Source organism: Halichoerus grypus, chromosome 3, assembly GCF_964656455.1.
Source record: "Halichoerus grypus chromosome 3, mHalGry1.hap1.1, whole genome shotgun sequence".
In the NCBI taxonomy this organism is placed as follows: domain Eukaryota; kingdom Metazoa; phylum Chordata; class Mammalia; order Carnivora; family Phocidae; genus Halichoerus; species Halichoerus grypus.
In genome coordinates this window covers 162,930,658-163,002,746 of record NC_135714.1, presented here as the reverse complement: position 1 = coordinate 163,002,746, position 72,089 = coordinate 162,930,658, and the positions used below count along the sequence as shown (strand labels likewise).

Below are 72,089 nucleotides of genomic sequence, written 5' to 3'. Positions count from 1 at the left end.
ATTGGGTGGGATTTATGTAAGCATTTAGTTTCTGGCTCATGTCCACCCCCAATAACTCATTCCTTGTGACCTAAAGAGCAGAGTTTCATCCAGTACACAGTTATGAGTGGCAACTTTAATTAGGATGTAGACATTCTAGCATTCACAAAATATTTTCCTTTCTAATTGCTGAAAGTAAATAATTATCATAAGTTAGACTACAAAAGAGAAAAAGATAAATTAATAGTAAAAGGACTGTTGGAGCTCAGAGATGTTACTCTATGATTAAGGGAAAGTCACCTAAACTCAGTGAGCCTCCCTTTGCTCATCTGTAAAATGGTATTTAAGAATATATATTTTGCCTACCTTACAGGCTTGTTTTGAGGATGAAATAGCAGTATTTTGTAAGCTTGCTTAGTCATAAGAACTACTTGAGCTGCTTATTTAAAAAAATAATAATAACAATTTACCCAGATTCCTATGTTTTCCAGAGAACTGAGTAATTCTTACCACTAGATAGGTTTGGAAAACAACGAGATAATGGAAAATGTAATTAGCCAGCTGGAGAAGATTACAGAAATAGAAGATGCTTGCTTTTCTGATAGTGTCTTATAACTGTACAAAAAATTCTTTAAAAATTTATTTTACATTTGTCCTTTGTGTATCTGCTCAGAGTTAAGATTGTTTTGCTATTGTTACTGTTGTCACTTTTGTTGCTTAAGACCTAGGTTCTAGTCTCAACCCTGCTACTAACTACTTGGGTAATTTGGGTGATTTGTTTCACTTCTCTGGGCCTCACTTTCTTCTCTACAAAGCTACTAGGTGGTATCCATGTCTGATGTCCAATTTTCCCTTGATAATCTTCTTTCCAACTGCTAGATTCTAAGTGCTTAGTATTGTGAAGTATTTGATTATTTCAGAGTTTAAAATACCATCATTATTAAGAAGCTGTCATAATCCTTCAGACATGTACACACTTTTCCAAAGAAGAGCTCCAGATGGCTAACAGACACATGAGAAAATGCTCAATATCACTCATTATCAGGGAAATACAAATCAAAACCATGATGAGATACCACCTCACACCTGTCAGAATGGCTAAAATCAACAACCCAGGAAACAACAGGTATTGGTGAGGATGTGGAGAAAGGGGGACCCTCTTACACTATTGGTGAGAATGCAAACTGGTGCAGACACTCTGGACAACAGTTATGGAGGTTCCTCAAAAAGTTAAAAATAGAACTATCCTATGATCCAGCAATTGCACTACTAGGTATTTACCCAAAGGATACAAAAATACAGATTCAAAAGGGCACCTGCACCCTGATGTTTATAGCACCATCATCAACAATAGCCAAACTATGGAGAGAACCCAAATGTCCATCCATCCACTGATGAATGGATCAAGTTGATATATATATCAATATATGTATATATGTGTATATATTTGTGTGTATACACACACACACACATCTGTGTGTATATATGTGTGTGTGTATAATCGAATATTACTCAGCCATCAAAAAGAATGAAATCTTGCCATTTGCAACAATGTGGATTGAAGTAGAGTGTATTATGCTAAGTGAAATAAGTCAGTCAGAGAAAAACAAATACCAAATGATCTCACTCATATGTGAAACTTAAGAAAACAAATGAACATATGGGAAGGGGGGAAGAGAGAGAGGGAAATAAACCATAAGAGACTCTTAACAATGGAGAACAAAATGAGGGCTGATGGAGGGAGGAGGTGGGGGATGGGATAGATGGGTGATGGGAATTAAAGAGGGCATGTTTTGTGATGAGCACTGGGTGTTGGATGTAAGTGATGAATTTGATGAATTACTGAATTCTACTCCAGAAACCAATATTGCACTGTATGTTAACTAAGTAAAGTAAAGTAATAAAATAAAAAAAATAAAAATAAAAGAAGAAGAAAAGGAAAGAAAGAAAAGAAAGAAAAGAAAGAAAGAAAGAAAAGAAAGAAAGAAAGAAAAAAGAAAGAAAGAAAGAAAGAAGAAAAGAAAGAAAAGAAAGAAGAAAAGAAAGAAAAGAAAGAAAAGAAAGAAAAGAAAGAAAAAGAAAGAAAGAAGGGATTTGGGCTCCTGGGTTCCTTAGTTGGTTAAGCCTCTGACTCTTGATTTTGACTCAGTTCATGTTCTTAGGGTCATGGATTGAGCCCCACATCTGGCTCTGTGTTCAGTGTGGAGTCTGCTTGAGATTCTCTTTCTCCCTCTCCTTCAGCCCCTCCTCCCACTCATTTGGCTCTCTAAATAAATAAATAAATAAATAAAATCTTTAAAAAAACAAAAAGAGAAAGTAGGGATTTATTTTTTTCCAGATGGCTGGCTAGCTTATTGTCCCCAAACTATTTATTGAATACACCATCATTCCTCCAATGACTTGAAATACTTCTTTTTTATTATATATTAAATTCACACATACATTAAGTCATATTGCAAAACATCTATTTTATTATATTGATTGATCTGTAATTTTATACATCACACCAAGAGTATCTTGATAGTCTTCTATTCAAATTTTTTTCTAGGTATTCTAACTAGTTTATTTTCTATATTAAAATTTAAGAGAAGCTAGTCTAGAAGCTAAAAAACATTTACCTTGGTATTTTTACTGAGATCATACTAATTATAAATGATTTTGAGGAGACCTTACAATATTGAGGGTTTTTTAAAATCCAAAACAAGTTATATCTTTCCACTTATTCAAATCTTCTTGGGTAGTGGGAGCAGAGACAAATGGAAATGTAAAGAAAGGACAGTAAGATTGAAAAGCTATAAAAGAAACACTCTGGGAACCTGAGCAGATCTATTGTTTGGAGTCAAAAGGAGAGTAATAAGACTGGGTGGCATAGGAGTCAGGTTGTTGAAGAGCCTTGAGTGCCAAGTTAAAGAGTGTGGACTTCATTCAGGCTGTTAAAAGACTTGCTTCAGGAAGATTCTTAAGAGCTGTCAGTGGTTCTCAACCAGGGGTGATTTTGCACCCAGGGCACATTTGACAACTTCTGGAAACTTTTATGTGTCAGAGTGACACAGAAGGTGCTACGGGCATCTAGAAATATTAGCCAGGGAAGCTGCTAAGCACCCTATAATGCAACGAACTGCCTACCACAACGGGAATGATCCAATGCAAAATGTCAATAGTGCCAAGGTTGAAAATCCCTTCACTAGAAGGATTAAAAGGCAAACAGACTCCAATCAGGGAAACAATTTAAGAGGCCAGTGCAGACACAGTGGGCTCTGACCATGTCTTAATGTAGTTCCTATTGGCATCTCCCCTTCCAGCATCTACTATTCAAAAGCAGAATGGTACCAGTGAAGCCTAGACAGTCCTAGTGGACCTCACCCCTGCAAAGGAATTGTTATTTAGTGGTTTGCATACTTCATACTTAGCTACATTAATTAAGACATAGAAAAACCTCAATCCAGAAAATGCTTTGAAAAATTCTTACTGTAAAACTTTCAAAATAAAAGCTTGTTTAGAGTTCAAATGCTCAGAATTATGGAAACTACACGAGGCTAATTTTAGAAATTTGAGTAGTTATGGGTGGCTTTTCTGGTCTTGAGAAAAATGAACAGCATTTCCTGTTAAGGAACCACATCCCTGAAAATGTTATACCTCCCACTGTTCAAAGTGGGCTCAGTTTCTGGGCCTCTAGAGCAACACTTAGCATAATACATGCAAATAATAGGCACCGATAAATAAAAGTGAGTGAATACATAGGGAAAAGTAAACATATAACTATGTTATTTGAAATAATTGAATATTATAATTGAATAACAACTAAGTTTATTTTGAATTTAACGTGTGCAAACATTCTGAGTGGATTGTCTCACTGACTTCTCACAACAAAGAAATGATGGTAAGTGTCATCATTACACATAAGAAAATAAGGCCCAGAGGGTAAGTGGATTGCCCATGGTCACCTAGCTAGTCTGTAGAGAACAAGGATATAGGGAATCTGTCACTAGAATCCATCATGTTAAGCACTCGGTTGTAGTGCTACCTGCCCTTTGGGGTGCTGGGGAGAGCTGCTTACAAAGAGGTGCCATGCCTGAGAACTCATTGCAAAGCTTCCCAAGGAGTTGCCAAGGAGTAGGACCAGTCATTGGACCCTGTTACTTCTCTTACTACTGATACACAACTCCCACCCTCTATCTGATTGACCCTAACAATGTCCTTGAGGGATAAACATATAGGATCCCATTTTGTAGTCATGGATTTTGAGGCTAGGAGTTAAACCTGCCTGAGGCCCTACATTCAGTGAGTCACAATACTAGGTCTACGGCAGCCTGATGTTTCTTATAATATGTCACAGTCTGTATCAGTTATCAATTTATTGCCTCTCAGCTCAAAATTCACCCTTCGTCACTTTGTGTAAATGGAGCTGGATCCTGCAAATACATCTCCTTTGCCAGTCAGCACAATGTTAATTTTTGTTAGTAGAAAATGCTGGAGAGACCCTGCCAGAGGAGGGGGTTTTTCTCTTCTTGGTTCCAAAGTGCTCCTTTCTTGAAGCTCTGGCAGTGCATGGTCTGTCAAATATCCAACTCCTGCAGTGAATGACCTCTTTAGCACCCAGCTCCTGCAGAGTCCAATGACTGGTCCCACTCCCTGGCAACTCCTTGGGAAGCTTTGCAATGAGTTCTGAGGCATAGCACCTCCTTGTAAGCAGCTCTCCCTGGCACCCCAGGGGGCAGATTTCCAGCAAGTTCAACCAGCATATTACCTGAGCAATGTCATGGCCATCCAGTGAGTCAAGGCTGTGCCCTCCAGAAGGTCTCAATCTCAGCCTTAGGGAGAGTGACTGCTCTTTATATCTGCAATCCTATATTCTTTTCCTCCTCCTTACTAACAAATTCCCCATAAATTCAATGTCCCACTCTTTATTTTAAACTTTATCTATTCAAATACGGTGTGGTCTGTCTCCTGGTTGGTTGCTTCCCTTCAGAACATCTTATTAAGAATAAGACCAGAAAATTACCTGACACTCCATAACATTAGCAATAGAATCATGAAGCCAGGAGTCAAGAGAAATTTGCTTTTATCTTCTTTTCTTGGTCTGTTATTTAAGTTTCAGGGAGCACAGAAGAAAAGGATAGACCATATTGCACTTTTTATAACTGATATCTATAAAATATACAAATATTAATTTTTCAATATTCAAAAACGATTCAAAATCCTATTTATTTCTAAACTTATATTCCAAATATATCTCTAAGTACAATAGCCAGCAACCAATTCTCCAACCATGGGTTATCAATGCTTACCATCATTTGTAATCTCAGTATGTCTCTTCTCCCAGGAACAAGTGCATTTGATCACCAGCTCTCATGAGAACAATGTCAACTCACATGTACACAGCAACTTCACATATGTTAGGTCATTAGGCTATCAAAGAAACTCCTGGGACTTCCACAGCAAGTTTCACTCTCCCCTCTTTAGACAAGCAAAACCTGTCACTGGGAAAGTTAAATGACTCTCAAAAGGGCAAGTGATAAACATCAAAGCTGCAAGCTAGGACTAAAATCCAGAACTTCCAAGTTTGTTGTTCTTTTTCTATTCTCTCCCAGTTCCCCATCTCCCCGTTTCTTAGACAGAAGCTTTATCCTTTGTTAAGGAATTTCAAAGATAAGCATATGGGAGTGTGTGGAGGACTATTTGGGGGGCTGCAGGGTTCTTCTAGCACCCCTCATATCACTCTTGAGCAGAAGGCATCTCATGTACTGGACCAGCTACACTCCCGGCCCAAAACAGAGGCAGGGATTGAGGGTATGCAAGGACTGGTAGGAGTGGGGCCATGAAAATGGTATTGCATAATCTGAATGGAACTTTAAGGTCCTTTCCAAGCAGAGCGCCAAGGCTGCACAGAGAAGGAAGTGAGTGTGTGTGTAGGAAGGGTTGGGGGGAGGATCAACAGCCATTTTGTCTGTCCTGCTTGGATGCTAGCAAGGCTTTGTGGAAGAAGTTGCCTGCCATCTGAAGGGGCATGCAGGCTGCCCTCACGTGGTGACTTAGGATTTGTACACTAGCAGAGAACTAGTATCACTTTTTAGATAAGGTTTGGGTATATCATGTTTGTACCAGACTATCTTGGTTTACACTTACTCTAGAGCAATTAATTTCTGCTAATTATTTTTAGTACCCTTTTCACTGTCAAAATCAAATTACACAGTCACCCTGTTAGGTCTACTGCAGACAGTGGACACTGGGATGCAGGACTAAGGGTTGTGTAATGATGCCACTACTTTGAATGTGAATGTTCATTCTCTCTGGAGAAGCACTTTGGGTATAATTGATGTTCTTTGACGTTCCCTCATTTTGTGGAAAAATTCTCTCCTCTTTTCACTACCGATTCAGCTGTTTCTCTGCTTATCAGCACCTCCATCCAAGGTTTAGTAAATTCAAATTCATTCTCTAATTCTGTATCTTGCAAAGTAGCTAAAGACACATTAATAAATCAATCAATCATATTTTTAATTTTCTATCAAATTATGGTGGAGTTGAGTAAGAGTCAAACTAAGAGAGAAATCTAAATGGGAAAGATGTGAAAATTTCCAAGTGAAATGTGTGTGTGTAACCAGAACACCTCTAGGTGTCACCAACTTGTAACAACAATGACGGCAGCACTGAAGATGACATTAGCAGTGACTAGCATTTATTAAGGACTTACCATGGGCCATTGCACTAGGTACTATTCCACTTACCCCCAAAATAGCCATATAAACTATATATAAATTTGAAATGTTACATCTAATATAATATCCAAAAGGTAATAGATACTTCTACCTTAGGACACCTTCACTCTCTCACACCCTACCAAAGACCTCCTAACCACACTCCCACCCCCCCTTCCAGTTATTTCTGGAACCATGGAAAGTTTCACAAGTACTTGTATTTTTCTTTTCTTTTTTACTTTTTCAAACTTCTCATTTTGAAGTAATTTCAGACTTACATAGAAGTTGCAAAAATAGTACAAAGAATTCTTGTATATTTTCACCCATATTCCCCAAATGCTAACATTTTATACAACCATAGTCCAATTATCACAGTGAATAAATTAACACTGCATAAATAACATTATCTAGTCTATTAATAACTCACTAATGTAACTTTTTCTGTTCCAGTATCCAATCCAGAATCACATATTGTGTTATTATCATCACTTCTCCTTAGTAACTTTGAATCTGACACAGTTCTCCAGTCTTTCTTTGACTTTCCCGACCCTGATATTTTTGTAGAGCACTGACCATATACAGTGTTCTTCAGTTTTGGGTCGTTTGATGAATCCTCATGATTTAAGTTCAAGTTATGCATTGGGGGCAAGATTATCACAGAAGTGATAGGTATCCTTTTCAGTGCATATTAAGACACACATGAAGTCATTTGCCCCTTTACAGGTGATGTTGATTTTGACTGCTTATGCCTGTGCTGTCTGCTAAGTTTCTCCATAGTAAAGTTACTATTTATTTTCCTTTTGTGATTAATAAGTATCTTGTGGGGAGATATTTTGAGAACATATAAACACCGTGTTTCCATAACACTTTGTCAAATAAATTTAGTCTATATTGATGATTCTTGCCTGTAATAGTAATCAGTAGTTATGTTTGCCAAATGGTGATGTTTTATTTCTATCAGTCCTTTTGCATTTATTATTTGGAATCCTATAATAGGAAAGAGCTTTCTCTTCTCCCCCATTTATTTAATGATTCTTTATTTATATCAGTATGGACATAAGGATCCTTATTTTATTCCACGTCTTCTTTTTTAAAATATTAACATATAATGTATTATTTGTTTCAGGGGTACCGGTCTGTGATTCATCAGTCTTACACACACCCCCTCCATGCGTTCTATAATCATTTCAGATTTGGCCACTGGGGATTCTTTCATGTTGGTGCCAATAGGACTCATGCTCTCTTGAGGCTCTTTCCTTATAGAGGTCTGTGTCTGAGAAGCCACTTTTTGCAAAGGGTACTGTGCCACTGTCACTACCTGAAAATACTGTTTCCCTAACTCTGTGTCCTGCCGGGTGCTCCTGCCCGCTGCTACTGTTCCTGCTTTGCTTCTCTTCAGAGGGTGCTGGCTGCTCTGGGTTCCAGGGCGGGAAGGAGACACACGTGCAGCTGTACACTGGCCCTCAAGCAGCCCTGCCCATATCCCTCAGTCGCACATCAAGTGTGTGTGTTTTCAGGAAGTGACTTCAGCTTCTAAATTCTTTATCTCATGCAGAGACTTTTAGGAGTCCTAACAGGAAAAAAATGTGGTGAGTCTAGAGGCTTTGGAACAGCTGACTTGCACAGAAAAGAATCGGAAAGGGTCATGGAAAGTTGAACAACAAACTGTGAGGTGGAAGGATAGTCTCCAAAACCAAATGTATTAGGAATCCCCCTTATTGGAGCAATAATCACTTTATCAACCTCTTTCTATTAGAGTAATAGTGAGCATCCCTCATACCAAATGCAAATAGTTTTTGTTTTCCCCCTCAAATGGCTTTTATATCCATTATCTGTCTTGATCTTGATGCAAAACAAGGGTGCTGTTATTGTTTAAATCCATTTGGGGATGAGAAAACTGAGGAACTTATAAGATCATACAGACTAAAGTGAAAATCTATACCTGATATAAGTGTCTGATTCTCCAGTTCGGGTCTCTCTTAGGTCACACTGCTGACCACGTCATTTTCCTTTTCTTGGCTGGATTCCTCTATTATACAAAGCTGTGGTTGGATTCAGATTATTTTTATTCTGAGAGGCATATAAAAAATCGGTGGGGAGATGATATGAGATCTAAAAACAAAGCAGATTGTTGGTGGGAATGCAAATTGGTGCAGCCATTCTGGAGAATAGTATGAAGTTTCCTCAAAAAGTTAAAAATAGAGCTACCCTACAATCCAGCAGTTGCACTACTAGGTATTTACTGAAAGAGTACAAAAATACTAATTCAAAGGGATGCATGCACCCCAATGTTTATAGCAGCATTATCAACAACAGCCAAATTATAGAAACAGCCCAAGTTTTCATTAACTGATGACTGAATAAAGAAGGTGTGGTGTATGTTGGTGGCAATGCAAACTGGTGCAGCCACTCTGGAAAACAGTATGGATATTTCTCAAAAAGTTAAAAATAGAGCTACCCTATGACCCAGCAATTGCACTACTAGGTATTTATCAAAAGAATATAAACATAGTGACCTGAAGGGTCATGTGCACCCCAATGCTTCTAGCAGCAATGTCCACAATAGTCAAACTATTGAAAGAGCCCAGAGGTGCATCAACAGATGAATGAATAAAGAAGATGTGGTATATATATATAAAATGGAAGATTACTCAGCCATCAGAAAGGATGAAATCTTACCATTTACATCGACATGGATGGAACTAGAGGTTATTATGCTGAGCCAAATAAGTCAATCAGAGAAAGACAATTATCATATGGTTTCACTCATATGAGGAATATAAGAAACAGCACAGAGGATCATAGGGAAAGGGAGGGAAAAACAGAATGGGAAGAAGTCAGAGAGGGAGACCAACCATGAGAGACTCTTAAGTATGGGAAAGAAACTGAGGGTTGCTGGAGGGGAGGTGGGTGAGGGGATGTTGTAACTGGATGACAAGTATTAAGGAGGGCACATGATGTGATGAGCACTGGGTGTTATATGAAACTGATAAATTACTGAACTCCACATTGGAAACTAATAATCTATATGTTGGCTAATTAAATTTAAATAAAAAAGTGTTGCCATTAAAAACAAAATAAATAATAAATAAATAAATGCAATAAGTCAAAACTCTGCTTTGTTTTTATTTATTTTTTGTTTGTTTTTAAAGGGTAGCTCTATTTTTAGCTTCTTGAGGAACCTCCATACTGTTTTTCAAAGTGACTGTACCAGCTTGCATTCCCATCAACGATGTAATTAATGGCAACACTTTTTAAATTTTGACTAACCTAGAAACAGGCTTGTCAAAGGGGATCTGGACAGAAAACACCGCACAACACTGGGCTAAATGGTCTGCAAGCTCTTCTCCAGCACTTCTGATCACTGATTCTAATTCCACTTTTCTTAGCGCCACCTAGAATTTCATTTGCATATTTTGACACCAAACTCTCAGAAATATTTGTTAGGTTTGCTTTTCTAAAATGTTATTTATGCATGTATGTGCATATGTATATAATAATGCTAACATAACTCAAAAAGGAAGGTTACATGATTTAAGATAGTCTAGCCCAGAGGAAGGAGAATAATTTGAAGATTTTACAGGGATCTTCCAGTTGCAGATTCTAAAAAGAAATAGATACTACCCAAATCATATGTTATTGTGACAACCCAAAATGTCTACGATTTGTTTTGGTAGAAGTTCATTCTAAAGAATGTGTTGCTAGAACTCCGTTTCCAGGCTAGAAATTGAGCAGACCTTCTCTTCATAGGACTGGGTAAGAGAAACAAATTCTGTGAACTCAGTAAGAGAAATGAAATATATGGCTATATATTTCTGCCTATCCGCCCCTTCCTTCTCCAAACTCTTGGATCTAGGGGGGGGTTGAGGGGTTGGCATGTGAATCAGCTTTCATTTATGTAAATGATCTAGAAATGGTTCGAGGTACGTTTTTGAATGTTTGTGAGAGAGGTAGGAGTGGAAGGATAATTTTTGTTAGAAAGTAGAACGGTAAATTTAGCTCAGAGCCTCTCTCCTTTCCTTCTTCTCCTGCCAGGATTGGAAGGAACAGAAAATCAGGTGTTTTGTTACTTTAATCATAAATGATGATTATCAGCTGGCTAAAAATCAGGTCAAACATGTATTATAAATGACTATTGTAGCCACCATTTTTACAGATCATTTACTCAGAGAAGGAAATAGGTTCACATTTTATAGAATCTTCCTTTTAGTGTTCAGAAAGTACCATATGAATATGAATAATGAAAATGAATAAATAACATCTAAAAAAAAAAAAGTACTGTAGACTGAAGTAGGGAGACCTGGATTTGCATTCTGACTCTGCCATCTACTAGTTAAGTGACCTGAGCACTACACTGAACCTCATGGAATGCCTGTGTCTCTATTTACATAGTGGAGCAAATAATTCCTCCCTGTTCAATCTGGATCAAGTGAGAGGGTTTCTATATGTTGTAAAATGCCACAAAAATTTAAGATGGTATTATTATTATTTGCCGTCAGGGGCTTTCATCTGCATATCCTATACTAAATTTCCATCTCTCCTAAGACCAAAGGAGACCTTGTCTGTGGTTTTGTTTGTCCCAGACCCCCAAGGAGATAGGAGGTTGCCAGAAGTTCCCCTCCTCAGAACTGAATGTGCTGGTGGCTCAATACCCTTCAGCAGAGACTGCCAGAAACAGAACCCTCTGTCTTGATCTGAACACAACCTGACATATGATAAGACATGATACAATGTTATTGCTTCAACAGACCCAGTTTCAGGGCAGACAGTTTTTCAACCAACTTCCTGTCCTGGGGCTCTGCAGTACAAGGGTGATTTGACCATGGACCACACTCCAGTGTGGCTTTAGTGTCAGAAATGACTACATCTTTACCACATCTAGGGCACTGAAAAATCAAGGCAGATACTGCTTGCCATTGGTTTGGATTTTTTTCTTGATTTGGGCTTACAGAACTGTGTGGAGAATTTGATCAGGTCCTCTTTCACCTAAAAGGATGTGTCTCTAGCTTTCCCTGCCAAACATAACAAAATGTCTTTACCACAGCTCTCAGGGGGAAAATGGTCATATATTTTAGGAGCACTTGGCTCAGCACTGTGAATTATGAAATGATTTTGAGAGAACTATCCAGTGATATCCTGTTTGGATAGAAAGAGAATGTGTTTTTTTGTTGTTGTTTTGTTTTGTTTTTTTAGTGGAAAAGTGAATCTTACAAAATAAGGCCAATTCCCTCTGCTTTCTCCAGTTCCCTTCCCCTGTATGTAGGAGAGACAACATAGAAGTTGTCTTCTGTCAATGTCTTCATGCTTCCTACTAGACAGAGAAAACAGATTTCCACCAGTGAGCACTTTAATCCCATAGTGATCCCTCAAATGCAGTGTATCTCCTCAAAATTATATGTCTCTAGCATCTAGAGATATCTGCTATGGTCTCTCTGGGCTGCCAGATGATTCTTGGCTCTCCTCATGCTGTTCTCTCATTTCCTTGGTCCAAACAAGATAAAGATTTTGAAAGAGCCCCTTGGACTTCTGCACCCTACACCAGATTGTGCCATCTCCTCAATTCTGAGAGAACACAAAGTCAGGAATTAACCGCTATAATATGGCAACTGCAATGCAAGACCTGAAGCCCTGTTTCAGGCTCTGCTTCTCCCAGGAGGGAGCACCTCTGCAGCCTCCTCCCCAGTCAGCCTGTCTCCTACTGCCCCCTTTCTGTCTTGCACAGCCCTGCCAACATCATCTTCCTGGACCATCATTGTCATGGAGCTCCTTCCTACCATCAGTAAGATAAAGGCCAACTTTCCCCAACCTGGATTTTGAGGTTTCTTAGGACCCAGAATCAGCACACCGCTCCTTCTTTGGCTCCCATTTTGCTCAACACGAGACTTATTTCCTATCCCATTGCCTCCCTCTTCCCACTGTCACTGCTGTTTTGCTCAAAGTATCTGTTTGCTTTCCTAAGATATATTTCCAAGCTTTTTTTGCCCAGCTGAAAATCAGCTTCTTTTTTCTTTTTTAGTGTCAAGTTTTTATTTAAATTCCAGTTAGTTACATAGTAATATTGGTTTCAGGAGTAGAACTTAGCGATTCATCACTTACATAGAACATCTAATGCTCATCATAACAAGTGTCCACACATCACCCAACTAGCCCATCCCCCATCCACCTCCCTCCATCAACCCTCAGTTTGTTCTCTATCATTAAGAGTTAAGAGTCTCTTATGGTTTGCTTCCCTCTCTTTTTTCCCCTTCCCTTGTTTTCATCTGTTTTGTTTCTTAAATTCCACATGAGTGAAATCATATTGTATTTGTCTTTCTCTGACTGACTTATTTTGCATAACGTAAAATCAGCTTCTTGAGAGTGCAGTTCAAATCTTATAGCTTCAATAGTACCTTCCTTCACATGAAGTGATCTCTCCTTCCTTTGAACTGTCTCAGAAATTTTCTGTATTTTTCACTTCAGTCAACCAATCAACCTCCCACAATTGTACTCTTCAATAATGCTATGGACTGAATGTCTGCTTTCCTCTAAAATTCATTTGTGGAAGCCCTGCCCATCAATGTGATGTTATTTAGAGAGGGGCCTTGGGGAAATAATTAGGGTTAGAAGAGGTCATGAGGGCAGGTGCCCTGGTCTGATGAGATTAGTGCGCTTATAAGATTGTAAGATATGAGTTCTCTCTATCCTCTCTCTCTCTCTTCCCCTCCCTTCCTTCCTCCCTTTCCTCCCTGCAGGCAGGCACTTAGGAAAGGGCTTGTGAGAACAAGGCAAGATGGTGGCCATCAGTAAGCCAGAGAGAGGGCCATTACCAGAACCTAACCATGCTGGCCCCTAATCTCTAGGAGGAATTCCAGCCTCCAAAACTGGAAGAAAACAAATTTCTGTTGTTTAAGCTAGCTAGTTTATGGTATTTTGTTATGGCCGCCTGAGCTGACTCAGACAGATATTTTAAGTCTTGTGCTGGGTAACATTTTCTCTTGTTTTACATCCTACTTTCCCAACAGGATAACTAACTCTCCTGGCCTTAAACACCTTAGCATCCCCCCACAGGGCTTGATATTCAAGAATTAATTGGTCTCATTTGAATTCCACTTAGTCTTTTAGGCCAATTGAAGGAAGATATGTCTATATTTATGGAAGTATGTTTTTTGAAAATAATTCAAGAGGTTGGCTCTATATCCTCAAGATCGTATCCTAAGTAGAATAATGTTTCCTAAAAAGATTGTTTAAGAAAACTCTTTTTGAGTCTTTAATGTATAAATAGAAATTATTTGCCAATTCCCTTAGTAATCGGATAATCACATGTAGTCCTTATTCTTGACAAAATTTAAATTACTTTTTCACCCTTCCGACACAGTTTGAAACTCCAACTTTCCAGCTTGTTTACGTGAGTTCTTCACAAAAGCCCTTTCTTCATAATCACAAAGGTTAAGGTCCGTTTACCTCCATCCTGAACCACTGTGACTTTTCAGGAAGCTGAGTCAGAATTGGGAAGTTTAACAATATAAGCATTTTACAAACTGAGTTTTCTTTCTTAATCAGTCCACATTTTGCAAAAGCTTTATTTTTTCTTAACATGCCCACTATTATGTGGGAAAGAAAAAGAAAAGCCCTCCAAAATGGCTGAGGGTTTGTTTCCCACTCCTCCCCTACTTCTAAGGTGGGGTTCTGACTCTGAAATGTGTCCTGAAATGTGTCCAAGAAGAGCAGGAAGGAAGGGACTGACTTCTGGGAACTCATTGCACTTCCACCTAGAAACTGAGGAAGGCCAGGTGCCCAGAGATGTCAGCAGCTGATGAAAATAAGTGTGTATTAGACAAGAGGCCTAATTCAGTGGGGCTGCTGTTCCCTCATGGGGAAAAAAGCCCACAATGCATTTTCTGTCCTCAAGTGAATGTTAGTTTGTCAGATGTTATCCATAGAAAGCATATGATTAACAGCTCAGTCTATTAATCCTGAGGACCTAGGCCTGATTTAGAGTGCCCTCCCACTTCTTCTCTACTGCAGTGGCTGTTCTCTGGGGATTCTGTTTCCTGCCTCTCTGACCACTGTTCTCTACTGCCCCAGCACTTACTGGCCCAAAGTGACTGTGCTCAGCATCCTTATTCAGAAACATTCTATGGCCTTTAAGAGTCTACAACATTAATTCCAAACATCTTCAGAACACTTCCGAAAGCCCTCCACAATGTCTCTTCGTTAACCTGTTCAAGCCTCTCTCTTATTACATCTCATACATGTTATCCATAACCCCAGGGGGTCTAGTCCTTCCTACCTTTGCTCAAGCTGTTCTCCTTCCACGTGTCTTTTCCCTCTTTACCAGCCTGGCCAGTGTTGTGCCAAGCTACATTGGAGTCAAGACAAAAGGAAAAATACACACCCTCATGGACAGTTATCAAGGTATGCGCTCATATTTGGAATCAAATGCAAAAGTTAATTAAAGCTCTATAATCAAAAAACATGACTATCTATAAAGCTCTGTGTTGCCCACTCTGTTTGCAGGGCATTGTCAATCCCCATTATTTATGTGGTAAGGAACTAGGAACCCAGGAACTGATTGAAACTGACTGTTCCCATTATATAAGAATACAGTATTATTGGGTGCCTGGGTGGCTCAAGCAGTTAAGTGTCTGCCTTCGGCTCAGGTCATGATCCCAGGGTCTTGGGATCGAGTCCCACATCAGGCTCTCTGCTCAGTGGGGAGTCTGCTTTTCCATCTCCCTCTGCCCCCTGCTCATGATTTATTTCTCTCTCACACTCTTTCTCTCTCTCAAATAAGTAAATAAAATCTTTAAAAAAAAGAATGCAGTGTTATAAAACAAACAAACATCACTTATTGAAATTTTGATGCTCTGTTTATCATGGGCTTTTTTGTGTTCAATTTTTTAAAAATATCTCATTAAAATACTAGTTATTTTGATAACTGAGTTTTTTCTCCTTTTTTTCATTTCTTTTTTTTTTTGGACTATAGTTGACCCACAATGTTACATTAGTTTCAGGTGTGCAACTAAGTGATTTGACAAGTTTATACATTATGCTATGCTCACCACAAGTGTAGCTGCCATCTGTCACTATATAATGCTGTTACATTATCATTGACTGTATTCCTTACACTGTGCCTTTTATTCCCATAATTTACTCATTCCGTAACTGGAAGCCTATATCTCCCTCTCACCTTCACTGATTTTGCCCACCCACCCACCCACCTCCCCTCTGGCAACCATGAGTTTGTTCTCTGTATTTATAGGTCTGATTCTGCTTTTTGTTTGTTTATTCATTTGTTTTTGTTTTTATTTTTAAATTCCACTAGTGAGTGGAATCATATGATATTTGTCTTTCTTAGTCTGACTTATTTCACTTGGTATAATACCCTCTAGGTCGTCCATGTTGTCTCAAATGGCACAATCTCATCCTTTTTTATGGATGCATAATGTTTCGTTATATACGTCTATACATACATTTTCCTTATTCTTTCATCTGATAACTGAGTTTTTTAGTAGCACTCTTTTACATTTTGTACCCTAGTCAAAGTGCCTTACTTGCCTTACCCAAATCGCTGCCCTGAATCTGGCAAAACAGGGCTCTCACAGCCCTGTTTAGGTACTATTTCCTCTAAGAAGACTTAGCAGATCACATTTATTAGAATCGATCTCTCCATCATCGTACTTCCACAGCATACTGCTTGGGCCTGTATCTTGGTCCTAACTATGCTCTTTTCCAGGTTATTGTCATGTGGGTCTTGCTCACTTACCAGCTGAGGGCTCCTGGAGAAGTAGGTTCACACCTTTTTCATCTCTATATTCCTTGCTGTGCTTAACACAGCACTCTGCATGTGTAACTAACTATTCAATAAGTTTTGGTTTGATTAAATAACAAATTCTAATCCCCCGACCTGAAATCCCACTCAGATGTTATTTGTTGTAAAATATGACTTAGTATAAATTCTCTTATTGCAACTGAGGGGAATTTGGTTCCCAAAGTTCTGAAGATACTAGTTAAAAAGTAGTCCCATTATATCCGGGCTGGAGTATAAATGTATGGCACAGAAATGCCTCACAATGGCCTTCTGCTCTTCTCTGTTAGTGTCTCTTTCCAATGAGCCTCTTCCCATTTCTCCCCATTAGATCAATGAGGGATTCCCCACAATGCAGGCTACCCACATTCTTTATTCTCTTTGCTAAAGAACTAGACCCGAGGCTCAATGCTTCCAGTGTTTCTCATATTTGTGTTTGTTCCTGATGCTCCTCACTGATATCTCTCTTTCCAGGTAATATCTCTCACATGGGATAGGCCACTGTTTCCCCAGATTACTGGGGAAGAAAGGAGCTCCTGATCTTTCCTTGTGAGGCCCAAGGTGCAACTGTCCCTGATTTGAAAGCCTTTGGGCCTGCTGGTAATTCCCTAGGGAATTTGAAGACATTTCTCCATACATTTAATGGCATGCTTTTGCATGCTTAAATTAAGATACTATGTATAAGACTTAAAGCAACTCATAATAGTGGAAACAAATTTTTAAACCAAGAGAATAAATTAACATCTGAATAACTGTCTAAGTAAAGTGGTTTCAGTGACTTCTCTACTACCCTAAAGGTGAAATATCCCTAGACTCCGAGGAAGAAGGAAGGAAAAGTGGCCCCTTTTATTTGTGGCAGGGTACAAGGTTTTATAGGCTACTTCTGAAAAGTTTCAATTAGGGTCACAGAGGAATAAAACTGAGGATCAATTCCCCCAAATCAAGGGCTTTGACCGACCTGATGCTTCTAGGCCCAAGAAGCACTGAGGCACCTTTTAAACTCTGTTGCAGTTTGCTGCTGCCCGCTGTGGACACCTACCACAGACTCTCTTGGCTGTGTGACATAGCTTCCTGTGGCCACTGCTGATAAGGCCAAAGCATTCAGCCCAACTCACTGAGCTAAGCCCGGAGATTCCTCAAGGGAAACAACCACAATGCCATAAATGAATTACATTAGCCTTTAACTTAGGTTAACACTGTACCTGCTCTAGTCAACCTTTGCATCAGCCAATCCAGATTCCCAGAGAACATCACCAGGATGCTCTTGTTCTCAATCCCAAGTTTGACAAGCTGCATTTACATGTCCCAAGTAAGAAAGTGTGGTGGATGGTTTTGCCAGAATAATCCCCTACATGGCCTCTTCAAGCCAGAGATAAGCCCTGAGAAGTCTCTTTAGGAAATATTTTCTCAGTATTCTAAATTCCACTTTTCCTACATCGTATCAGTGGATGTGAAATGCAAGTGACACAGGCATTTGGAGCTCTGTGAGATTGAGCACACCAAATTCCAAGGCTGATGGGCTTTAGGAACACACTGAAACATACATGCTAGCCCACATATTCTCCCTGCTCTGTCTCCAGTACTATGATCTATCAGTGTATCTCTTTCCAAGCCCATTTTCATTGCTATTCCATGTTGGTCTTTGTCTCTTGAGTAAATAAGTCAAATTCAAATTCATTCATTCATACCCTCATGTATTCACTCCCTCACCAACACGTTTTGAGTAACTTCGGTATCCAAAGCACTGGCCCAGTGCTGTGAGGGGCTCAGAGATGACTTCCAGAGCCCCTGAGAGCCCGCCGCCACTCTCTTCTCCCTGTCATCCCCTCCAACGGCCAGCACCCTGCCAGGGTTTGAACTGCCAGGTTAGAATCTCCTATTACCCTTACCTCTATCCATAATTCCCTGGATTAAGTTTAACTCTTCAATAGGAAAAGTTTTGGAGACTTATCCTTACAGGAAAGGGAAAAACAAGATTCCTAAAACCAGCAGACAGGTTTTTCAATTTGGAAAATAGAAGTTTGGGTTAGCTAAATACTACTAGGCAACAGGAACTGTGTACAAGTAGAGAAATTGTCTGCAGGGCCTGTGCCAAGAGAATCGGCTGCTCAGCTCCCGTGGGAGTTCAATATAGGCCAATGTACTGACTCACCAGGGACGGTTTTCTAAGAAAGATGGCAGGACCAATATTTTTCTAATGGTAAATATGCTGTTTTTCTTGTGGCTGGTTCACTCAACTCCCTCCCTAAGCCTACTGGATGAGACAGTTCATTAGCTGGGTTTTTGAGTGCTCAACCTGCCTAGCTCTCTACTAAATATCAAGCACACTGCTACAACTACAAGTTCCATTTTCTGGCTAGGAAGAGCCCTGACATTGATGTATGTAGAGAAGATCTGCAAGTACATATAAACACAGAAATGGGCAAAACACCACCGGGACTGCAGACAACACCTGAGAAGGAAGAAATCTTATTGTCAGGAACTGCTTATTAAGAATAAGTATGAAAATAAGAAACTTAGAATTTGCTTGCCACATCTGAGGGCAACGTTTCAGGTGCAATGCTGCTAAGCCTCACCACAGCACCTGAAAAACAGATGTTAATCTCATTTTCCCACAGGAAAAAACTGAGGCACAGAGGTGACCTGACTTGACTAGTGTGACTGTAGACAGGGACGATGACCCAAGACTGTCTGGCTCCACCTCTGTCTCAAATCTTTCCCAGAAATCAAAATCTTCATACAATCCCTTCCCCTGGGACATGCAAGAGCCAGGGCTGCCCATTCAGGCAAGGAGGAGACTGTGGCCCACTTGGTAGGATTTCAGGGCTGCCATGATCGAAAACTTTCCTTCAACAGCTTGCCAGCAGTGACTGCTGGTAATCATATCATAATTGTTTCTTTGGTTGTTTATGTTGTACTAACTGCATTCACTCTTCTTGTTTGTTGGCTTCTTCCCCTTAGCCCCCATGAAACATTCAACTCTCTCCATTCTAAAAACAAAAAACAAAACAAAACAAAAAAACAACTTTCTGCACCTCTGCCTATCCCCCTATTTATGGCCTCTTCTTTGGTGTTCCAACTCTGGAAAAGTAGTATCACAGTGCTGCTGTGTCTCTTTATCCTCCTATGTCCACTAACCCACGACCTCCCAAGGGACTCTTAGTTGTGACCTACAAGGGTATCTTTACAGCCTCCTTCCTTCCTGGCTTTCCTTGGCATTCAGTGGTACTGATCACAACCTTGTTACACCGTCTTCTTTCTCAGCTTTAGGCAAACTCATTTTTTTCTAGATTTGTTGATGTTGTTCTATCTCTCCTGGTTTTTTTTCCTGTGTGTCTCACGGCTTTAATTTAAAGTTTATCCCCTTGCTGCTTCTTCATCTTTATTCCAGCTCTTGGCCATAGAAATCATGCCACAAACTGGAGTCAGGAAGCCATATTTTTTGACACCTCCTTCTATTCCTCAGTCTCCACGTCCTATAAATTCTACTTTCTTTTACTTATCCTGTGTCCTCTGTTATCTCAGCTACTGCCCCTTTTGAGTTTTTCTCTTTTCTCACTTATAATAAACTCCCAATGGATGTTCCTGCTCATAATATATCCCCACACAGTGGAACCTCTACATGGCTGTCAGATCCTTTGACAGTACAAACATGGCCATATCAGGACATGAATGAAAGCCTTAAATAACCCTGATTCACTATAATTTACTTTCTGAATTCCGTGGATTGGCCTTTAAGCCTCTTTACAGAGTCCTTTACTGGATGGCCTGCAACCACTCCCACCATTCATATAGCTCTCCAGGCCCTCAGAAGGACCTGTCACTCCTGAAACCTATGCCTCCCCATCTGTGCTGCTCACCTCCCCTTTGTGAGAAGCACACTCTTACCCATCCCTCAAGGTCCAACCCAAATATCACCTCCTCTGGCCAACTCCCTCTTCTCTCCTCCAACTTCTTCCCCCAAAAATGGTTGAACTGAGGTGCCCTTTATGCATCTGCAACACTTTCATCCTTCTGTGAATAGAGCCCCAGCCCCAAGGCCTTCTTTAATGAGTTGCTGGACAGGTAAGAGCCAGGTTTTGTCTAACTTTGTTTTTCTAGTACAGTAACTGTACATCATAGGAGCCAAATAAATGATAATGATGATCATGAAAATACATTACTGAATGAATGAACTAATACATTTAAATTTTTCTTTTAAGGGCTTTCAGGAAGGAGGGAAAAAGAGAGATGGAGATAGACAAAAGGGAAAGCAGAAGCAATGAACAGGGTAGCATCACTTAGCTTATCAGATCACCAGTTGTATTTAAATGATAGGGCTAGTTAAGTTTTATTTCACAGAAAGCTAGTTGGCAATTTAGTACTGGGGAGCTGCCTCAGGAACCCCAGGCCATGTCCTAAAAGTGGGAGTGGTTATACCCAGCCTCTGGAGGCCTGTGCATTCTGATTGAAAGAAGATAGAAAAATAATCAAAACAAATACTTCACAAGTTTTCCCTTGAGCCTTTTTGTGGAGTAACAGTTTTCTATGCCTGAAAAAAACCTCCCTGAAATTGAAAAAGCTGGAAGCTTCCAAGGAGAGGAGCTAGGTTTCTAGTGTGGTCAGGGCTCCTCCTGGTGGATCTCTATAAACTGAGTCTTTCCTAATCCCATCCTCTTACCCATTTATTCAGCATTCTCAGTCTTCATCAACTATTGTATGTATATTAGTTTTGTATTGCTACTATAACAAATTATCTCAAATGTAGTGACTTAAAACAATATAAATATATTATCCTATAGTTCTATAGTGTCCAAGGGCCCAAAGATGGGTCACTTTACAGGAAAATTATTTTGAGCTGAAGGCAACTGAGACTCTACAGGTTTTTGGGAAGGAGGAATGCCTGTCTTCTCAAGGGTCCTTCTAGCTGCACTAAGAATCAAGTTGACATGAAACAGATTAACAGGAAAAAATCAAATTTAATAAGCTATGTTTGGAGAAATCCACATAGACATGGAAATACCAAAGACAATCAGGCAAAATAAGATATATATGTCATTCTGAACTAAGGAGAAGGGGGTGGGACCTGGAATTTCAGAGGAAAAGAATTCACTTGACAGGATGAAAAGAAGTGCAGATATTTGGTAATTAGGTGTTTGCCCTAACATACAGATGGCCATTCAGATAAAATTTATCTCTGTGAATAATACTTATTCTGGGAAAGACCCCCAATTTATTTATTTTTTTATTTAAATTCAATTAACCAACACATAGTACATCATTGGTTTCAGATGTAGTGTTCAACAATTCATCAGTTGCATATAATATCCAGTGCTCATCAGATCAGGTGTCCTCCTTAATGCCCATCACCCAGTTACCGTATGCACTTACCCACCTCCCCTTCAGCCACCCTTAGTTTGTTTCCCATAGTTAAGAGTCTCTCATGGTTTGGAAAGACCGTGAGATTTAGATTCTTTTCTTCTGTGTGGTTAAGGAAGGGACAGAAGTGTCTTTTGAGCTCACAGGGTCTCAAGTGACTTCAGCTCAAAATAATCCACATGCCAAAGTGGCACATTCATGGTTGGAGAGGGGTATCTGTCCTGATCCCCTTCAGTCCCCCCATATGAAGCTTCCATGGGAGTATCACATATTAAAAGTTGAGCTGGTAGGTTGTTTCATCTCAATTATACAGTTGCTTTGTTCTGATAATAGGTCAGTTTAGTTAAACTCATTTCAGAAAACAGTGATGCACGTGTATTCTCAAAGCTAGGCCTATGGTTCGAGTAATTGGGTATTAAATAAAAGGCATTTCTATGGAAATAAAGGAAAAACAATAGTCAATAATTGGATCAAACGTTAAGCCAGTGTCTGAGTTCTAAGGGTAGCCAGTTGAGAAGATTTCTAGATGTCAGACTTTAAGCATCTTCACATAGAGTGAGGGGAGGTAGAGGCAATCTGACAGATGTTCCTGGTTTGTAGTTCAAATGTCTCTGGTGATTTTGTCATAAAGCAATAGCACAAAGATTGTCTATGAATGAGTTATTATGGTGATTTCTTTATATCAAGTTATTAATATTTAGTTTGCAGGTTTTCAGAAAAAAAGGGCAGTTTTAGTTTCCAAATGATTCCAAGTCAGAAAGTTGGAAGAAATATCAAAATGTTAATTAGGCACTGGAAGACACTAGAAGAAATCAGGATCTAGTCAAGTTTACAATGAATTGTATTAAAATCTAATACCTACAAAGATGTGTTATTGAAACATATTTTCTCTCTATAATCACCCTCATTTTTACCAAAGATAGTCAAATTGACACTAATGTATTTGCAAAATAAGTCTAGTCTCAAAAAAACTTGGTTTGGTTATTTACATAAGTGCAGTAAGAATAGTGATTGACCATATACACTCTTTAAAACTTGTTTGCTGAGGGAAACAAAAGCAAAAATAAACTATTGGTACTTCATCAAGATAAAAAGCTTCTGGAAAACAAACTGAGGGCTGTGGAAAAGGAGGTGGGTGGGGGGATGGGGTAAATGGGTGATGGGCATTAAGGAGGGCATGTGATGTGATGAGCACTGGGTGTTATACACAACTAATGAATCATTGAACATTATATCAAAAACTAATGGTGTACTACGTGTTGGTTCATTGAATTTAAATTAAAAAAAAAAGATAAAAACTTCTACACAGTGAAGGGAACAACCAACAAAATAAAAGGCAACCTTGGAAATGGGAGATTTTACAAATGACATATCTGATAAAGGGTTAATATCCAAAATCCATAAAGAGTTTATCAAATGCGACACCCAAAAAACAAATAATCCAGTTAAAAAATGGGCAGAAGACATGAATAAACATTTTTCCAAAGAAGACATCCAGATGGCTAACAGACACATGAAAATATGCTCAACATGTACTCATCAACAGGGAAATACAAATCAAAACCACAGTGAGATACTACCTCACACTGATTAGAATGGTTAAAATTAACAACTCAGGAAACAACAGATGTTGGCAAGGATGTGGAGAAAGGGGAACCCTCTTACACTGTTGGTGGGAATGCAAACTTGTGCAGCCACTCTGGAAAACAGTATAGAGGTTCCTCAAAAAGTTAAAAAGAGAAATACCCTATGACCCTGCAATCACACTACTATGTATTTACCCCAAGGATACAAAAATATGAATTCACAGGGATACATGAACTCCAATGTTTATAGCAGCATTATCAACAATGGCCAAATTATAGAAATAGTCCAAGTGTGTCCATTGACTGATGAATGGATAAAAAAGAAGTGGTACACACACACACATACACACACACACACACACGAATATTATTTGGCAATAAAAAATGAAATCTTGCCATTTGCAACAACATGGATTGATCTAGAGAGTATAATGATTTCACTTATATTTAGAATTTAAGAAAAAACACAAATGAACATAGTGGGGGAAAAAAGATAGTAAAACCAAGAAACAGACTCTCAACTACAGAGAACAAACTGAGGGTTGCCGGAGGGGAGGTGGGCAAGGGGAGGGGTTAAATAGGTGATGGGCATTAAGGAGTGCACTTATGATGAGCACTGGGTGTTGTATGTAAGGGATGAATCATTAAATTCTACACCTGAAACTAATGTTACACTGTATGTTAAGTAACTGGAATTGAATTTGGAAAGAAAAATAAATAAATAAATAAAACTTGTTTGCTGGAACTTTTCATAAAGAATCTCTAGAATGAATATTAATAGCATCTGGAGGCCAGAAGCCAAGCCAAATACTTGCCATCAGAGTTCGCCTGTAATACCTATAGATCTAGGTGAATTACTCTCTTCTCAAGGTCCCCCAAATACCCTGAGGTTCCTATACCTGCCAAGAAGTGACCTTCTTTACTCACCTGGTAAGTATGTCGGGAACTCTGTAAGCAAGGTATCAGGCTAATATTTCCAAGGGGGCTTTATTGGATCCATAAAGTCAACCTTGGATCCTTAAAACTGACTGATCATATCTGAGTCTATGCAGGTCTTTCTCAAATATGACATTCTGGACAAAGCCTTGGTAATATAACCAATGTTTCCAATTGTGTCTTGTCAGAAAGAGAACAGATTCTAAATGAGCTTATGCAAATAAATATACTGCCATTAAAATATAAGAATATCTGCTGAGAGTTTCTGAATTCTGGAGAATTCATGTAGGGAGAAAAAAATAAATGTTGCAATTTGTTCACAAAGGTATATTTTGTCATATTGCTGTCAATTCACTTAAGGGAAAATCTTTTCTATTCCCCACAACAACCAAGGGGGAACTTTGTAGAGGAAGGACCAGTGGGAAAGAGCAGCCAAAACACAATAGCAGAGTGTACACACAGCATACACCAGAAATACCTCCTGAGGTTTTTGTTGTTGTGGTGGTTATTGTTTTTGTTGTGTGTTTTTTTCTTCTTCTTTGTTTTCCAGAAACAATGACAAAACAGAGAAATTCACCCCAAGAGAAAGAACAGTAGGTAGTCCTCAGTGCCAGAATCAATATGGATATAAGTAAGATGTCTGAAATAGAATTTAAAACAATGATTCACAGAAACTAGCTGGGCTTGCAAAAGCATAAAAGACACTAGAGAATCCCTTACTGTAAATCTGGCAGGAAAAGAGAAATAATACAGATTAGAGCAGAAATCAATGATATAGAAATTAAAACAAACAAACAGTAGAACAGATCAACAAAACTAGGAGCTGGTTCTTTGAAAGAATTAATAAGATTGATAAACCCCTGGCCAGACTTATCAAAAATAAAAGAGAAAGGACCCAAATTAATAAAATCATGAACAAAAGAGGAGAGATAACAACCAACACCACAGAAATACAAATAATTCTAAGAGACTATTATGAGAAATTATACACCAACAATTAGGCAATCTGGAAGAAATGGATGCATTCCTAGAAACATATAAACTACCAAAACTGAAACAGGAAGAAATAGAAAACCTGAAGAGACCCATAACCAGCAAAGAAACTGAATCATTAATAAAAAGCTCCCAAAAGACAAAGAGTCCAGGGCCAGATGGCCTCCCAGCAATATTCTACCAAACATTTAAGAAGAATTAATACCTATTCTTCTGAAACTGTTTCAAAAAATAGAAATGGAAGGCAAACTTCTAAACTCATTCTATGAGGCCAGCATTACCTTGATCCCAAAACCAGACAATGACCCCACCAAAAAGGAGAATTACAGACCAATATCCCTGATGAACATAGATGCAAAAATTCTCACCAAGATACTGGCCAATAGGATTCAACAGTACATTAAAAGGATTATTCACCATGACCAAGTGGGATTTTTTCCCTGGGCTGCAAGAGTGATTCAACATCCACAAATCAATCAATATGATACACCACATTAATGAAAGAAAGGACAAGAACTATATGATCCTCTTAAGAGATGAGGAAAAATAATTTGACAAAACACAGTATCCTTTCTTGAAAAAAACTCTCTGCAGTGTTGGGATAGAAGGAACATACCTCAATATCATAAAAACCATATATGAAAAACCCACAGTGGGTATCATCCTAAACAGGGAAAAGCTGAGAACTTTTCCCCTAAGGTCAGGAACTCAATAGGGATGTCCACTCACCACTGTTGTTCAACATGGTATTGGAAGTCCTAGACTCAGCAGTCAGACAACAAAAAGAAATAAAAGGCATTCAAATTGGCAAAGAAGAAGTAAAATTCTCATTCTCCACAAATGACATGAAACTCTATGTAGAAAACCCAAAAGACTCCAGCAAAACATTGCTAGAACTGATACAGGAATTCAACAAAGTGGCAGGATATAAAATCAATGCACAGAAGTCAGTTGCATTTCTTTACACTAACAATGAGGCAGAAGAAAGAGAAATCAAGGAACTGATCCCATTTACAGTTGCACCAAAAACCGTAAGATACCTAGGAATAAACCTAACCAAGGAGGTAAAACTAGAGAACACTTATGAAAGAAATTGAGAAAGACACAAAGAACTGGAAAAACATTCCATACTCATGGATTAGAAGAACAAATATTGTTAAAATGTCTATGCTACCCAAAGCAATATACACATTCAAAGCAATCCCTATCAAAATACCATCAGCATTTTCATAGAGCTGGAACAAACAATCCTAAAATTTGAATGTAACCAGAAAAACCTTGAATAGCCAAAGGAATGTTGAAAAAGAAAACCAAAGCTGGAGGCATCACAATTCCGGACTTCAAGCTGTATTGCAAAGATGCAAGCATCAAGGCATGTGGTACTGGCGCAAAAACAGACACATAGATCAATGAAACAGAATATAGAGCCCAGAAATCGACCCTCAACTCTATGGTCATCTAATCTTTGACAAAGCAGGAAAGAATAGCCAATGGAACAGACAGCCTCTTCAACAAATGGTGTTGGGAAAATTGGACAGCCACATGCAAAACAATGAAACTGGACCACTTTCTTACACCATACACAAAAATAAACTCAAAATGGATGAATGACCTCAAGGTGAGACAGGAACTCATCAAAGTCCTAGAGGAGAACACAGGCAGCAACCTCTTTGACTTCAGGCGCAGCAACTTCTTCCTAGACACATCACCAAAGGTAAGGGAAGCAAGGGCAAAAATGAACTATTGGGACTTCATCAAGATAAAAAGCTTTTGCACAGCAAAAGAAACAATCAACAAAACTAAAAGGCAACTTATGGAATGGGAGAAGATATTTGCAAATGACATATCAAATAAAGGGCAAGTATCCGAGATTTATAAAGAGTTTAATAATTTAAACTCAATGTCAAAAAACAAAAAATCCAGTCAAGGAATGGGCAGAAGACACGAACAGACATGTCTCCAAAGAAGATATACAAATGGCCAACAGACACATGAAAAACTGCTCACCATCACTTGGCATCAGAGAAATCCAAATCAAAACCACAGTTAAATCCCACCTCACACTGTTCAGGATGGCTAAAATTAACCACTCAGGAAACAACAGATGTTGGTGAGGATGTGGAGAAACCCTCTTACACTCTTGGTGAGAATGCACACTGGTGCAGCCGCTCTGGAAAACAGTACAGAGGTTCCTTAAAAAGTTAAAAAGAGAGCTACCCTATGACCCAGCAATTGCATTGCTAGGTATTTATCCAAAGGATACAAACATAGTGATTTGAAGGGGCACATGCACCCCAATGTTTATAGCATCATGTCCACAATAGCCAAAATATGGAAAGAGCCCAGATGTCTATCGACAGATGAATGGATAAAGAAGTGATACATATATTGGAATATTACTCAGCCATCAAAAAGAATGAAATCTTGGGGCACCTGGGTGGCTCAGTCAGTTAAGCATCTGTCTTCCACTCAGGTCATGATCTCAGGGTCCTGGGATCTAGCCCCACATAGGCTCCCTGCTCGGCAGGAAGCCTGCTTCTCCCTCTCCCACTCCCCCTGCTTGTGTTCCTGATCTTGCTATCTCTCTCTCTGTCAAATAAATAAATAAAATCTTTAAAAAAAAATGAAATCTTACCATTTGCATTGATGTGGATGGAACAAGAGGGTATTATGCTAAGTGAAATAAGCCAATCAGAGAAAGACAAATATAGGATTTCTCTCATATGTGGAATTTCAGAAACTAAACAAATGGGGACGCCTGGGTGGCTCAGTTGGTTAAGCGGCTGCCTTCGGTCTGGGTCATGATCCCACGGTCCTGGGATCAAGTTCCGCATTGGGCTCCTTGCTCAGCGGGGAGCCTGCCTCTCCCTCTCTCTCTCTCTGCTTATGCTCTCTCTGTCAAATAAATAAAATCTTAAAAAAAAGAAAAAAGAAAGAAAAGAAACAAAACAAATGAACATAGGGGAAGGGAAGAAAAATAAAATAAGACAAAATCAGAGAGGGAGACAAACCAGAAAGGAAACAAACTGAGGGTTGCTGGAGATAAGGTGGTGGGGGGATGGGGTAATTGGCCATTGGGCATTAAGGAGGGCACTTGATGTAATGAGCACTGGCTGTATACGCAATTGATGACTCACTAAACTCTATCTCTGAAACTAATAATACACTATATGTTAATTAATTGATTTTAAATAAAAAAGATGTGGTATACACACACACAGACACACATACACAGTAGAATATTATTCAGCCATAAAAAGGAATGAAATCACACCATTTGCAACAACAGGGATGGAGCTAAAGAGTATAATGGTAAGCAAAATAACTCAGAGAAAGACAAATACCATATGATTTCACTCCTATTTGGAATTTAAGAAACAAAACAAATGAGCAAAGGAAAAAAAAAGAGAGAAAAACCAAGGAACAGACTCTTAACTATAGAGAACAAACTGACGGTTACCAGAGGGGAGGTGGGTGGAGCATGGGTGAAGTAGGTGATAGGGATTAAAGTGTATACTTATCATCAAGAGCACTGAGTAATGTATAGAATTTTATCACTATATTGTACACACAAAACTAATGTAACATTGTATGTTAACTATACTGGAATTAAATTTTAAAAACTTAATTAAAAATAATTTTAGAAAGATATTAAATCAAGAAAGATCTGGGTAAGTAAGTTTCTCAGATTAAAAAAAAAAAAAAAACAGACAAAAAAACTAACTAAATAAATTACCTAAAATTTGAACTGGAGTATAGGATTCCGGGGTGAGGAAGCAGGAAGCAAAAGACATTTGTTGTTGTTGTTGTTATTATTATTATTATTATTATACAGTTGAGGAATTACTTATTTTTTCATTTTAACTATCTGATTTATCAAGACAGGATACATTAATCAAGACAGAGAGATGCTGGCATAAAGTTTACATTACATTGTTCAAGTTATTTTAATCAAGACAGGGAGATACTGGCTTATGGAGTAAAAATAGATTAATGGAATAGAATTGAGATCTCAGAAATAAATCCTGACATATGAAGTCAATTGACTTTCAAAAAAGGGTTCTGAGAAAATTCAATGGCAGAAAAAATTGTATTTTCAACAGATCCTGCTAGGACAACTGGATATCCACATATAATCTTTTTTTTTTTAATTTTATTTATTTATTTGACAGAGAGAGACACAGTGAGAGAGGGAACACAAGCAGGGGGAGTGGGAGAGGGAGAAGCAGGCTTCCCGCGGAGCAGGGAGCCTGATGCGGGGCTCGATCCCAGGACCCTGGGATCATGACCCGAGCCGAAGGCAGACGCTTAACGACTGAGCCACCCAGGCGCCCCTGGATATCCACATATAAAAGAATGAAGTGAGACTCCCTCCATCAGACCATATACAAAATGAATGCAAAGTGGATTGTATCTAAATGTAAGAGCTAAACCTAAAAACTGTTAGAAGAAAATGCAGATATAAGTCTTTTGTTTTGTTTTTTGGATTTTTTTGGCTGTTTTTTAAATTCGATTAGCCAACATATAGTACATCATTAGTTTCAGATGTAGTGTTCAATAATTTATCAGTTGTGTATAACACCCAGTGCTCATCACATCATGTGCCCTACAGATATAAGTCATCATGACCATAAAATAGGCAATGATTTGCTAGCTTTGGTGCCAAAACACAAGCAACAAGGATAAAATTGATACATGGAATTCACCAAAATTACAACCATTTGTGCTCCAAAGGACACTATCAAGAGAATGAAAAGACAACCCACAGAATGGGAGAAAATATTTGACAATCATATATCTGTAAGGGATTTGAATATGCCTCATTCTAGTTGTGTGATCTTAGGCAGCTCATTTTCCCTTATTGGACCTCAGTTTCCTCTTCTGTGAGATAAGAGTTGGAATAACTGATAATAGAAAGTAGCACTTAAATAGGACTTTATGGTTTATAAAGTGCATTCTTATTCATTTATTATCTTATTTAATCTTCATTATAACTCTGTTATAAAGGCATTACTATTATTCTCACCTTACAAATAAGGAAGTTTCTATTGCAACATCACTTTTATGTATGGGGTTCTACCACTGCTTTGCTTTGTAAGACTGCTTTCCTCTCCCCAGGTCCCTGACATTCCATGTCATGACTTCATGGTAGATCTAGGTTGAGCACCATACCACCTGCACATTTTCATGCACTATACCTTACTTTCCTTTTTTTCGTGTGAAGATTTGCAAAGCCACCTGTTGTGTCATCTGCTCTGTCTGCTGACCCACAGCACACTCTTCCCGGGAACAGTTGCCAGTTACTGAACTGGGCCAAGAGTCTGAGTAACCAAAACCATCAAGATTCTATTCAACTTCACTCTTCTCCCTTGTGATTTCAGGAGACTGCATGATGACTCACTTTGGAGGATAAATGCAAATAGTCCTTGATCACTCCTCCTACCTCTGCTAACACTGTGCTCTTCACTCTCCAGAGGAAGAACAAAGTCAAAAAGGGGAAGGAGAAAGAGGAAGAAGAAGCAGCACATTTTATTTCCAGTAATTTCCTGAAAGCAGAAATTAAAACTTCAAGTAACATTTGTATTTCTGAGGTGATGTGGAGCATTGGACTGACCTCTCAGCTTTGACTCAGGCTCCTCCCAAGGCCCTGCCCCTAGCCCTCACTAAGGATGCCCCCAAATGAGCCAGTGGTGGGAAGGAAACAGACCTGAAAATGGTGATACAAAAGCCCAGAGATATGAAGTGATCTATGCCAGGCCACACAGCTAGAACATGGGAGAGCTAGGTGAAAATATTAGGACTAGGTCTGTAGTACCTGACTTGATCCCCTTTCTATCACCTTATGATTTATGATCATTCCTCTCTTAAAACCCTTAAGACTGTGGAGAGTGCTGTATTCCAAAGCTACTTCATTCCAGTCCTCCCTTGTTCCAGAAATAGTTTTTCTCCCACAGACAAGACTGTAGGGGTGAGCTATGTAAGAGTGGCTCTGGTGTGCTGCCCATGAAGCTCAGCCTCTGGGGGAGAACAAACAGCTGTTAGAGACAACAGAGGTACTTTGCCACATCCCATCCAGGGACATCTAGGAATGCTAGGCGGAAGGACTGCATTGCCCTTTCTTCATGTCAGCCTCAGAGGACAGACTTACACAAGCATTTTTGAGCTGCCTCCAGGAATAGAGTTAAGTCGATTTGGGCTATATCTGGGAATAATGAATTCCATAAGTAATACAATACAGTGGGAGATAGTATTTCCTAATATTAACTCTCATCTTAGCTCTTAGCACTTTTGGAGTGGCCCTTTGTGGAAGTGTTCTAAGACTCTGGTCACCAAGACTGGGACTTTCTTAAAGATTTTAGCTACTTTAATCATATCCCCTCATATTTGGGTCTCTCCCTATAAGAATTTTCCTGTCTCTCTCTACATCACTCTCCCTGCCACTGATTCATCACCTCCTGTGCCCCCTCTACATTTTCTCCAACTCCACAGTCACTGCCTTAATTTGTGGTGCTGTGGCTTCCACCCAGGTTTTGTACTTTGGAAACAAAATGTCTTCTGGTCTGTTTCCAATACTCCCTCTGAGAATGCCCAATATTTCTCTGGCCTATTGAACACAATGTCTCATTAGTCCCACTATCTTCTCTGCTGCATCATAATTGATAATTCAGAGACTATCATCCTATAAACATGTTTATGGTCTCTTCAACTCCTCTCTTTCCAAAGGGGAAAATGCATTTCTTTATCCTTTCCACAGGGGAGGTCATCTGACATTTTATGTTACTTAAAAAAAAAAAACTTATTGTGACTCATTTTTGCTGGACTGATATTTTCATGTTTAGAAGAACTTAGTGTCACCTGTGAATGTGGGAAGTTTATAATGTATTATTTTCTTCATATCATTTATTAAGCCACTGATAAAGACCAATCCCGGGGTGCCTGGGTGGCTCAGTCAGTTAAGCGGCTGCCTTCAGCTCAGGTCATGATCCTAGGGTCCTGGGATCGAGCCCTGTGTCGGGCTCTCTGCTCAGTGGAGAGTCTGCTTCTCCCTCTCCCTCTGCCTGCATCTCTGCCTGCTTGTGCTCTTTCTCTATCTCTCTGTCAAATAAATAAAAAATAAAATCTTTAAAAAAAAAAAAGACCAATCCCATTGTCTACTTTTATGGGATTCTCCTTTTTATACTCTTCCATACATAGACTGTGTTTATGATCTATTTGTGATCTAAAATTAAAAAAAAATGTTCCTTGACTTACTTTGTAGTATGTGGTGTTGACTTTTCTACAATAAATTATAATTATAATTTATACCCATTGTTTTCCCCAAAATATATGTTTTATATTGCTTAAACAATGTTAACTGGCAGGTCAGGGATGAGTTCCCCTTTTAAAAATTCTTCCTATTTCATAAATGTGTTAACAGTTTTTGTAACAAGCCCAGTCTTTATTATAAATCCTCCTCCCCATGTAGGATTAAGGAGTGTACCATTGTCAGTGCCCCTGACTCCTCCGCATCCTAACTTACCTCACTCCCTCTTTGTACAGGGGTCCAGTGGCCATTCACTCAGTCTACATTTAGTTACAGCTTACATATTTTGACAAAGGACTTTCTAATTTTACCTCGGGATTCTTCAAATTCTGAGACAAATAATGTCTTGACTAAATGACAACATAAGCACATATGGTTTTGAAAATCAGGTAAGTCTAGTTAATGCTAACCCTCTAAAAACATATCCATAAATCAGATATCCATTGTCCAAGTGATAAGGATTCATTGAGGTTCAGCTTGAAAGTGTTCTGGTGATTTGAGGCTTGCACTGAGCCCACCAAACTCCTGCAAAGGAGTGCGATGATCAGAGCCAGATATCATTCCAGAGTAAAGTTTGAACATCTCAATCTGATATCCAGGTCTCCCCACAGCCTGCACTTGTGGGTCTTTCCATTCCTACCTCTGCCTCCATCTCCAACATTATTCCCCACCCAGACTATGAGCATCCCTACCTCTTTGTACTTGAACACAGAGTGTATACTAACTTGCAGTATCGATCAATTCTATACTGTGTATATCCTGTTTGCTCAAATAGATGGAAAGCTACTTAAAAGTGGGTGCCATGTCTCCCATCTCTTTGAAACCCCACATTTAATAAATGTTTAAAAAGGTAAAAAATGTCAAAATATTTATAGTATCTATGTATTTGCCCACACATTCTCTTTTGCTATAAGAGCATTTAGTCTACCATGTCTGAATTAGGTAATAACTTATTCATTAACAAGTGAGAAAAATTCCTCATTATAATCCTTGTATTAGGAAATCCACTGTGGGAAGGGATTTCAGGGTGGTTGCTTTTCACTTCCTCCAATAAAATCTTGGAGTTAATAATTTTTTTTTCTGTCCTTTCCTAGGAAAGGTGTAAACCCAGCCTTCTATTCGCTGAGGGCAAAATCACTTCAGCAGCTATAGGTTTAGCCACAGAAAAACTGCTCAGCTTCTAAAAACCAGGCAAACAATTTCTCAAATTGGCAATCTGGCAGCAGTATAACATTGAGGACACTTTCTCAACTCAGCTGAGAAAACTCAGGAAGGACCACATGGAGGAACAGAGGACAAAAGTTTTATGGTCTGTTGGGAATGTGCCAAAGAAAATCAGATAGCAAATGAAATGAGGTTTGTCAGTCACCCCACTGGTTTCAGGGGCACACTGTGCTCACTGCTATTCCCGTGGAATAAGTCACTCCTTGCAGCACCCACCAGCTCAAGTTTAATCAGCCTCACAACAGCCTAGGAGAAAGCATCACTACGTCCTCTCATACAAGATGGGCACCTGAGGCAACAAAGCTTAGAGGAAGAACTACGGTTACACAGGTAAGGAGAGAACCAAGAAATGGCACTCGTGGGAGGGGAGGAAAGGAGATACCCAGGGGAAAGGGAAGTGAAGCCTATTGAGCAGCCCATGGTGATCTGGTGATCAGTCCAAAGCTGATGAATCCACATGTGACAAGGTTCAGAGACCACCTTCTCCTACTACTCTTCACTGCCAGGCTCCTCATCGCTGTCCTCCCCCAGAGGGAATTCCCTTGTGGGCTTCTGAGTTGCACACATCCGAGTCTCCATGGCGCAGTCCTGGCTCAAAATTGCCTGAAGCAAGACACAGGAAGAGAAATTACTGCATATCTTTTACCAATCTCCTTGTTCCCTTCCCTCACTAGCTCATCCAAGTCTAGTGTTGCTCAGGAAAGATTCAAGAAACAAGCATAAGATTCTTTTTCTGCTTCATTTGCAGGCACAGACCTCCCAAGGCACCTAGGTGTACCAACCCTGGTCAAGACAAATATCTGGTATGTTTTTAATTGAATCATAACAGTAGTAGTGTAAGCTACAGCAGGGAGCCAGCTGAAACTGGTACTATCCCCTATCAGACCTCCCTGTCTTTTTTCGTCCCTGTGATCAGCCCCTACATCCACCATTAAGCCACCCAGACCCTTAGGGTCCTCATGCTGCAATAAAGTATCTTATTAACTAAAATCACAAGTTATGGTTCTCTTCCCTGGGGTTTTGTACTTTAAAGGATGACCTGCTAAGGATAATGGCAGACATGAATGAGCCCAGTGGAATTTTGCCCACCTTGAGGAGATAATGTGTTAACTCACATTTTGCTGGTAACTGAAGTATAGGATGCCTTTGATGGCCCCTGCCCCCAACTCTTTATAAGCTTCTCATTTTTGTTCTTTACTTAGGGCCCTTCTTAACCACCCAGTATAAGAGGAGAAGTGCTTAGTAAAGAAGGGAAAATAAGGAAGAGCACAAAGGAAAAATAAAGGTGAAAATGGGATCAGAAAATATGGCAAAGCAAAAAAGACTTCCAAAGAGGGAGGAAATAGCATACGATGAAAAGCAATGAGAGATGAAAAACAAACAAATAAACAGAAGATTATTATTCTTTTAGCAACAGTCAGAGCCCCTTACAAGATTTTCCTCCTTGGCTGGGGGGCTTCTCAGGTAGTAGCAGAGAGGAGCATAGATGATGTTGATGACCCCAATGATGACCATAAGCCAGGGGAAGCCAATGGCATGCACAATGGCACCCCCAGTGGATGGGCCTGTGAGGAATAAACCAAATTCACAAGTGTTTATTGACACTTGATCACAAAGAAAACATTATGCAAGGGGCAATGTGTGGCCCAGAAGATGTCCCAAAATCAAATATCTCCAGAACCCTAGGAGAATCAGCCTCTTGGGTTTACTTTCAGCTAGTAAACAGTAGATAAGCACCAAGTCCTGGGTGGTCCCCTCTCCCCTGCCAACATACCTATAGCAAAGCCCATACAAAAAGCCACATCAGCTATGGCATAGACACTCCCATACACTGATGTGTGACGCAGGTCCACCAAGTGTCCCATGATGGGCATCATAGAGGAATCAACCATGCCTGTGGCCAAAGGAAACAGGACACTGTCAGCTCTACCCACAGACCCTTCTCTTTTTTGTGGCACCCTTCCTTCTCCTTCCTTTAGTCTATTCCCTTTGCCTGCTATCCTCCCACTCAGCACTAACACCTATTCCTGGTAAGAGTTAGGAGCCCACACCTTTGCCAGCCACCCTCCTGCTCCTTCTGCCTTTCCATATACCTCCTCTGATCTGACCCAAAGCCAAAATTCAGGGGCTTTTTGTCTCCTTTAGAAGTACTCTTACCTATGGAAAAGCCAAGCCCTGCATTGGGGCCAATGAGACCAAAAATATTGTGAGCCAGAGGAACCTGCAGCAGGGAAGAAGGAAGAGTTTATCAGGAGTCCAATTAGTTACCACAAAACAAAGGGTTTTGACATGATAAGCATTTATTAACTATGTGCTATGTACCACATATATTATCTATCTGGATTATCACTTATCCTTATGAAGAAGAATCTTTACCTTTATTTTAAAATATGAAAGCTAGATTGGTGCCATTTGGGTTAAATGCCCTATCCAAAGTTAAAAAGCTAGTAAGTGGCAAGATTAAGTCTAAATCTCAGATTTGACTCCATTATACATAATAATGGACCTCTTCTATTGCATGAATTCTTCCTCCACTTCCTTTAACCCCCCTCCCAGACACACTTCTGTCCTCACTCTTCACTGAATGGAGTTTCCTCTCTTTTCTATTAGCAACATTCAAAGGTTTTAATTAAATCCTAATTTGGTAGCTACTGGGGCAAGAAGACAAAGAAAAGACACCAACAACCAATTACCTATAATCTAGAGGGGCAGGTGGCACGGTTTGGGGTGCTGCTTCAGCAAGCTTGTGAAACTCATTCTTTTGCCTTCCCAATCCTCCAATGAAAGACTTCCTTTCCTCTTTCACTGCTTCCTTAGGTCCCTCCCTGAGCACCTGTTACCTAAACCTGCTACCCCAACACATTTACCCCTCAGAGGTTTAACATACCATCTAGATGTTTGTGGCTAATAAAATTTTAGGGATTATTCCTCAAAAGATAATTATAGTTTATCAGTAGTTTGGGTTAAGGTTTACTGTGGGCCCACTGTGTGCTGTAGTTTATATGGACAGTCCTATGAGAGGCTATCAGAACCCTCTCTACACTGATGAGGATACTAAACAAAAAGAGGTGACATATCTAACTCAAAATCCCACAATCAGCAAGTGGCAAAGCTGGGAATGAATGTGGAACTCATGCTCCTGATCAAGACTTCCAGCCTTTCTTGAACACGGTACTCAGTGCTTTACAGCTCTAGTCTCATCTCCTTTAAGCCTAGGACGCAAGTGTGCTTATGATCCCCATTATGGGGAGGAGAAAATAAAGGCTTAGAGAGCTTGAAGGGAGCTCTTGAAAATAGGAAAGCTCTTCTTTTTTTCTTTTTCTACCAAACATTCTGGCACCAGAGACTTACACAAGCATTTTATGACTTAATTTACTTATCCCACCCTAACAGGACCTCATAAGGTGAATTAAGTCATTAAATGAACCACTTTGATGGCCCCATAAATAGATGACAACATGAATTGTTTCATGTGGCCATACATAGTGCCTCAGACCTCTGGCTACAGCTGCTCCATTGCCCTTCTTCTCTCCTTCCCCACCTCCTTTAATGGGATGCTTGGTGGCATCTCTCCCAGAGCTAAATTCTTACCCATGCAGAAAGAGTCTTTCCAACAGTCATTGCCAAGTTAAGCTCCTGTTCATTTTAAAGGAAAATGATCTTTAAATGTCTGGGTCTCTCTCTCTCTCTCTCTCTCTCTCTCTCTCTCCCTCTCTCCTAGACCTTATTATACTTACACAAAGCAAGCTGGTGCCTACTACAATCATCCCAATCAGGGAGCACAGCCACCTGGAAGGAAAGAGCCATCAGCAAACTGTGCTAAAGGGAGAAATCCCTTCTACTTGCCACCCTATCTCCACAACACTAGCCAGTCCTACACCCCGAATTCCAGGAACCCCTTAGGATGTGAGAAGATGAAGACATCTCTACATGATCTGTTTATAACCAGGTGAGCCTTTTCCCTGCCCTCCTCCTTGCCTGGCTCCATATCTCTTTCCATAGTAGAAGCAGAGGAGGTGCAATGGGACATATTCTTTCTTCTCCTAGCAGAGGAATCAGCTTACTCAGAAGGTACTTGCCCCTTGGAAGTAAACTTCAAACTTAATTCATGCTGTTTCCCAATTCAGACTATCTCTCACCTATTCATAGTTTATCTGGTCTTCAAGGTCCATCTCAAAACCCACAAAAAATACCAAACTTCTTTCCTTTTCTGATTTCCTATAGTAGGGGTTTTTAAGCTTATCCTAAAAATCTGTATGCTGAGCTTCAAAGATATAATTGAAAATTGAAGCTGTTCTCACTGTAGTAGAACAAGATCCAGACTCATACTTTTTAGCTCTCAAACCCTTTCCACTTGGTGGCTTCTGACGTACCTCTTTAAAACTCTCTAGGGCTCCAGGGAACATAGCTTCACAACCACTGCCCCCAAAGTACTGAGCTTTTTCATAGTTGTTCTGTGGGGTTATTTTAGCTCTTCAACTAGACAACAAACATCTGGAAAGTAAAGGTTATGCCTCATATATTCACAACCAACTCAGGGTCTTCCTTTATCCATAGCCCCCTCACCACCTACCCACTCCTATCCTCCCTGTAGGCAACTTTTATCCATGTGTACTTGTCCTAAACTTTCAACCTCAGAGAAGCTGTTCCTTATACTAGGTGCAGGGACAACCTCAAAAAGGCTCTCCCATCTTACATTCCTATTACTCTCCACAGATTCCAAGACTACATACCGACCCATCTTGTTGGCCAACACACCAAAGAGGTTGATGCCAATAAGGTAGGACACACTGGCAGGCAAGAAAGCTAGACCTGTAGAAAGACACAGTTCTAAGATTAGGACATGCCCAGTTTACTATAAAATACTTTATTTACTATAAGACAGTGAAGTCTCTCTGTTACCTTCAAGGATTCCAAACCACATTGTTTTGTGTGTTGGAGATCCTTGTGCAAACCCAGAACAGTTAACATGAGGCTCTACACTTCCATTTTCCTCAGGATCTGGGCTTTGTTTAACTTTAATACAATGTACTCCCAGCTCCCCACTTAGATTTCCTAAAGGATCGCCCTAATGAGCCATTCTCCTGTGTAAAATCCTTCTGATTATCAGCATAAGAACATCATCAGCCTTACAGAAAGAAATACGTATTTCCTGGGAAATGAAATTCCTGCCTTGCTATTCACCTTTCTTTCCATTGCTCTGGTAGTGATCTTGGATAAGTTACTAAACCTTTCTGAGCTTTAACATCCACATCTGGCAAAAACAAAGCTATGATTCTATCATACCAATTTACACTGAGGAGCAAATTGGATAGCATATTTTAAAGTATTTTGTAAACTGAAGCACTGGTCACATTGCTTTCTCTGACAGTAGAGTCAAGTCTCTAGAGCATTCAAAGCTTTGAATCCACACAGTTCTGGGTTGAAACTGTGGCTTGGCTACTTTTTAGCTCTGTGACTTTGGGCACCTTACCCTCCCTGAGTCTGATTCATTCATTCAGTACTTTTAATGAGCTTTTACTATGTGTCAGGTGTTCTAAGATTAGAGGGGTAAATAAGCTAGACAAAATCTTAGCTTTTAGGGAGTTTACATTCCAAGGGAGAGAGCCAGACAATAAACAAGTAAACAAATGAAGGAAAAAGATAATTTAGAAAAATATTAAGTTGTGTGAAAAACATTTAATGTTGTGGCATGGAAGTGTGATCAGGAATAGAGCTAACTTCAATTTGGTGTCTGGTAAGGCTTTTTTGAAGAGATGTCATTTAAACTGAGATCTGAATAACCAAAACAGAGCATTCCAAGCAGAAACAAACAAATAAACAAAGAAAAATATCTAATGCAAATACAAAGACATTAAAGAAGAAACTATTTGTCTGTTATAGGAATAGAAAAGAGGTCTGTGTGGCTGAAGCACAATGAGCAAAGTGAAGAGTAATAGAAAATGTAGGCCTAGAATTTGGAATTTATTCCAAGTGCAATGGGAAACTTTGGAGGGGAATGACATATTTTAATTTACATTTTTTCAAGCCCTCTGGTTGTGTTTAGAAGAATGGGTTCACAGGACAAGACTGACTATTTGAAGAACCCAGGAAGAAAGAGATAATGCCTCAGCTTAGATGTCATGATGGAAAGAAGTGACTAAAACAAGAGGTATTATTATGGTGGTAGAGTCAGTGGATTTTTCTGTTGGATTGAGTATGGGCATAGTGGGAGTGAGAGAAAGAGAAATCAAGGATCACTCATGTTGTCTTACTCAGTTGGGTAACTGGAGATGGAGGAAGAACTTAGGGAAACATGAAAGGTTTGAAATGCATATTAGAAATCCAACTGGAGATGTCAGGCAGTGGGTGTACAGGTCTAGACTTCCAAGAACAGATCCTAAGCACAGATATAAATGTTTGACTGATTGGTTTATCCATGGTTCTTAAAGCCATAGGAAGGGGGGGTGCAAGATGGTGGAGGAGTAGGAGACCTAAATTTCATCTGGTCCCAGGAATTCAGCTAGATAGGTATCAAACCATTCTGAACACCTACAAACTCAACAGAAGATTGAAGAAAAGAATAGCAGCAACTCTCTGAACAGAAAAGCAACCACTTTCTGGAAGGTAGGACGTGTGGAGAAGGGAATCCGAGGCGGTATTTGGGAAGAATGACCGAGGGGGAAGGTAACCGGCTACCGGCAAGTGATAGAGCAGCGGAGCGCAAAATCAGAACTTTTAGAAGTCTGCTCCGCTGAGGGACTCGCTCCAGTGGCTAGCAGGGGGTGGAACCCTCCCTGGGACAGTGTGGTCTCAGGACCCTCAGGGTCACAGAAAGACCGGGGATGCCTGAGTGTGGCAGAGCTCCCAGGTATCAGAGCAGGGAAACCGGCTGCACAGATGGAGCCGAGGAGTGGGCTGTCAGCTCGGGGTTGCCATAAACCGTGATCCGTGGCACAGTCAGGACACTGCTCTTCCAGCAGGGACCCAACAAGCAGCAGATCCAGGGAGACTCCCCTTCCTCCCCCAGGAGGAGTGGCACAGGAGTGCACTGCAGGAATCTGCTGGGTTTGGAGACTCCAAACAAGGTCCTGTGCCAGAGATAGAAATGCTCAGTCACAGGCCAGGTGAGCACGGAGTGCGGCCGGAGACCGGGAAGACAAGAGTGATTGACGGCTTTTCTCTGGGGTGCACTGAGGAGTGGGGCCTTGAGCTCTTGGCTCCTCCAGGGCCAGAGATTGGGAGGCCACCATTTTCATTCTCGTCCTCCAAAGCCGTATGGAAAGCTTGCAGGAAATAAAAGCTATGAAAGCAAACCCAAGCAGATTACTTAGCCCAGCCCCTGGCAAGGGTGGGGCAATTCTGCCTCAGGCAAAGACATTTGAGAATCAAGGCAACAAGCCCCTCCCCCAGAAGATCAGCAAAAACAGCCAGCCAAGACGAAGTTTACCGATCAATGAGAACGACAAAACCCCAGTGCTAGGGGAATACAGCACATAGAATTCATGGCTTTTTTCCTCCTGATTCTTTAGTCTTTCAAAGTTAATTTTTTAAATTTTCTTTATTTTTTTCTTTTTCTATTTTTTTTATTTTTCTTTTTCCCTTTTGCAACCAACATCTTATCAATGCTTTTTTTAAAAATCTTTTTATTTTTCATTTCTATTTTTTTTTAAGATTTTATTTATTTATTTGACAGTGAGAGACACAGCGAGAGAGGGAACACAAGCAGGGGGAGTGGGAGAGGGAGAAGCAGGCTTCCCACCGAGCAGGGAGCCTGATGCAGGGCTTGATTCCAAGACCCTGGGATCATGACCTGAGCCGAGGGCAGATGCTCAACAACTGAGCCACCCAGGTGCCCGTTATTTTTCATTTTTAGAGTCATATTCTATCCCTTCATTGTAGTTAACCTTTTTTTTGTATATATATGTTATCTCTTTAAAATTTTGGGATACAGTTTCTTATAACAGACCAAAATATACCCTAAATCTCTAGTGTATGGCTTTGTTCTAGTCTCCTGCCTGATCACATTCTCTCCGTTTAGTTTTTTTTAATTGTTCTTTCTTTTTTCAACCAACTTCTTATCTTATCAATTCCTTTTATAAAATCTTTTATAATTTTCACCTTTACAGTCATATTCCATCCCTTCATCGTATTTACCCTTATTTTTATACATATATAAGTTTTTCTTTCTTTAAAATTTTGGGAGGCACTTTCTTCTAACAGACCAATATATGGCCAAAATCTAGTGTGCGGCACTAATCTATTCACCAGCCTGATCATATTTGATCATATTCTTTTTTTTTTTCTTTCTTTCCCTTTCTTTCCCCCCCAGTTTCGGGTCTCTTCTGATTTGTTTAGTGTATATTTTTCTGGGTTCGTTTGTACCCCATTAGCATTTTGTTCTCTTATTCATCTATTCCCCTCTGGACAAAATGACAAGATTTTCCATCTCACCTCAAAAAAAAGAACAAGAGGCAGTACCGACTGTCAAGGACCTAATCAATATGGACATTAGTAAGATGTTGGAATTAGAGTTCTGAATGACAATTATAAAAATACTAGCTGGGCTTGAAAAAAGCATGGAAGATACTGGAGAATCCCTTTCTGGAGAAATAAAAGAACTAAAATCTAAACAAGACAAAATAAAAAAGGCTATTAATGAGGTGCAATCAAAATTGGAGGCTCTAACTGCTAGGATAAATGAGGCAGAAGAAAGAATTAGTGATATAGAAGACCAAATGATGGAAAATCAAGAAGCTGAGAAAAAGAGAGATAAACAACTACTGGATCACGAGGGCAGAATTTGAGAGATAAGTGATACCATAAGACAAAACAATATTAGAATAATTGGGATCCCAGAAGAAGAACAAAGAGAGAGAGGGGCAGAAGGTATATTGGAGCAAATTATAGCAGAGACTTCCCTAATTTGGGGAAGGAAACAGGAATCAAAATCCAGGAGGCACAGAGAACCCCCCTCAAAATCAATAAAAGTAGGTCAACACCACAACATCTAATAGTAAAACTTACAAGTCTCAGAGACAAAGAGAAAATCCTGAAAGCAGCTCGGGAGAAGAGATCTGTAACCTACAATGGTAGAAACATTAGATTGGCAACAGACCTATCCACAGAGACCTGGCAGGCCAGAAAGGACTGGCATAATATATTCAGAGCACGAAATGAGAAAAATATGCAGCCAAGAATACTATATCCAGCTAGGCTGTCATTGAAAATAGAAGGAGAGATAAAAACTTCCAGGACAAACAAAAGAATTTGCAGACACCAAACCAGCCCTACAAGAAATATTGAAAGGGGTCCTCTGAGCAAAGAGAGAGCCTAAAAGTAACATAGGCCAGAAAGGAATAGAGACAATATACAGTAACAGTCACCATACAGGCAATACAATGGCACTAAATTCCTATCTTTCAATAGTTACCCTGAATGTAAATGGGCTAAATGCCCCAATCAAAAGACACAGGCTATCAGATTGGATAAAAAAACAAGACCCATCGATATGCTGCCTGCAAGAGACTCATTTTAGAAGCAAAGACATCCCCAGATTGAAAGTGAGGGGGTGGAAAACCATTTACCATGCTAATGGACACCAAAAGAAAGCTGGGGTGGCAATCCTTATAGCAGACAAATTAGATTTTAAACCAAAGACTGTAGTAAGAGATGAGGAAGGACACTATATCATACTTAAAGGGTCTATGCAACAAAAAGATCTAACAATTGTAAATATCTATGCCCCTAACATGGGAGCAGCCAATTATATAAGCCAATTAATAACAAAAGCAAAGAAACACATTGAAAACAATACAATAATTGTGGGGGACTTTAACATCCCCCTCACTGAAATGGACAGATCGTCTAAGCAAAAGATCAACAAGGAAATAAAGACTTTAAATGACACACTGGACCAAATGGACTTCACAGACATATTCAGAACATTCCATCCCAAAGCCACAGAATACACATTCTTCTCTAGTGCCCATGGAACATTCTCCAGAACAGATCACATCCTAGGTCACAAATCAGGTCTCAGCCAGTACCAAAAGATTGGGATCATTCCCTGCATATTTTCAGACCACAATGCTTTGAAACTAGAACTCAATCACAAGAGGAAAGTCAGAAAGAACTCAAATACATGGAGGCTAAAGAGCATCCTACTAAAGAATGAATGGGTCAACCAGGAAATTAAAGAAGAATTTAAAAAAATCATGGAAACAAATGAAAATGAAAACACAACTGTTCAAAATCTTTGGGATGCAGCAAAGGCAGTCCTAAGAGGAAAGTATATAGCAATACAAGCCTTTCTCAAGAAACAAGAAAGGTCTCAAATACACAACCTAACGGTACATCTAAAGGAGACAGAGAAAGAACAGCAAATAAAGCCTAAACCCAGCAGGAGAAAAGAAATAATAAAGATCAGAGAAATCAATGAAATAGAAACCAAAAGAACAGTAGAACAGATCAACGAAATTAGGAGCTGCTTCTTTGAAAGAATTAAGAATTAATAAGATTAATAACCCCCTGGCCAGACTTACCAAAAAGAAAAGAGAAACGACCCAAATCAACAAAATCATGAATGAAAGAGGAGAGATCACAACCAACACCAAAGAAATACAAACAATTATAAGAACATATTATGAGCAACTATATGCCAGCAAATTAGATAATCTGGAAGAAATGGATGCATTCCTAGAGATGTATCAACTACCAAAACTGAACCAGGAAGAAATAGAAAACCTGAACAGACCCATAACCAGTAAGGAAATTGAAGCAGTAATCAAAAGTCTCCCAACAAAGAAGAGCCCAGGGCCAGATGGCTTCCCAGGGGAATTCTACCAAACATTTAAAGAAGAATTAATACCTATTCTTCTGAAACTGTTCCAAAAATAGAAATGGAAGGAAAACTTCCAAACTCATTTTATGAGGCCAGCACTACCTTGATCCCCAAACCATGAGAAAGAATTACAGACCAATATCCCTGATGAACATGGATGCAAAAATTCTCACCAAAATACTAGCCAGTAGGATCCAACAGTACATTAAAAGGATTATTCACCATGACCAAGTGGGAATTATCCCTGGGCTGCAAGGCTGGTTCAACATCCTCAACAATCAATGTGATACAATACATTAATAAAAGAAAGAACAAGAACCATATGATCCTCTCAATAGATGCAGAAAAAGCATTTGACAAACTACAGCATCCTTTCTTGATCAAAACTCTTCAGAGTATAGGCATAGAGAGTACATACCTCAGTATCATAAAGGCCATCTATGAAAAACCCACAGCGAATATCATTCTCAATGGGGCAAAACTAAGAGCTTTTCCCCTAAGGTCAGGAACATGGCAGGGATGTCCACTATCACCACTGCTATGCAACATAGTACTAGAAGTCCTAGCCACAGCATCAGACAACAAAAAGAAATAAAAGGCATCTGAATCAGCAAAGAAGTCAAACTCTTACTCTTTGCAGATCATAGGATACTTCATGTGGAAAACCCAAAAGACTCCACCCCAAAACTGCTAGAACTCATACAGGAATTCAGTAAAGTGGCAGGATATAAAATCGATGCACAGAAATGAGTTGCATTTCTATATACCAACAACAAGACAAAAGAAAGAGAAATTAAGGAGTCGATCCCATTTACAATTGCACCCAAAACCATAAGATACCTAGGAATAAATCTAACCAAAGAGGCAAAGGATCTGTACTCAGAAAACTATAGAATACTCATGAAAGAAATTGAGGAAGACACAAAGAAATGGAAAAACATTCTATGCTCATGGATTGGAAGAACAAATATTGTGAAAATGTCAATGCCTACCTAGAGCAATCTACATTTAATGTATTCCCTATCAAAATACCTTTCTTCAAAGAAATGGAACAAATAATCCTAAAATTTGTATGGAACCAGAAAAGACCTCGAATAGCCAGAGGAATGTTGAAAAAGAAAAGCAAAGCTGGCGGCATCCACAATTCTGGACTTCCAGCTCTATTAGAAAGCTATCATCATCAAGACAGTATGGTACTAGCACAAAAACAGACACATAGATCAATGGAACAGAACAGAGAGCCCAGAAATGGACCCTCAACTCTATGGTCAACTCATCTTCAACAAAGCAGGAAAGAATGTCCAATGGAAAAAAGACAGTCTCTTCAACCAATGGTGTTGGGAAAATTGGACAGCCACATGCAGAAGAATGAAACTGGACCATTTCCTTACACCACACACAAAAATAGACTCCAAATGGTTGAAAGACCTCAATGTGAGACAGGAGTCCATCAAAATCCTAAAGGAGAACACAGGCAGCAACCTCTTCGACCTCAGCCACAGCAACTTCTTCCTAGACACATCGCCAAAGGCAAGGGAAGCAAGGGCAAAAATGAACTATTGGGACTTCATCAAGATAAAAAGCTTTTGCACAGCAAAAGAAACAGTCAACAAAACCAAAAGGCAACCGACAGAATGGGAGAAGATATTTGCAAATGACATATCAGATAAAGGGCTAATATCCAAAATCTATAAAGAACTTATTAAACTCAACACCCAAAGAACAAATTATCCAATCAAGAAATGGGCAGAAGACATGAACAGACATTTTTCCAAAGAAGACATCCAAATGGCCAACAGACACATGAAAAAGTGCTCAACATCGCTCGGCACCAGGGAAATCCAAATCAATACCTCAATGAGATATCACCTCACACCAGTCAGAATGGCTAAAATAACAAGTCAGGAAATGACAGATGTTGGTGGGGATGCAGAGAAAGAGGAACCCTCCTACACTATTGGTGGGAATGCAAGCTGGTGCAGCCACTCTGGAAAACAGTATGGAGGCTCCTCAAAAAGTTGAAAATAGAGCTACCATATGATCCAGCAATTGCACTACTGTGTATTTACCCCAAAGATACAAATGTAGGGATCTGAAAGGGTACATGCACCCCGATATTTATAGCAGCAATGTCCACAATAACAAAACTGTGGAAAGAGCCAAAATGTCCATGAACAGATGAATGGATAAAGAAGAAGTGGTATATATATACAATGGAATATTATGCAGCCATCAAAAGGAATGAGTTCTTGCCATTTGCAACGACTTGGATGGAACTGAAGGGTGTTATGGGCTGAGTGAAATAAGTCAATCAGAGAAAGACGTGTATCATATGAACTCACCTGTATGAGGAATTCTTAATCTCAGGAAACAAACTGAGGGTTGCTGGAGTGGTGGGGGTAGGAGGGATGGGGTGGCTGGGTGATAGACATTGGGGAGGGTATATGCTATGGTGAGCGTTGTGAATTGTGCAAGACTGTTGAATCACAGATCTGTACCTTTGAAACAAATAATACAATATAAGTTAAAAAAAAATTAGAAGATAGCAGGAGGGGAAGAATGAAGGGGGGGAAATTGGAGGGGAAGACGAATCATGAGAGACGATGGTCTCTGAAAAACAAACTGAGGGTTCTAGAGGCGAGGGGGTGGAAGGATGGGTTAGCCTGGTGATGGGTATTAAAGAGGGCACATTCTGCATGGAGCACTAGGAGTTATACACAAAGAAGGAATCATGGAACACTACATCAAAAACTAATGATGTAATGTATGGTGATTAACGTAACAATAAAAAATTAAAAAAAAAAACAAGAAAACCTCAATGAGATACCACCTCACACCAGTTAGAATGGCTAAAATAACAAGGCAGGAAATGACAGATGTTGGCGAGGGTGCAGAGAAGGGGGAACCCTCCTACACTGTTGGTGGGAGTGCAAGCTGGTGCAGCCACTCTGGAAAACATTATGGAGGTTCCTCAAAAAGTTGAAAATAAAGCTACCCTATGACCCAGCAATTGCACTACTGGGTATTTACCCCAAAGATACAAATGTAGTGATCTGAAGGGGTATGTGCACCCCAATGTTTATAGCAGCAATGTCAATAGCCAAACTATGGAAAGAGCCAAGATGTTCATGGACAGATGAATGGATAAAGAAGAAGTGGTATATATATACAATGGAATATTATGCAGCCATCAAAAAAAAAAAACAACCAATGAAATCTTGCTATTTGCAATGATGTGGATAGAGCTAGAGGGTATTATACTAAGCGAAATAAGTCAATCAGAGAAAGACAAGTATCATATGATCTCACTGATATGAGGAATTATTAATCTCAGGAAACAAACTGAGGGTTGCTGGAGTGGTGGGGGGTTGGAGGGATGGGGTGGCTGGATAATGGACACTGGGGCGGGTATGTGCTATGGTGAGTGCTGTGAATTGTATAAGACTGATGAATCACAGACCTGTATCTCTGAAACCAATAATACATTACATATTAAAAAAACAAAAAGAAGGGACGCCTGGGTGGCTCAGTCGTTAAGCGTCTGCCTTCGGCTCAGGTCATGATCCCAGGGTCCTGGGATCGAGCCCCACATCGGGCTCCCTGCTCTGCGGGAAGCCTGCTTCTCTCTCTCCCACTCCCCCTGCTTGTGTTCCCTCTCTCGCTGTGTCTCTCTCTGTCAAATAAATAAAATCTTTAAAAAAAAAAAAACAAAAAGAAGATAGTAGGAAAGGAAAAATGAAGGATGAGAAATCGGAGGGGGATACGAACCATGAGAGACTATGGACTCTGAGAAACAAACTGAGGGTTTTAGAGGGGAGGGGGATGGGGGGATGGGGTAACCCAATGATAGGTATTAAGGATGGCATGTATTGCATGAAGCACTGGGTGTTATAAGCAAACAATGAATCATGGAACACTACATCAAAAACTAATGATGTACTGTATGGTGACTAACATAACATAATAAAATAAAATTTTTAAAAAAAAAAGCCATAGGAAGGGCTGGGATCACCTCTGAAACATCAGATAGAGAAGAATAGAGATCCAAGGTCTGAGCGTTCATGGACTCCTACCTTTAAAAGTTATCAGGGAAGAGGAGATAATAAAGGTGATAAGAAGTAGCCAATGAAATAGTTGAGAAGGGATGGAATGAAAAAGAGGATGGAGGAGGAGGAGGAGGAGAACAACAACAGCAACAACAAGAGGAAGAAGTGGTGGAGGAGGAGGGTGAAGAGGAAGAGGGAGAGGAGGAGAAGGAGAAGTAATGGTGGTGGTGGTAGTAGTAGTAGTTTGGCCTCTGAAGGGGTTGGGATGCTTTAACTATAAAAAGAAGGCAGTGAATGTGGGTACAGATGCAAGAAAATGAGTATACTTAGTGAAGGGAACATATGAGTTCCCATCTCATTGCTTCTAATTTCTCAATGACTAGGAACTGAGAATGATGAAGGTAAAAGGATGAGGGTGTGGAAGAGGTTTGAATGGATAAGTATAAAATAGTCATTTCAGAAAGTGGGAAGGAGAACATAACTGGGGACTTAGAGAAAGATTGTTGGGCAATGTGAAAACCTACTTTAGATTTGTAGCCATAAATGTAGGGTGAGACCAATAGTCTCGCTGTGTGTTTTCCCACGGCCCCAAAGCGCTGCTCATGCATAGGCATGGAGTAGGCAACCAGATTGGCTTAACCAGAATCAATGCTGACAACCCCAGAGGGAGAGCAAGGCAAAGGAATTAACAATACTTTCAAAGGAGTAATATCATGATGGAATCCAAGCTGAGTAAATAAAAAAGTGAGGACATAAGAAGTGATGCAAATAGAAAAAGAATTGAGGCCAATGGATTGGTGACCTCCAAGTGACCAAAATTTGTTGATATGGGGATATTAGAATACCTGAGCAGGGAATATATGAGTTGATAATTGGACTGCTTAGAATTAAATTTCAGAGATGATAGAATTAATGCCAAGGTCAAAATTATATAAAGGTTAAGTTGGAAAGGAGAAAAAGATCATTGCAAAAGATTATTGCAAGAAAGTAGATTAAGGAAGAGGCCAAGATGTTGGTAGGGTTATCCACCTGGATATTGAAGCCACCAAAAGTGGTGACAGGAATAATGGAGAAAAGAATATGACCCAGGTGTTGACAATTTTAATGAATGAGAAGAGGTAACTAAGGGGTCAATAGGTGATTGCAATGAAGAGAGGTGGAGGGAGGGTATAATGTAATGACATAATCTTCAAGGGAGTTCGGGTCTTTGAAGGAGAATTAAGAAGAAATGATTCTGGGGTGCCTGGGTGGTTCAGTCGGTTAAGTGTCTGCCTTCGGCTTAGGTCATGATCCCAGCGTCCTTGGATCGAGCCCCAAGTCAGGGTCCCTGTGGGGAACCTGCTTCTCCCTCTCCCTCTACCCCTCCCCCTGCTCATGCTCACCCTCTCTCTCAAATAAATAAATAAAATCTTAGAAGGAGGAGAAGAAGAAGAAGAAGAAGAAGAAGAAGAAGAAGAAGAAGAAGAAGAAGAAGAAGAAGAGGAAGAGGAAGAGGAAGGGGAAGGGGAAGGGGAAGGGGAAGGGGAAGGAGAAGAAGGAGAAGAAGAAGAAGAAATGATTCAGAAGCAGCAAAGGTGAGCAAAGTCTAGAGGAATGTGGATTTTCTCAAGACAGCTGGGAAACTGTTCTCAGGAAACGGCTCTCAGGGCAAGATGATGGAAGTATTTAGAGATGAGGCTGAGGACATGGGGACACTTGTCAATGACAGGAGGTTCTACAAGGCCCAGGACTTTTTGGAGGGGGAGATAGGAAATTGGGTTAGATTAAGAAATTTCTGAAATATGTGGATAATAATAATTCCTACCAGATAGGCTAGTTGTGAGCCTTAAATGAGATAATGTATGCCAACCATTTTGCACAGTGTCTGGCACAGAATAAGTGCCCTCTGAGCATCAGCCTTAACCGTTATTGTCATAACTGGTGAGTAACAGGGTCAGAACTTGAACCCAGGCCTTCTCCTTCAGATGGCTCTGGCATAACGGACTGCACAGAATCAGCAGTGAGAGTTTCGTCAGGTCTCACTAGCCTCTCTATGCCTTTCTGTACCTACAGGAAATAGTGCTGCCTAATAGAAACTGTCATGATGATTACAATTAAACCTAAAGTCAACAATTCACCAGTTACTGGTTGATAGCTTGTTTGATTTTAATATTCTCTTCGATGGGGTGGAAGTGAAGCATATCTTAGTGTATTTGTCTATTTGTATAGGGCTGCAATAGGTTTCAAACTGTACCCATTTGTTTATGTTTAATTGCTTTTCAAAGTTCAGAACTATAACTACTCCACTGTTTACCTAACTACTCCACTGTTTACCACTGTTTACCTGATGAAAAGCACCTCTAGGAAGCTCACTATCCTCCTAGATACATCTCCTTACTATTGTTTTAAATGATGTGGAATTTCCTAAATGAGATTTTCCTCAACCAGTGTGACTTGTTCTTTAAAACCTGGGTATAGCTTGCATTTCAATAGCATTTTGTGCAAAATAGGTGTTCCAACCTATATGTCTATAGACAAACATGTATTTTTCACAGCATATCTTCCAAGGAACAGGGAATTACACATATCTGTGACTGTCAAAATAATTTCAACAAAAACAATGATGAAAATAGTAATTTTTATTTAAGTAGTATATCTATCCTGTATTCCATCCACTGTGCTAATCTCTTCATTTATTTATTTTTAAAGATTTTATTTATTTATTTGAGAGAGAGGGAGAGAGAGGTGGAAGGGAGGAGAAGAGGGAGAGGGACAAACAGACTTCAAGCTGAGCATGGAGCCCAACACAAGGCTTGATCTCAAGACCCTGACATCATGGCCTGAGCCGAAATCGAGGGTTGGATGCTCAACCAACTGAGCCACCCAGGTGCCCCTGTGTTAATCCCTTTAGAAAACATAGATGTATTTAATCCTGACAACAACCCTGAAAGCAACTCCATTTTTTCCAAATGAAAAAAAAAAAGTGGTGTTTGAAGAGGTTAAATAATTCATCCAAGGTCACAAACAAGTAAGTGGTCAGGATTCAAACCCAGGTGGGCCTGTTTCCTACCCTAAGGAAGAGTACTGGGCACAAAATGGGTCACTTAGAGAGGACTCAGTCACAGACTACAAATCACTCTCAAACGTGCTGTCTCTTCTCCTCCAAATAATTTTGACAGTTTGTCTGCATTTAGTGCTATATTTTTCAGTGTGATCCCTGATACCATATCAACATCACCAGGAAACTTAAGAAAATGCAAGTTTGAGTCTATTGAATTTCTGGGTGGGGCCCAGCACTCTTAGTTTTAAAAAGCTCACCAGGTGATGTGAGAGCTTTTGAAGCTAGACTTAGAGATGCAGATAGCATTGAGGAAACTTATAAAGGATGGTGGGAGACAAAGCCTTCTCAGTGTTCTTTATCTCCTGAGGGCTTTCTACTGCAGCCTTACCTGCATAAGGGACTGCATAGAGTCAGCCCAGTGAGTTTCTCTGGGTCTCACTAGCCTCTTGATGCCTTTCTGTACCTAAAGGATACAGTGCTGCCTAATAGAAATTGTCATGACAATTATAATTAAACCCAAAGTCAACAATTCACCAGTTACTGAAGGCTGGTTTGCTTTTAATATTCTCTCCTGTGTGCTGAAGAAGAGCTGGGGAGGAGCTGTTCTGAGCTGTGTTTGCCCACCTGCACCAAGAGCCTTAGCTGTCATAGCCTTGGGGCAGAGGATGCTTTTCTGCACAAAGCACCAACTAACTCAATTAATTGTCATGGTCAGAGGCATTTGCAGCCCAGAAAAATTCAATTTGAGGCTAGGAGTGCAGCTTGGAGCCTTGCTTGGAATTGTCCCCTTAAAAAATTAGATTTAGTGCTTTTCATTGTATGCTGAGCTGTATCAGGTCCTTATCAACTTCCCCTCTGGCCCTATAAGCCTCTCCTCCCTACAGGGACTGAATGGCACATAGCCTTCTCTGTTCCCTTTCCTCAGGCTTCCTGGGAAGGGCCAGAACCTCCTCTCTAAACTCAGATGAGTCACAAGGACATCTCTCCATGAAGCAGAGGAAGCTTCATGGCACCTTCATAAGCACCTTGTTTTGTTAGAGGTAAAAGGATAGATAAAGAGAAATCTAGGGGAAGGGGAGTTGAAGAGAGAAAAGTGTGGGTGGTAATGATGGTGCATATTAATATTCTATAGGTGCAAAGCATTTCCACATATTATGCCATTTATTTCTCAAATTATCCTTTGAACTAAACAGTATTCCAATGCCCATTTCAGAGATGAGTAAGTTGGTGCTCAGAAAATTGATGTGGTTTGCACAAGTTTAAATAGCCAATCAATGGAGCTGAAATGAAACCCTTGATCTTTTGACTAAAAATCATCAATCATTCTACCACATTGCTAGGTATGTTGTCACTCCATTGACCCTCTCAACCCCTCCCACCCTGCCCTTCTTGGGCTGCTTCTTGGAGGTGTTGCCTGCCCACTCAGTTTTGATTTACAGGTGTGGACAGAGAAGATAATTCTACAAAGGAAGCCCATTGTGTCTCTGTGACCCTGAAGACCTGGGCCTGATAGTGCATCTCAATTACCTGGGAAAGGGCCCATTGCATACACCTCTGCCCAAGCCCAAGTTGGGGAGCAAGGTCACTTACCTAACTGCCACTCAGGCGAGCGCATGGTCTGCATCATCCAGATGGGCAGTGTGGGCTCCAGCATGGCCACTCCCATGTTAGCAAAGCAGAGGGAGCCTGGAGAGAGAGTTCTGTGAGTCGCCAGGGCTACACAGAAGCCCAGACTCTCCCAGCCCAAAGAAAGGCATTTTCAGCTTACCTGCAGCCACCAGGATATAAGGGTCTTTGAGAAGTGTAAGGAGAGGTGTCCCCCTGGCACTCTGAGAACATGGACAACAAAAAACTTCCATTTGTACAGTGTACATCTCTCCTATTGTCATAGAATCTGAAAATATGCAGACAGGACCTTAGAGATCATCTATGTCAGCTCCTTTACTGAAGAGACCAAACAACCGAATCAAAGGAGATAAAGTGACTTGCCCAATGTCACAGTCATCTGGCGGTGCACCTCCTGTGTGCAAGGCAAACACTGTGGTAGTCACAAAGAGTAGGACAACATATTCCAGACATGATTCCTGCTTTCAAATGATTATCTCAACTAGATGAGAGTGGGTAGTCAGCAAGGCCAGCAATGGACAATGGGTGTCTGGACTCTCGGTCTTGGGCCTCACCACTAGATCTTGCTGGCACTAATTGTTTGCCTTGGGAGAACCACGGGTAGAGTGCTGAATCCCAAAGGTGAGCACAGAGGTGATAACTCAGAAAGCTCCTCAAGCATTCTGGAGGCTTTATTCTGACCATTTTGAGCCATACTGGCAAGTCTAGCTGAAGGTGTCTGAACATCTAGATTAAAATGCAAGCCTAAGTGTTCAGTTCTGATTTCCCCCTCCCCTCAGAAAATATTTATTCCAATTAAATTCAATCACTCCGCCTTCCTCCCATGCATTCCAGCAGGTTATTTTTGCCTAAACTATGTTCATGGTTGGTTATTTTTGCCTAAACTACCTTCCTTCTCTCTACAGGTCCAACTCCTACCCATTCTTCAAAGTCAGTCTTAAATGGCTCCTTCTTTTCCACTGTATTCCCTGACTCAGTAGCTGAAACTTCTTCCTCTAACAAACTTCCTAATCTGTGGTGCTAACTACATTCTATCTGGTAATAGATTTAATAGTTTTGATATAATAACCCTCTCTGCATACTTACAGGGGTGGATTAAAATATTCAGAGATACTAAAGCTAAATATATAATTCAAAATACAGAGACAGATCTAAATCACAAAATACACATAAAGAAGTCCAATACGCCCTTTAGGCTAACAATTCCACTTCTAGGAATTTATTCTATAGATTACCTCCAATGTTATAAAAATGCATATACCTAAGGTTATTAATTGTAGCACTCTTTATAACTGCAAAATACTGGAAGGCAGAAAAATAAAAATTAAATTTTTTGAATATGTAGAACATATTCAATGTAGAACATTACCATCTAAATCAAAACTATTCAGAAAGATATTAAAGGAAAATAATTTCTCCTTTCACAACAATTTTGGTACCAAATGTGGGGGCTTTCCCACCAAACAATTCTTCAGTTCTCTATGGGCACCAACTCAGTGTCTTATAATGTAATTCAATTCTGACACTGACTACTTGGAGTTAGCACAGACCCCACAGGTGAAGGGCTCAGTCCCACAAGACTGCCCCCTTTCAGATCCCAATTGCAAATAGTGGGTTCCCAGGTTACCCACACTTCTGTCTGACTTGGCTATAAAATCAAGGTTTTTAGATCAAACTTTCCCATATTTTCTGTACTTCCTTATCTTTCATTCTTTGTGGTTTGGTATGGATTTCCCAGAGCCATCTTTGGCTTGGAGTCAGACAAATACCAACTCTGATATTTAACCATGATAGAATGATAGTCTGTAAAGGTGCTCTTGGGGGGGAGAGATTATCTAAACAGCCTCTAAGGTCTTCTCTAGCTCTGAGGTGTTGTAACTACGAACATACAGGTCCCAATGTCATTGTCTCCTGGTTCTGAGTTTATATATATAATTTTTGTAATGTTTCTTTGATACTTCATAAGGCCCTTCCTCCATCTTTGTCCAACATCAGTCCAGACTCCCGCACCATCCCCAGTGCTATCCTAAATATGATACCATCTGGGAATCCAAGGATAGTTCTTACTTTCCTTGACTCCACTCCTCTTCACATTTCTTCTTATGGTTTGACAGGGATGATCTAGGGGTCTTAGCACATAGCCATTCTATATATCCCTTGGCAATGGAGCTTAGTGTCTACTTACTTCAGGAGAGACTTTGGAAGGCTGTAGGATACACAGCTGGAGTGCTAAGAAAGAAAGTGGGAGAGAAAGAGTTTATTTTGTCCACTGATTAGTTGGAGGCTCCAATAATAGCCACATTGATATTACCCTATCATGTACAGATCTAACTCCCTGAGTTTCTTCCTTCTTTCCTAAAATGGGGCAGTCCTTGATCTTTTAAGCATGTCAAGACTAACACCACAGCATAGTGCATTCCCAACCTGACTTAAGCTATCATCTGTCTGGTGACCTCTTATGGTGACTTACCTCCATCCAGTAGTGCCAGGAAGGCCAATATAAGGAAGGGTGAAGACTGCCCAACAAATACATACATCACACTTCCAAAAGGAGCTCCCACTGGAAAGGCAAAGCAGGCATGGATTTCAGAAGAAAGGACCAATTCCTAGTTGGTGTGACTTGTCCACATTTACCAATGAACCTCCATGTAAGGTTCTGGGGATTCAGGAATGAAGAAGTCCTGGTTCTCAGGAGCTCACTTTCTAGTAGAGAAAATGCGTGTGGTGGGGTTGGGGTAAGGGGACCCATATAATTAGAACATGGTGAAGAGTAGAGTTCAACAGTAAAGGTTCAATCTACAAGGTGCTGTGCAAACACAGTGCAATGAACTCAGGTGGCCACAAGGGCTTTGTCACGTGGGTAATATAGGTGGGGAAGAAGCATAAGTGAAGATCATTGATGTGCCATAAAAGAGAGTATGGTTGCAGTATGGAGGTTCCTCAAAAAGTTAAAAATACAGCTACCCTACAACCCAGCAATTGCACTACTAGGTATATATCCAAGGATATAAATATAGTGATTCAAAGGGGCACATGCACCTCAATGTTTACAGCAGAAATGTCCACAATAGCCAAAATACGGAGAGAGCCGAGATGTCCAATGACAGATGAATGGATAAAGAAAATGGTGTATATATATATATATATATATATATATATACACACACACACACACAATGGAATATTAGCCATCAAAAAATGAAATCTTGCCATTTCCAATGACATGGATGGAACTAGAGGGTATTATGCTAAGTGAAATAAGTCATCCAGAGAAAGACAAATGCCATATGATTTCACTCATATGTGGAATTTAAGAAACAAAACAGATGAACATAGGTGAAGGGAAGGAAAAATAAAATAAGAGGAAAACAGAGAGGGAGGCAAACCATAAGAGACTCTTAACTATAGGGAACGAACTGAGGGTTGCTGGAGGGGAGGTGGGTGGGGGGATGGGGAAACTGGGTGATGGACATTAAGGAGGGCACTTGAAGTAAGGAGCACTGGGTGCTGTATGCAACTGATGAATCACTGAATTCTACCTCTGAAACTAATACTACACTATATGTTAATTAAACTGATTTTAAATAAAAAAAAATTTAAAAAGAGTGTGGTTGGATAACAAATAGAAGAAAATCAGTATTCAGTGTTCAGTCACTAAAATATGAGTATTTGGGAGAGGAAGAGTAGAGGTAGGGAATGTTGAGGCCAAATAGTCAAAGGCCCTGTATATCCAGATAAAGCATCTACTTGGTCTTGTGGGCAATGGAGAAACATGTTTTTTAGCAGGAGAGAAATACCACCAGCTCTGGGCATAGGAAGCTTCTTCTGGTGGCACCTTGGGGGAAGGAGGGAAGGCACAAGAGATTAGGCAGTAGGCTGGTTCCAACTGGGGTGTGATGAGGCACCGACCTTGAGGAAGTAGCTGTAGAGAATATTAATGGGCTTATCCATTTGGAAGTGAGAAGTGATAAAGGAGACCAGGATGTACCAAAGTTTTAGCGTGGGTGTTTGGGAAAATGGATATTAACAAAGAGCAGGATTTTTGTTCCCTCTTCTCCCTGGGTTGTGGTGGTGGGGGGTGAGTATGGACCAGGAAGAGACCTTTGGTGTTTTCTCCTCAACTAGCTTGTGAGCTCCTAGAGGGAAGAAACCATGTGTGAGGCTTCTTACCTATATCCCCTGTGTGCTAGCATTGTCCTTGGCATATAGTAAGTGTTCCATAAGATATGTGACTTGTTGGAATAGTCAATCAATCTATACGAGGGATGAACCTCAAAGAAAGTATGTTATTTTTTAGAGTTTGGGGTTTGAGTCCAGAAAATCTGAGTCTATATCCTGGCTCTGGCATTTTCTAGCTATGTAATCTTGGATGGTTACTTAACTTTTTTGGTCCTCATCTCTATAATGGAGACAATCATTCCTCCTTCATAGTGGTGTGAGGATTAAAAGAGATTATGTCTGTGATGTATTTAGTACAAAATCTGACAAAGAGCTTCTCTCATTTTGAAAGCACTGGCCATGTGTGGAAGCAGAGGTGAGGCAGTGGCGGCTAACATGGGGATATTTGATCACTGGAATAGACTAGGTTTCTTCCATTCCCAGGACCTCATGGGCTATTAAGCTTCTTAACGGGAAAGAGATTTTGCCTTTCCTGGGAAAAATTTCAGAAGGACTCAAAACATGATTGGACAGAAAAGGAAAAGAAAATCCTCTCTTCCATGACCCTTAGGAACACTTGCCTCCTGGAGCCATCTTCGAAGAGTATGCAGTATCTTACCCTCTGAACCTAGATTTGGGACCAGGTGCCACTTACCCAGCACTCCCAAAGCCAGGCCCCCCAAGGCGATTCCCATGGCACGCCCTCTCTCATAGTCATCAGTGTAGACACTTGCCAGCATCCCAAGACCTGAAAGGAGAGTGACATATGGAGTTAGCATACAGGAGCCCTCTGTCTGCGTCTCTCACTGAATCCTTGGTCTATTAGTTCTTAGTCCTCTATCCTTATTATATCTTCAGGGATCATCTTACCTATGGTTGCAGTTTGAGGGGTTTTGTAAAACTTAGTCCATAGTATTTTACAAATACTGTCCCCACTGGTCCCCCAAACCCCCACATTGTTCACTCCTTCTGTTCACAATATTGTTGGAAGTGTGAAAGTCTCTGGGAAGGGTAATACAGAATACCACTGTCCATTGATAGAGCATTTCATTGCATTTTATCATTTCCTAACACATTTCCCTGAATGAATGGATGGATATGGAGTAGGTCAAAGGAAAATCTAACAGACACAATTCTATTCAATGGAGGTGCCCAAAGAAGAGGAAATTACAGAAGATGTGAAAGACAGCATGGGCTGGGCTCTCCTAGCATTTACTCATGTGTAAAATGGCATAAAATAGCTACTTCCTAGGATTATATTAAATATTGTATTTGTATTTGATGATACTTTGCAAAGTGATAGTGTTACTGGTAGTATTAGCATTACTTTTCTTATAAAATGTTAAGAGGGGGCAGAGAAAAGACCATAGGGGGCATTAAATAAAAAACTGGCTTACTTCATGGTTTTACCTTGGGCTTGCTTCGACCTGAACTGGCTGTATCTAAATATTATCAGAGGAAGTTACGTCAGGCTTAGGGATTTATAACACTGACAATAACTCTACAGTTATCTTGTTTTTGAATCATAATTTCTGCTCACTAGGATACTTTCCTATCTATTCATATAAATCTTATAGGGTCTGAGGGTAGTAAGAGATGGTAAGAGATGTATGTGTGTGTATGCGTGTGTGTGTGTGTGTGTGTGTGTGTGTGTAAGATGTCAGCATTACCTGCAACAGATGAAAATGAAGATCCAATGCCTTGAAGGGTTCGGGCCACAAACAGTAGGGTATAGGTACCAGAAAAAGCAAACACTGTGTATAGAGAATAGCAAGAATGTTCCAGTTAACAAATTGTCTTTGTTCCCTCACCACCAGAAAATGTGCCCATGATATTGTAGATATGAGCCACTATGTATATGTTTTAATAAAGGATGATCATTGCCCCCTATTTTTGGTGTTGTCTTTCTAATCTCCCACACCTTAATCAGGATTGCATTTTAATTGACATGAAGCTGAGAAACCACAGAAACACAAACCAATTCACCACACAGTGGTTAGAAGCCTGCATTTTCATATTTCTGGCCCAAAGCTCAATATCCTGTCCACTGGAATCATGGCTGTCCAAAAAGTATAATGCCATTAGATCCTACTTCTCAATCCTTCATATTCAACACCCAGATTTAACTTTTGCCATTGTTGGGCTCCACTGGGTCATCTACAGTGAGGGAATAAAAGCTATGTGTAATTGAAGGACCATAGGTATTGGGTAGAAAATAGTATCTTGTGATCCAATCAGATATTATTTCCTCTTACCTTATGCTGGAAAATATTTTAACCAAAATCAAATCAGTGAATGTGTATTAAGTAATATCAAACATACAACTATTCTAGAAATGTGAAATAAAGAGAACATCCAGTTCATGCCCTTTAAGAGGTTCCATCTACTCAAGACTAGCATACACAAAACTGAGTACCAAACAGGAATATGTTATCAAAAACCAAATTACAGGGTGTTGGTGGTAAGCTTGGTAATTCCAGACATGTCTCACCTCCATTTCAAGACAATGCCATTAAAAGAAAGATTCCTCCCAAAGTATCTGAATCAGCAGAATTTGAATCCCTTTGCCCTTTCATTACAGATATATTTGGTTGTTTGATGTCTTAGAATCTTTTTCCATTATTTCCTGATGTGATCACACTGTCTCCCAAACATGCATGTGCTTGGTCTCTCTTTGCTGAGTTTCCAATGCCTTCTCCTAGGCCTTCTGATTCCTAATCTGTTCAAGGTTAGCTATTCTTATGTCCTTTTTTTTTTTTAAGTTTTTTAAAAAAGATTTTATTTATTTATTTATTTGACACAGAGAGAGAGCACAAGCAGGGGGAGCGGCAGGCAGAGGGAGAAGCAGGCTCCCGGATGAGCAGGGAGCCCAACACAGGACTCAATCCCAGGACCCTGGGATCATGACCTGAGCTGAAGGCAGATGCTTAACTGACTGAGCCACCCAGGCGCCCCATTCCTATCCTTTGCGAATGGAGTGACCAACTTGTCTCAGTTTGCCAAGGACTTTACATTCTGGGAGGACCCTGAATCCCAAAGGATGGTTGGTCATCCTATTTAGGAAAACCAAAACAATTTCTTTCTCACTTTACCCCCTAACGTGGGTTACCATTTCGCTCCTAATTACATTAAGCATGGGTCTCAGCTAGGGGCCCTTAATGGTGGTAAGGGGCATCAGCAACCTCTTTTTAGTATTTAAAAAACCCTAAAAAGATGCCCCATAAGATTCCCTAAAGACCAAACATTTGCTAGAATTAGGCCAATTCAGTACAGCAACACTGGTTATGGCATGGAAACAATAATTATTATTTAATTGCAGAGAATCAAGCAAGGCCCTTATGCTAGAGTTTGCGATACTCTAGCATTATCCTATTTTGCAGGGTGTTTGTTACATCTCCCCAGGCATGTATCATAAACTCCTAGGCTGGAACCATGTCATTTCATTCTTTATCTTCCCCCAGTGACTTTTGCCATCAAGACATAATATGTGCGCTCCATAAAGTTTTTTAGAGAAAATCATGAGTCTCATTTGGTGAAACAGAGAATCCTATTAGTTTTTAATTTATTATTTGGCATAGGCTGAGATTTTAGAAGTTCAATAAACATTTCTAACTTGAATTTCCTCATTTTCTTTGATTTCGCTAGAATTTTCACAAGTAAGCTCCAGTTCTCAGAACTTTACACATCAAGCTTCTGCTCTTTGCAACCTTCCAGCCTTGACTGCAACAAATTCCTGTTAAGCATTGGTTGATAAGAGCCAAGCTATATGCTGATAGGGAAGAAAACTTGAGGAGGAGCAATAGAAAAAGCAGAAAAGCAATAAAAAGTTGATAAGAAAAACAGGAGGTTGGAGATATGTTATTGGGAGCAGAGTCAGCAGAAGCATCAGGGAGCCAACAATGGCTCCTGAAGCTGCCCTCTCCTTCAATTAACCTCCCACCCCACCCCACCCCCCATCATTCCTTCTTATTTTAATTCTCAGGGTCAATTTCCAGACATAATTTGTTTACTTACTGCTCTTATTCCATCTCTATTTTATTAGAACATTTATCTGATACTGGATAGACTGTCTTTCTCTTTCTTGTTTTTTTTTAGCAAATTTATTTCTCTAAGCTATAACCTTTAATGTCCTTACTTGAAGGCAGTAGACTTTTTGGTATTATCTAGTTACTATTGTTCAGTTTAGATTCTTTGCTGGTGGCTTTTTACCTTTGTCTATCAAATAATACAACCTCTTCCCAAAGATGGGATATTTGGACTAACCTCATTCAAGGGACTACTGATACACACACACAACAGCATATCTATCAAAACAAATGTTAACAATTTTCCCCAGCTGAAGGAAGCTAAAGTATCTGTTCTTCTATAGCAGAATATACAAATTCCAACTAGACTGATTTGCCACTACTGCTCTAATGCCCATATCTAAAACTGCAAAGGATTTCAATCAGTGTCATAGGCCATTTAGTCAGATGCCTAATTAGCTAACTTGACCCTACTCTCTGCATTGTAGCGCATGTGATAAAATCAAAGGTAATCAGTGAAAAAAATAAAAGAGGAAGCAAATTACTTACTAACTGTGGAGACAAACAGGATAACAAAGCCAGCAAACATGGGGATGTGATATCCAATTCTAAAAGAGAATTACAAAGAAAAAAGATACAGTCTCAATAGGCATCTATATACTTGGACCATATTTTTTCATGTAATTGGGAACAGAAATGCAGTTATTTGAGTACGTGGAAAAGCATGTCTCTGAATGCAAGTGTACAGATAGGATATGCCATATTGATGTGTACAAGTAAATGAACAAACATGCAAATTTACCCGTAGACCAGGGCCAAAATCCTCTTTTCCAGAAAGGATGGCCTAGTCAGAGTGTGTATCCCTTTGAAACATCAGGATAATCCCAAACACTGCTAATAAGCCAGTGCTCTAGACTGCAGTAGCTTTGCCTTGGAGCCATGTTCCAAGGCACCGAAATAACATCAGCAGTATACTTCTGATCACTGGTTCTTTTTTTGGTGTTCAATAGTCATTACATCACTAAGAAAATTTGAAGCCTATGGCATTTCATCAATATCATGTTATCCTTTGGGTAACCAGCTTTCCAAACAGTTGATTGCCTGGAGACTGACAAGGGAGTTTTCCTACTTTTTCCCTTCTAACTACCTTTATGATACCTCAGCCTATCACCCTCTTACTCCTGAGCCAGTGAGTACTATGTAGAGAACTGCACCCATTGAGATACCTGTTGGTGAGAGGTCCCACAAAAGGGTTGACCAGAAGTTGCATCAAAGCCTTTGAAGCAAACAGAACCCCAACCCGCAAGTTCTCTTCCTCCAGAAATTCTGTGCCTTGCAAGCAGTTGTTTTGTTGTGCTGGGATGGCTCCAGTGACTGGAGGGGGAATGGTGCCAGCATTGTCATCTGTCCATGCTGTGCCACTGGGTGCACTTTCTTCAATAGCCATGGTGTTGTTATCAAAGAAGGAGAAGATGGTGGAAAAGGCAGGAGAAGTAAGGACATGCTGAGAAATTGTGGTGAGGCCAAGGTATAGAGGAGTGTTGATTTCTTTGAACTCTGTGGCATATAGGAAGTTGGGTATAATGGGCACTGAAAATCAAGAAGGACAAGTGATGAGAGCTAAGCACACTTTTTAACACTAACTGGTTCAGGGGCATTACTATGAGCTTTATATTCATGTTGAGGAAGGTGTCTAAGTGACATGATTTGAAGCCTACTAAAAGACTGTACCTGCCCAAATTATCCTATTAGATTAAGTACCTAAATTCCAACCCACATAGAGTTGGTCCTCATTACTCCTGAATTCTGTATTGGCCAATCACCTACTTGCTAACATTTAGTTGTAATCACAAAATCAACGCCCATGGAGTTTTCACAATTTTTCTTGGACATGCATGCAGAGAGTGGGGAAGATTTCAAGTTACCAGATGCTTACTTTCACAGCTGAGGTCGAAGAATGTAGGCTCTGTCTTATTGTTTCAGCTCTCATATAGGGATGGCAGAGCATGAAAATGGTAGGGGCAGGGAAGTATAGTGCAAGAAGCTCCAGCTCTGAGGTCAGTTGGACACAGGCTGCACCCCGACTTGGCACCTAAGGCAAGTTACATAACACTTCTGAACCTCATTTTCTATTTTGTGTTTTCTAAGCATAAAAAGAAAAATTTTCAAGTCCACTCACTGCTGAACTTTAGCAGGGGTATGCTACCTGCTGGGGCCCAGAGCAAACTAACCCCCAGCCTAAAGACACCCGAACATACCCACTACAGTAAGCAGCATGTTGTCCAGAAGCAGAGCAACAAACACCACCACCAGTACCAGCTTCCGTGACTCTCTCCCCTCCTTGAGCAACCGCTGAGGAGTGTCCAAAAACACCCTGGGCATGGTGATGGCTGGGCTGGGAGCGTCCTCTCCAGTTTCTTATGAAAGGTCCCGTTACAGCTATAGGTCTTCTGCAGCCTTTATAGAAGAGGGGAGAAATTCTGCCCAGACAAGTGAAACTCACTATTAAAATGAAAAGTGCAAGTCGTTGCAAATACTAGGATGGTATTTGAACCATTTCCTTGCCTGTGTCTCTGCTCACTTCCTATACATCTCAATAATTCTACCTGGTTCTCAGATTGCCTTCTAAGAAAGCATTGCTTACCAGCTTTTTATATCTGGAATTCTACCTAGCACATTAAGCAGATTCTAGCTCTGTTCACTTAGCTGTGTGTCTCAAATGCCTATCACTTCAATGGTTTATGTCAATATCTGAGGCCTACTTGTATTTATTACTTGTTCAATCTTTTCCTCTAAATCCACTCTTTTTAAAAACCAAAATACTATTGTTTTTTAAAAAAATAAATGTGCCATACAAAACAAATTATGGTTCATGTGTATGCACCAATCCAAAATTATAGCTTATGGTCTGTACTACCCCCAAATATGTCATGTGCTACAAGTGTTACTTGTGCTGCCCACAGAGAAACACTGACCTAGACCAACACTGTCAGTTCACAGATAAGTGTGAAGACTCAGGAGGCTAGGAGATCTGTTTCATACAATTAGTATCAAACTGGACTGAAACTCCAAGCTTTTTAACTTGCAGGATTATAGTCCACCATCTTCCCTTGTTCTGTGGTACTTGAAGCACTTCTATGTTGTTTGAGCTATAAATCCCTGCCCAGTAAGGTGTGTTACTGTGTATAAATAAAATACTGTCATAATTAGTTCTCTACTTAGGATTTCATGTCATTAGTCAGCATTAAGTCACAGTATTTTGTTAAACTTCAGGTAATAGCAATTTCAGGGAAGAATTTTTTTGTGTGTGTGTATGGCTTCTGTTGTGATATCAACAATACCAATCATACACGTTTTAATATATATTGCTGTCATGAAATGCATCAGGCTCTAAAATTTATGTAACCTTTTATTCAGTAACTCTACTTCTAAGAACATATCTTAAGGAAAAGATCAGAAGTGTGGCCAAAGATTTATGTTTAAAATTACTAATTGCTGAATTATTTATATTAGTGAAAAAATCAAACATTTTAATGGTGGAATATAAACAGCTCTTAAATATCATTTTTTCAAATAATTTCAATGACTTAGAAATACCCAATATAATGTTAAGTTAAAAAGGATATTAAACTGTATTTGCAGCTTGACCTCAATTATATAAAAAATTATGTGTCTATTTTAAAAGATTAGAAAGATACACACTCAATTGTCAGCTATTACAATCACTGATTTAAATTATTTTTTTTACTTTTCTGTAATTTCTAAATATTTTTTTAATTAACTACTTTCATAATTAACATACTTTACAAGAAGTAAATAATTTTAAATGATTATCACTGGAGTTCAATAGTGAGTCTTAAATGTTGGGAGTATCCCAAGCACTGAGCTACTCTGTTCTATTCTAAGACCAGAGCTGGGAGAAGAACATCATCCATACTATAGTTCTAAGTGACCAAGAGGTCCGCACTGAACCAAATTCCCAGATAAGTTTTAACCAGAAAATGCATGCAATCATTTAAGATCTTTCATTTCTCTATGTAAATAAGGTGTTTCTAAATACAAATTTACCTAAGATACATAAGGAAAAAAAAGAGACTAAAAAAAAAAAAGGGATAGAAAACTGAAGATGTAAAATGGAATAAGTACTGTAAAGACAGATTGAAAAAACACAGCCAAACCAAACAAAACCAAACCAAGAATTTGCCAACCAGTCAGTAGTAAACTTTACCTTAGAGTCAAAATTCTCTGTTGAGAGACAAATTATAAGGAAGGATTAAATTGTGTCCAGGGAAAGAAACATCTTACCTTAGAGCCCATCTTATGTGAGGTACTCAGTGAGGTATTGGCAGCTGTTAGCAGTTCAGAAGGGACTCTGTTCTCTGAGTGGATGTTCTGATGGATTTATTGCCACCTGTTATCTGAGGATGTCATGTGTGCCCTTTGTCCACAAAGATTTAATTGGAACTTCCAACAGGTTTCATTCAGAGCCTTAGTTCCCTGCGTCAGAGGCAGGAAAGCAGGACTGGAGAGGATAAAGAGAGGGGGAAATTATCCTAAGCAAAGATAGACTGGGCTGTGCTGTTTTTCATCTGTGCTTATCTATCACTGAATTCATTAACTCTTGCCTAGGTCTGAATATAAATTGGCAGATAGAATGAAGCCAAAGTACAGTTCCTGTCCCTTGTTACTTAGTGAAAGAGACTCCATGTACCCCAATTGCTTTCCGGAAAGAAACAAATCTTAGAACATCCACCAGACCAAAACAAAAAATAAAAAAAATATATGCATGTTGTTCTCAAATCATAAAAATCCAACCTCTATTTCCTCTCTAAGGCATAGACTGTGCTGTGATATTTGCATCTCAATGCTAGCTGATTGCCTGGCATATAGTGGCCTCCTATAAGTACTTCTTGTATGGATGACTGAATTAATGGCTACAGGAGAGAGTGTGGCTCATTGCGGGGTCTTGGAGTACGACTAGAGATCTGTATTTTTCTGACATTAAGAGTCATCAGTGGGGCAAAGAACATAAGAACAAGAGCAGCAGCAGAGGTTTCCAATTTATGGTCCCTCCTAACTGTTTTAAATAACTTGGGGACTTTCAATTTAGGGTCAGAAAAGAAGGAAAGAGTTTTAAAGGAAACCTGGAAAGAGAAATAAGGGGAAGAGGCAAGGACATTAAGGGAGCATATGAGTTCCCTGTTGCTGCTGTAACAAATTACCACAAATTTAATGGCTTAAAACAACACAAATTTATTATCTTAGAGATTTGGAGGTCAGAACTCCAAAATAGGTTGTATTGAGCTAAAAATCAAGGTGTTCGCAGAACTGCAATTCTTCTAGAGGTTCTAGGAAATAATCTGTTTCCTTGCCTTTTTTAGCTTCTAGAAGCAGCCTGTGTTTCTTGGCTTAATGCAGCTCCCTTCCACCTTCAAGTCAGCAGCAAAGCACTAACTCATTTAACACACACACACACACACACTCTCTCTCTCTATCTCCCTAATTCTTAGCTTCCTATCTACTCCCTTTACTTATAAGAATTCATGTAATTGCATTAAGCCCATCCGGATGATCCAAAATAATCTCCTCCATCTCAAAATCCTGAACTTAATCACATCCACAAAGGCTCTTTACCATGTAAGGTAACATATTCACAGGTTCTGGGATTTGAATGTGGACATCTCTGGGGCCATTGTTCTGCCTACTGTAGGGAGCATCGCATACTGTCCCTGTGGCCTGAGCCTTTATGAAGAGAGGCGGTTGTGGCCAAAAGATGGAGGAGCCATATTAATAAAGACATTTACAAGACTCTAGGCATAATGTGGTGTCCTATGTGAAGCCCACGTGACACTTCTTCCACCGTGCTATCCACCCTAAGTGCAGTTCTGGAACCCTGAGGGCTTAGGAAAGCTACCAGCAAAGCAAAGCTATGATTAAGAGTGAACACCAGCAGCAGAGGGCTTGGGTGGAGCACCTCCACAGTGAAGAAAAAACTGTTCTGAGATACCACCAAACTGGGGATGCCTCACATAACTGGAAAGCCATGGTTTATGGGAGCTGAGGGCCTGAGAGAGCAGGTACAGGCTAAAAATAATCATACTTTATGCATTAATAGAAATAGTGGCAACAGTAATAATAGCTATCATATATTGAGCACCCACTATGTAAGGTATGTTTCTAATACATATATATAATTATACTCACAGGCTAGCTAAGCCTGGGGTGTTCTCACAAATGCTCATCACTGTTAATAATCAGAGTGTTGTCTATTAAGTAGGAATGAGTTTTTATCTTCCTCCTGTTTAATTTTTAAAATTTTAATTCCAGTGTAGATAACATACAGTTTCAGGTGTACAGTATAGTGATTCAACAGTTTCATATATTACTCAGTGTTCATCAAGATAAGTATACTCTTGGGTGCCTGGGTGGCTCAGTCCATTAAGTGTCTGCCTTCAGCTTAGGTCATAATCCCAGGGTCCTGGGATCAAGGCCGGCATCAGGCTCCCTGCTCAGTGGGGAGTCTGCTTCTTCCTCTCCCTCTGCCTTTCCCCCTGCTAGTGTTCTCTCTTTCTCTCTCTCACTTGCTCACTCTCTCAAATAAATAAGTGTAAAAAAAAAAAAAAGGTAAGTATACTCTTAATCCCCTTCATCAATTTCACCCATTTCCTTACCCATCTCCCCTTTGGTAGCCATCCGTTTGTTCTCTGTAGTTAAGAGTCTATTTCTCTGGGGTGCCTGGGTGGCTCAGATGGTTAAGCGTCTGCCTTCGGCTCAGGTCATGATCTCAGGGTCCTGGGATCGACTCCCGCATCGGGTTCCCTGCTCAGTGCAGAGCCTGCTTCTCCCTCTCCCTCTGCCACTCCCTCTGCTTGTGCTCTTCTGTCTATCTCTCTGTCAAATAAATAAATAAAATCTTAAAAAAAAAAAAAAAAGAGTCTATTTCTTTGTCTCTTTCTTTCCCTTTGTTCATTTGTTTTGCTTCTTAAATTCCACATATGAGTAAAATCATATGGCATTTGTCTTTCTCCAACTGGTGTATTTCTCTTAGCATTATACTTTTTAGATCCATCCATATTGTTGCAAATGGCAAGATTTCATTTTTCATGACTGAATAATATTCAATTCTATTGTATATATATGCCACATTTTCTTTATCTGTTCATCTGTCAGTGGACACTTGGGCTGCTTCCATGGTTTGGCTATTGTAAATAATGCTGCAATAAACATAGGGATGTATATATCCTTTTAAATTAGTGTTTTCATATTCTTTGGGTAAATACCCAGTAGTGCAATTACTGAATAGTAGGGTAGTTCTATTTTTAACTTTTTGAGGAAACTCCATACTGTTTTCCACAGAGGCTGCACCAGTTTGCATTCCCTCCAACAGTGCACAAAAGTTCATTTTTCTCTACATCCACACCCATACTTGTTGTTTCTTGAGTTTTTGATTTTAGCCATTCTGACAGGTGTAAGGTGATATCTTTGTGGTTTTGATTTGCATTTCCCTGATAATCAGTGATGTTGAGCATCTTTTTATATGTCTGTTGGCCATACCTGATGTCTTCTTTGGAAAAATGTCTGTTCATGTCTTCTGTCCATTTTTTAATTGAATTATTTGGTTTTTGTATAAGTTCTTTCTGTAGTTTGAATATTGGTCCTCTATTGGATATGTCATTTGCAATTATCTTCTCTCATTCAGTATGTTGTCTTCTCTCATTCAGTATGTAGTCTTATTGGTTGTTTTCTTTTACTGTGCAGAAGCTTTTTATTTTGATGTAATCCCAACAGTGTATTTTTGCTTTTGTTTCCCTTGCCTCAAGAGACATATCTAGCAGGATGTTGCTATGAACAATGCCAGAGAATTTACTGTCTGGGCTCTCTTTTAGGATGGTTTCAGGTCTCACATTTACATCCTTAACGCATTTTGAGTTTATTTTTGTGTATGGTATAAGAACGTGGTCCAGTTTCTTTCTTTTACATGTAGCTGTCCAGTTTTCCCATCACCATTTGTTGACAAGACTATCTTTTTCTCATTTCATATTCTTGCCTCCTTTGTCAGAGATTAATTGACCATATAATTGTGGGCTTATTTCTGGGCTCTCTGATCTTTTGATCTATGTGTTTACTTTTGTGCCAGTACCATATTGTTTTGATTACTACAGCTTTGTAATATAACTTGGAAGTCTGGAATTGTGATACTTCCAGTTTTGCTTTTCTGTTTCAAGGTTACTTTGGCTATTCGGGATCTTTTGTGGTTTCATACAAATTTTAGGATTGTTTGTTCTAGTACTGTGAAAAATGTTGTTGGTATTTTGATAGGGATTGCATTAAATGTGTAGATTGCTTTGTGTAGTATAGACATTTCAACAATATTTGTTTTTCCAATCCATGAGCATGGAATGGCTTTCCATTTTTTTGTGTTGTCTTCAATTTCTTTCATCAGTATTTTATAGTTTTCAAAATAAAAGTCTTTCACATTTTTGTAAGTTTATTCCTAGACATATTATTATTTTTGGTGCAATTGTAAATGGAATTGTTTTCTTAATTTCTCTTTCTGCTGCTTCATTATTAGCATATAGAAATGCAATGGATTTCTGTACATTGATTTTGTATCCTCAACTTTACTGAATTCATTTATCAGTTTTTTCATCCTCTTGTTTAATTTCTTAATGTAAAAAAAATGAAGCTGATATGTATATAATGAAAGCAAATTTATGTACTATTAATACGCTATTAGTAGCTATGCAAACAGATACAATTCTTTTATTTTTATTTTTAAAAAATTTTTTAAAGATTTTATTTATTTATGTGATAGAGAGAGACACAGAACGGGGAGTGGGAGAGGGAGAAGCAGGCTTCCCGCTGAGTAGGGAGCCTGATGCAGGGCTCGATCCCAGGACCCTGGGATCATGACCTGAGCCAAAGGCAGACGCTTAACCAACTGAGCCACCCAGGTACCCTACAATTCTTTTAGAAAGCAATTTGGGTTTCTATCTTTTGTCTTTTAAGTCATAAAATGTTCATACCTTTTGACCTAGTAACTTCACTTCTTAGGAATCTATTCTAAGAAAATAAGCTAAAATATGTGGGGAATATGATAAGTACAAGATTTTTATCATAGCATTTAGGAAAATTGAAAATATCAAACATCAAATATCCAACTATAAAAAAAAGTGTAAGTACATGGGCTTAAGAACTATCATGTTGTTGTTAAAACAGAGAAGAAAAGATTATTATGAAGACTACATATCAACCTGGAAAAAATTTATCTAGGCATATACATAGTTATTATAATGGGAAAGAAAGGTAGGACATAGCACTTTATGTATATTCATGGCAGAATTATGTATAATTGCCAAAAGGTAGAGGTCGCCCCAAATATTCATTGATGTATGAATGGATAAACAAAATGTGGTATATCCATACAGTGGGCTATTAAAAGTGGGGTATACCCATAGAGTGCTTCCTTTAAAAGGAAGGCAATTCTGGGGCACCTGGGTGGTGCAGTTGGTTGAGTCTTGGTTTCATCTCGGATCAAGATCTCCAGCCGGTGGGGAGATTGAGCCCCGTGTCAGGTTCTGCCCTTCGTGATGAGTCTGCTTGAGACTTTCCAGGGCAGAGTCTGCTTGAGACTTTTTCTCCCTCTCCCTCTGCCCGCCCCCCCCAAATAAATAATCTTTTTTTAAAAAAAAAAGAAGGCAATTCTGACGCATGCTAATCTTGAAGATGAATCTTGAGGACATTATGCTAAGTAAAATAAGCCAATCACAAAAATACAAATACTGTGTGATTCCACTTATAGGAGGTATCTAGAGCAGTGAAATTCATAGAAACAGAAAGTAGAATGGTGGTTTCCAGGGCCTGGGGGGAGAGAAGGAAATGAAGAATTGCTTAACTAACAGACTAAACTAATAGAGTTTCAGTTTTGCAAAATGAAAAACTGGAGATTGGTTGGTTGCACAACAATGTGAATATACTTAATACTACTGAACTGTATACCTAAAAAATTTTAAGATAATAAATTTTATGTATATTTGACTACAACTAAAAAATGTTTACGACTTTATGTATATTGTAATTATATGCCTATGAAAACTCCATATAAATAGGATAAATACACTAAAATTATATTAGTGGTTATGCTAAATGCCAAATTATGGAAGATTATTTATTATCTAAATTATAGTGGAAAATGTAAAAATAAAGAGTCACCAGTAAAAAGTAATAGCTCAGTCTATATGTTTTTGGACTAGTGAACTCTGAGTCCTTGATATAAACTAGTGATTTCTAGCCAGAGCAGCTTATTGAGAGCAATTTGGGACTGAAATGGAAGTTTGAGGCTCTTTGATAGTGGTTCTGTTATCACTCCAGTTAAAGTGGTTGGCATACAGCATCATCAGACAGATAGATTTTTCTCCAGACCAAATAACATGCATAACCTAATTATACTTACCTTTGCCTGTGACTGACATGGCCTGCCAGAGCAGATGGTCCTGTAGCTCAGACCTAGA

General features: G+C 39.7%; 1 protein-coding gene across 4 annotated transcripts; it reads right to left on the bottom strand.

The window, feature by feature from the left end:
• Positions 1-34,350: 34,350 nt before the first annotated feature.
• SLC18A1 (solute carrier family 18 member A1) lies at positions 34,351-63,960 on the bottom strand. Of its 4 annotated transcripts, XM_036064759.2 has the most exons (15): positions 63,837-63,960; positions 62,805-63,168; positions 62,128-62,186; positions 59,224-59,307; positions 58,209-58,301; positions 55,866-55,955; positions 55,581-55,624; positions 53,538-53,598; positions 53,360-53,455; positions 38,595-38,673; positions 37,599-37,650; positions 36,019-36,082; positions 35,636-35,755; positions 35,293-35,426; positions 34,351-34,464 (listed from the first exon to the last, which is right to left on the bottom strand). In XM_036064759.2, exons 1-15 carry the CDS (start codon positions 63,958-63,960, stop codon positions 34,351-34,353), a joined length of 1,578 nt encoding a protein of 525 aa, XP_035920652.2. The 4 variants fall into 4 exon arrangements, with proteins under 4 accessions (XP_035920652.2, XP_035920653.2, XP_077924354.1 ...); XM_036064760.2 differs by lacking the exon at positions 53,360-53,455; XM_078068228.1 differs by lacking the exon at positions 59,224-59,307.
• Positions 63,961-72,089: the final 8,129 nt, after the last annotated feature.

Coding starts and splice junctions, on each gene's coding strand:
- SLC18A1 (XM_036064759.2), bottom strand. CDS start 63,960: ATGCCCAGGGTGTTTTTGGACACTCCTCAGCGGTTGCTCAAGGAGGGG. Junction 53,456..53,537: donor TTATATCCTGGTGGCTGCAG/GTAAGCTGAAAA, acceptor CTCTCTCTCCAG/GCTCCCTCTGCTTTGCTAAC. Junction 37,651..38,594: donor TTGGCCAACAAGATGGGTCG/GTATGTAGTCTT, acceptor CTTTCCTTCCAG/GTGGCTGTGCTCCCTGATTG.